The following is a 71,934-nucleotide window of genomic DNA, read 5'->3' as shown; positions in this document are numbered from 1 at the left end:
AGCGGCCATGAGCTCCCGGCCGCCGAGGGGTAGAAACGGGGTCGCAGGCGGTTGCGAGTTGGAGCTCGCACCCTGCCACTAAATGCGGTCCCGGGACGGATGGCGGTGGGAGGGAGTGGCCCCATCCTGCCGCTATGAGACAGAGTGTCTACCGGGGGGACCGTTTGTCCCCCCCGGGGATAGGCGCAATGCGCTGGCACGGGGAGGGAACCGGAAGAATGCTTCGAGCGATTCCCGGTATCCTCCCAAATCGTGCGAAAGGGTCACCGTGGGGTTTTTAGCGGGTAGGTCCCGCGCCCATCATTCTACGGGCGCGGGGAATCCCACACAACCCTCCCGCCTCTCCCCAAAGAGGTGGGAGGGAGTCTTTCGAAGATTTTCCCCACGACAAAAAAAAAAAAAAAAAGTAAGAAAGTAGTAAGCTAGTATGCAAGCAGTAAGCTAGTAAGCAAGCAATAAGCGAGGAAGCTAGCTGCAAGTTAGTAAGCAACCAGTGAGCTAGTAAACAAGCAGTGAATTAGAAACCAAGCAGCAAGCTAGTAAGCATGAACTATGCTAGAAGGCAAGCATCATGCTAGTAAAAAACAAGTCTTCCTTGCTAGCTTACAAGCAGTAAGCTAGCGAGGAAGCCGTAAGCTAGAAAGCAACCAGGAGGCTTTTAAGCAAGCACTAAACGAGTAAGCTAGCAGTATACTAGCGAGCAAGCTGTACGCTTTTAAGAGAGCAGTTATCTTGTACGCAAGCAGAAAGCTAGTAGGCATGGAGTAAGCTAGTAATCACGCAGTGAGCCAGCAAGTGAGCAGGAAGCCGGTATGCAGACAGAAAGCCGGTAAGCAAGGTATGAGCCAGTAAGCGATCAGGAATCCACTAAGGAAACAGTATGCTAGGGAGGAAGCAGTTAGCTAGTAAGCAACAGGTAAGCTAGTAAGCAAGCAGCAGGCTAGTTTAGGAAGCAATTAGCTAGTAAGGAACAAGTGTGCTAATAAGCAAGCAGTAAGCTAGAAAACAAGCAACAAGCTAGTAAGCAAGCAGTAAGCTAGAAAGCAAGAAGCAGGCTAGAAGGAAAGCAGTTTGCTCTTAAGCAAGCAGTAAGCTGGTAAGAAAGCAGCTAGCTATTAAGCAAGCAGTAAACTAGTATGCAAGCAGTAAGCTAGTAAGCAAGCAGCAAGCTGGTAAGGAAGCAGTATGCTACTAAGGAAGTAGTAAACAAGTAAGTAGTAAGTAATTAGTTAGTAAGAAAGCGGTATGCCAATCAGCAAGCTGTATGCTAGAATGCAAACAGCAAGCTCGTAAGCAAGAAGTAAGCAAGAAAGCAAGGAGCCGGCTAGCAAGAAAGCAGTTAGCTATTGTGCATGCAGTAAACTAGTAAGGTAGCACTTAGCTAGAAAGAACGCATCAGGCTTGTAAGAAAGGAGTAAGCAAGAAAGCAAGGTGCAGTCTAGAAAGAAAACAGTTATCTAGTAAGCAAGCAGTAAGCGAGTAAGCCAGCGGTAATCTAGTAAGCAAGCAGGAAGACGGTAGGCCAGCAGCCGTCTAGTAAGAAAGCAGTATGTCAGGAAGAAAGCTGGAATGTAGAAAAGAAGCAGTTAGGTAGTCAGCAAGCAGGAAGCTAGTAAGGAAGCACTAAGCTAGAAACCAAGCAGCAAGCTAGTAAGCAAGCAGTAAGCTAATAAGCAACAGGTAAGAAAGTGAGCAATCAGCAGGCTAGTAAGAAAGCAAGTAGCTAGGAAGAAAGCTGTATGCTAGTAAGCAAGCAGTAAGCTAGCAAGCAACATGTAAGCTAGATAGCAAGTAGCTGTCTAGTAAGAGAGCAATTAGCTAGTAAGGAAGCATTATGCTAGAAACCCAGCATTAAGATCGAAAACAAGCGAGTAAGCTAGCGGGAAGCTAGAATCCAAGCAGCAGGCTAGTAAGCACAGAATTAGCTGGCATGAAAGCAATTAGCTTGTAAGCAAGGAGTAAGCTAGTATGCGAGCAGTGAGCTAGTAAGCGAGCAGTATGCAAGTAAGCAAGCTGTGAACTAGTAACAAAGCAGTGTGCTACTAAGCAAGCAGTGAGACAGTAAGCGTGGAGAATGCTAGTAAGGAAGCAGTATGCTCGTATGCAAGCAGTATGCTAGTGAGCTAGCTGTAAGCTTTTATGGGAGCAGTTATCTAGTACGCAAGCAGAGAGCTAGTAGGCAACCAGTAATCTAGTAAACAAGCAGTGAGCTAGTAAGCAACCAGGAAGCTAGTATGGAAGCACTAAGCTAGAAAGCAAGCAGTAAGCGAGTAAGGTAGCTGTAATCTTGTAAGCAAGCAGTAAGCTTGTAAGGAAGCAAGAGGTTAGTAAGAAAGGACTTAGCTAGTAAGAAAGCAGTATGCTATTATTGAGGATCTTTGTGATAGATTTCCCCAATCGCTTACCGCAGAAAGAAGAAGGAAGAATTTGTTGAAACGGTTTAATGTGTAAGACACGCAGGCGACAAAATATGTGGAAGACTTTTCTCCGTGGTCTGGGTTGTCGCACGTCTTGCTTCAAATTGGTTAAAATTCCGGCTATATATGCGTCGTCGTATGATCGGCAGACCTATTGGTTTTATGACATGACCTGGTCCGACGTGGAACAGAGAATGTGTAAATATCGCGTTAATTCGGCAATCGAAAGACGTCGGTTAAACCATCGCGTGATCAATAGAAAACGGGCCATTTCTTGTACGGTGTTGTTCCTAGTTTACGCGACATTCCAGAGTCTTCTCTGAGGCGTAATACGTTTCGGGAACAATACCGCATAGAAAAACTCCGTATTTACATTCGATTACAGTTCCGCGATCGGCCCAGTAACGGTTCCAAGAGAACAGGTGTTACTACGCCGAAACGAAGAGAGGATTCAAAATTAAGAAGAGACAGACAGCTTAGACCAGACAGCGCCACGAGATGAAAATTTCCCCTCCCTCGTGGCCATGGTTAAGCAGGTATGTCTCAGGTGGACTCGCGATTTGGTTCTCGACGAGAGAGACCTCATCGTCGACCTCGTCTGAAGTCGGAGCCCGATTCTCGACAAGTTAGTTTTGTCTAACTTGTCGTAGAATCATGTGAACAAAGCGGATTTAAATAATCGTGCCCTCGAGTCGAAATATTCCGACCATACGTTCATATGCAGAAATCGGTCACCGCGACGAACGAACCATTTTGGAAAGAAACAAAATCCAACTGATTTTCTTTCCACTTCACTCAAAAAGCAACCGATGGCTGAAAAGTACCAAATTTACACTTTTATAGTGATTGGTTACCGCCATCGGTGCTGAATAAACACGTATTGCTGTAATCAGTGGTCGTGTAGAAGTGGAAATGAATAAAATCAGCGTGATTATCCTTCCAAAGATTTAACCCGCAATCGGTGGCTGAACATAATCAAATTTACACTTAAATAGTGCTTGATTATCGCCACCGTTGCGACGAAGAACAAGGATTGCTGTAATCAGTGGTCGTGTTCGAGAACCGAGAGAATTTCTTGATTCTCTGTTTGGTTATTGCACGGTTCAAAAACCCAACCTATAGGGCAACTTTGTTGCATACTCCCTGGGTTGGGTTCGTCGTTTTCCAGGGTCGAAACAAAAGTTTGAGATAACACCCGATAGGGGCCTTATTGGCATTCCCTGGGTAAATATCTCGGCTGGTTTCGACCTGCTCGAGCGTGGGTTCCAGATCATCAGTGGGTACGGACACTCGACGTAGAACTACGTTCAAAGGGCACCGTGGTGTTAGAACCTTAATAATCAGTCGCTTCTGCGCAGTTAAGGCTCTGCATCACACCGGTCCCGTACGGACCAGGGAACGGCAAGGGACCGCGGAGTTGACAACCCTTGGAGCCTTACAACCTCCACTTATTGTCCTCTCCTGCAAAAATCAAACCTGCAGCAGTGGGAAGATCGAGATTAGAATCTCGTCTTCCCCATCTGCAATTCAACGTTTCCAAAATCTGAAACGTTGAAATAATAATAGAGTCCACTAACACAGTTGTGTAACGCTGTGTAAGAATTCCGCTCCTGTTTACCGTGAACGGAAGAAGGAGCGTATGGATTAGAGCGAGTCAGACAACGCACCGAGCGTTGTCAGGTATTAACCGCCGGATTTCGGTATTTCTTTTTGATTACAGAAGACCGAGACGAGAGCCGTAGGGGCCGACGGCGGCGCAGGTTTTTTTCCGAGCCTTCAGCTCGGGTTTTTCCTGCATTTTTTATACAAACTGTATCATTTTCATTGTTCGTTTTTTAATTTCCTTCCTTTTTGTTTATTTGAAATTTTATTTTTTGTTTAAATAAACGGCCTGTGTCCAATGGACCAGGCGAAGGAAATTTTTAAATGTACAATTCACTTTCCCACACAATTCCAATCCCTCGAAATTTGGACTCCCCGTTAAAGAGTGAGAGATCAGGTCACGGGAGAAAACCCTCCAAAGACCGACTCGCACCTATTTTAACAGAGAAAAATCGCGAAGATTCGGAAATACAAAATATATCTATTCTCAACACTCCCACTTATTTTGAATGTCCGCTAATATTTAATTTTTCTCTCGGATAGCAAAACGGCTGCTTTTGCAAAGGCTTAGCAGAGATATCAGCCAATTGTTCTTTCGATTGAACATATCTAATTTCTATTTCTCCGCGATTAACGACATCACGTGTAAAATGGTACTTTATACCGATGTGTTTCGAGCGCTTATGGTTTTCGGATCTATTAGCAATTTTTATGGCCGCTTGGTTATCAACAAAAGCGGGGACGATATTGCACACAACATCCAATTCATTCAACATACGACGTAACCAAACCGTTTCTTTCACGCCGTGGGCTAACGCGATATATTCCGACTCAGCGGCCGAAACGGCAACGACCTTTTGCAATTGACTGGACCACGAAATTGGTCCGCTATTCAAAATATTGACAAATCCACTCCTAGATCTTCGAGTCTCTGAGCATCCGGCATAATGAGCATCCGTGAATCCCGAAATATCAAGCGAACTCCCACTATTTCCGTAAACTATTCCGTGATCACGTGTTCCATTTAAATAACGCATTATTTCCTTTACCGATTGCCAATGAGTGCCGTCGTAAGAACTCAAAAATTGACTTGCGTAATTGACCGCAAATTCGATATCCGGGCGACAAACTCGTGCAGCGAATAATAAAGAGCCTATTGCCTCACGAAACGGTATTTTACTGTCAGTCGCAGGTGTTTGCTTTGCATGGGCATACCTGGCTCCGCAGGTACACTTGACGGATTTGCTTCAAGCATATTAAAGGTCTTTAATATTTTCTTAATATAGCCCGGTTGAGAAATTTTTAAGAGTCGTCGTTCGCGATCGCGTTTAATCTTGAAACCGAGAAATTCATCGGCCCGATCTACCGAGATTTTAAGATTACCTTCTAAATAATCTAAGACACTCTTAATTGCATTCTCGCTTTTGCTCATCATCCACATACAGGGCTAAATACACTTTTGAACTTTCCACTAGACTGACAAGGACGTACTTATCACTTGCGATGTTCACGAGATTAAATTCGTTCAGAAACCTCGTGAACTTCTCGTTCCAGCATTTGGGTGACTGTTTCAATCCATACAGGCTGTGATGTAGCGGGAAGACTGCATCCGGTTGGCTCTAAGTTGTGTATTCTGGAGGCTGCTCCAAATAAATTTCTTCTTGAAGATCGCCATATAGAAAAGCGGTTTTCACGTCGAACTTCATTATTTTATAATCTTCTTTCGCAGCTATTGCAAGAAGAGTTCTAATGGTCTCGTAGCGAACGACAGGTGCGAATGTGTCAAAATAATCGATTCCTTCTGGTTGTTGGAATCCTTTCGCTACGAGTCTCGCCTTGTATCTCTTCAGATTTCCAGCTGCATCATTTTTGATTGAGAAAACCCATTTGCAACCGATTGCACGTTTTCCTTACGGCAGTGCACATATGGTCCATGTGCGATTTTTTTCAAGCGCCAGCATCTCTTCGTCCATGGCTTTCTTCCATTTTCTGGTGTCGTCACTGGATATTGCCTCAGTGTAGGTCATAGGCACCGTATCAGCCAAAAAAGCAATAGGTACGCCGTATCGGTCAGGTGCTTGTAATGTTCTTCTATTGCGCAGTTGTCTTCCTTCCCGAGCATTTTCATTGGCGGCTACCTGCTCTATTTCTGGCAAAGCTGCGTGTTCTTCATTTCCATTGTTTTCCAGTTCTCGTGTTTCGGTGACATCTTCCACAACTGGAGCTTGGTGATCGGCTGCACCTTCTGGAGTAGGAATCGTCTCTCTTTCGTCTTCAATTCCGAACTTGATTATTGTATCGGTTTCGGCACGCGTTTCGGCACTCGGCAGGGCATTCTCGTTGAAGGTTACGTCTCTGCTTATTGAAATTTTCTTCAATTTATTATCCCAGAGTCTATAATTAGTAGACTCCCCATCGTAACCGACGAATATGACCTGTCTGCTTTTTGGGTCGAATTTTTGCCGTCTTTCCTTCAGCACGTTCAGACAAGCTACGGATCCAAACACCTTTAAATGTTTTATATCAGGTTTGCGTTTAAACCACTTCTCGAACGGAGTAATCGTCTCCCCTGGCTTTAGGATGGTCCGATTCAGCAGGTAGCACGCGGTGTTTACTGCTTCTGCCCATAATTTTTGATCCATGTTCTTTGCGTGAATCATAGAACGTGCACTTTCAATGAGCGTATGAATTTTGCGTTCAGCGCGACCATTCTGCTCTTGAATGTATGGTGACGAGCATTCGTGGATTATACCTTTTTCCTCTAAAAAGGTCTGGAGCTGGCTGCAGGTGTACTCTGTCCCATTGTCCGAGAGCAGGACTTTGATTTTCGTTCCTGTCTGCTTCGATACGAATGCCTCGAACTCCTTAAATTTGCTGAATACTTTTGATTTATGGCTCATGAAGTATACCTTCCTATAGCTGATACTCTCGTCCTTAAACAGTAAAAAGAACCGCGTGATGCTCGGTGAGTTTATGTTTACAGGGCCACAGACATCGATATGAATTTTCTCCCCTGGCCCGTAATTGTCTTCAACCCCGATGCTTGGATGCGACCTTCGGGACTGCTTGCCCATATTGCATCCTTCACAAAAAAACTTTGTCAAATTGTCCTTTTCAATTCCATGGATGCCGAGTTGTTCACACGTGTGTTTGTTTGTGCGCTCATTTACGTGTCCCATTCGCTCATGCAAAAGTTTTAATTTTTCCTGGCCATCTGCTAATTTCAGCGCTTTACAGTCAATGGGCACTTTCTCTTTGAAACACATTTCAAACAGTTTTCCGTGCGGTATTCCACGTGCGGCGAGTTTTCCTTTACTATCGCGAACTTCACATTTGTTTTCAAACGAATGAAAAGAGTACCGTTTTTTATTCACTGAGCCTATAGAAAACAAACTACACTTTAGTTCAGGTACATAGAGTACATCTTGTAATTCGCGTTTGTATAGCACACCCTCAAGCACTTCTTGGATTTTAATTGTTCCGATGCCAGCCGCTAAGATGATGCGATCATCCGCTACTTTAACCGCATGACCATTTGAATTCGGCTACAATGCCGAAGAATAGTCTTTGCGGAAAGTCATATGCATTCCGGCACCCGAATCCGCGATCCACACGTCACTGTCACTTTCACTGGTGCATTTATATGTTGCAACAATGTCACACACCAACGCTGGCGCATTTCTCGCTGAACTGTCCGATGATTTTCCAGCTTGATTTTTTGGACATTCACGTGCCCAGTGGCCTTTTTCTTTGCAGACTCCAAACCGCGTTCGTTTTTTCAGCTCCTCGATATCCTTCTTGGAGCGTTTCTTTTTCTTTGCGTCGTTCAGGGACGTCTTTTGAACACGAAGTGCGAGCGTCGACACTTCATCCTCAGCAAAACGCCTGTCTTTCTTGATCAGTCTGCTGATCAAGTTCGTTTTCGTTTTTTCCGTAGCAGGAGTGCATTCCCACGTGTGACGAAAAATGGAGAACTTCGCGGCTAAACTGCGCAGCAGTTTTGCCATGACAGCTTTGTCCGACGGTTCCTCACCCGCATACTGCAGGCGTCTGCAGATGCTCTCCAGGATCTCCAAATGATCTGCAATGGACTCCGCTTCATTAACGCGAAAATTATAAAACTGCTCCCAGGCAGTTTGTGCAGCGTCTTCACTTGCAACTCCGTACAGGTCCCTCAGCTTATTCCAAATTTCTTTTGCAGTGGAGCAGTTGTACAAATTGCGGCGAAGATTTGGGGCAATTGTACTCTGTATAATCATTTTTACCTGCGCTGATTTCTGACCGTGCACTTTGAGCTCCGTTGCCTTGTCTTCAGCAGGTTTTACTATTGTACCATCTACGAAACCAAGCAAACCTTTAGCTTCTAGCGCAATCACTACTCCAGATTTCCACATGGAGTAGTTAGTGCCGTCCAGTTTCACGATTTCCATTCCAACTTCTATGTCAGACATTGCGACGAAATCACTTACACAATTGGTACCCAGTAAAAAAAACCTTTATTCACCTAGCCAGCGTGGCTTATCAACAAACAAATTCTTTCTAGCAGACGCAGTGGAAGCGTGCTGGGCCAATAAACTAGTAAGGATCTATCTTTGAAATAGATTTCCCCAATCGCTTAAAGCAGAAAGAAGAAAAAATATTTTGTTGAAACGGTATAAGGTGTAAGACGCGGAGGCGACAAAATACATGCAAGACTTTTCCCCACCGTCAGGGTTATCGCACAACTAACTTCAAACAAAGAAAAATCCCAGCTATATATGCGTCGCCAAATGGTCGGCAGACCTATTGGTTTTATGACATGACCTGGGCCGACGTGGAACAGAGAAACATCGCGAAGATTCGGAAATACAAAATATATCTATTCTCAATACCTAGTAAGCAACCAGTAAGATAGAAAGCAAGCAGCAAGCTACTAAGCAAGCTGTAAGCTAGACAGCAAGCAGCAGGCTAGTAAGAAAGCAATTAGCTATTAAGCAACCAGTAAGGTAGTAAGAAAGCATCGGGCTAGACAGAAAGCAGTTAGCTAGTAGGGAAGCAGTATGCTACAAAGCAAGCAGTAAGCTAGTAGGCTACCAGTATGCTAGTAAGCAAGCTGTGAGCTAGTAAGTGAGGGGGAAGCTAGTAAGGAAGCAGTAAGCGAGTAAGCACAAAGAAAGCCAGTAGGCATGCAGCAGGCTAGAAAGAAAGCAATTAGCTAGTAGAAAGCAGTGTGCTAGAAAGCGAGCAGAGAGCTAGAAAGCAAGCCGTAGGCTAGTAAGCAAGCAGTGAGCTAGTAAGCAAGCAGTAGGCGAGTATGCTAGCAGTATGCCAGTAAGGAAGCAGTAAGCTAGGACGCAAGCAGCAAGCTAGGAAGCAAGCAGTACGCGAGTAAGCTCGCACTATGCTAGTAAGCAAGCAGTAATATAGTGAGCAAGCAGCGAGCATGTAAGCACGCAGGAAGCTAGTGAGGAAGCAGTATGCCAGTAAGGAAGCAGGAAGCTAGGTCGCAAGCAGCAAGCTAGTAAGCAAGCTGTTAGCGAATATGATAGCAGTAAGCTAATAAGCACGCAGTGAGCTAGTAAGCGAGGAGGAAGCTAGTAAGGAAGCAGTATGCTAGTATGCAAGCAGTAAGCTAGTAGGCAACCAGTAAGCTAATAAGCAAGCTGCAGGCACGGATGAAAGCGGTTATCTAGTATGAAAGCAGTATGCTAGTAAGCAAGAAGTAAGCTAGAAAGCAAGCTGCAAGCTAGTAAGCAAGCAGTATGCTAGATAGCGAGCTGAGGGCCAGTAAGGAAGCTGCAAGCTAGTCAGCTAGCAGTAAGCTAGTAACCAAGCAGTAATCTGGCATGCAAGCACTGAGCTGGTACGCAAGCATGGAGCTAGTAACGAAGCAGCCTGCTAGCAAGCAAGCAGTAAGCTGGTAAGCAACAAGTATGCTAGTAAGCAAGCACCAGGCTAGTAAGAATGCAATTAGCTAGTAAGGAAGCAGTATGCTAGTAAGCAAGCTGTAAGATAGAAAGCAAGCAGTGAGCTAGTAAGCAAGCAGGAAGCTAGTAAGGAAGCAATATGGTAGGAAGCAAGCAGTAATCTAGAAAGCAAACAGCAAGCTAGCAAGCAAGCAGTAAGCTTGCAGGCAAGCAGTAAGCATGTAAGCAAGCAGTAAGCTGGTAAGCAAGCAGTGAGCTAGTAAGCGAGCAGGGAGCTAGTAAGGAAGCAGTAAGCTAGAATGCAAGCACCAAGCTAGTAAGCAAGCAGTAAGCTAGTAAGCACGCAGTGAGCTAGTAGGCGAGCAGGTAGCTAGTAAGGAAGCAGTATGCTAGTAAGCAAGCACTAAGCTAGTACGCAACAAGTAAGCAAGTAAGCAAGCATCAGGCTAGTATGAAAGCAATTAGCTAGTAAGATAGCAGTTAGCCAGTAAGCAAGCTGTAAGCTAGTAAGCAAGCACTAAGCATGTGGGCAACAAGTAAGCTACTAAGCAAGCTGTATGTAATAAGCGACCAGCGAGCTAGTAAGGAAGCATTATGCTAGTAAGCATGTAGTAAGCTAGTAAGCAAGCAGTAAGCTAGAACGCAAGCATCAAGCTAGCTGGCAAGCAGGAAGCGAGTAACCTAACAGTAAGATAGTAAGCTAGCAGTAAGCATGTATGCAAGCAGTCAGCTAGTAAACTAGCAGTGAGCTCGTAAGCAAGCAGTGAGCTAGTAAGCAAGCAGGAAGCTAGTATGGCAGCAGTAAGCTAGAAGATAAGTAGCAAGCTAGCATGCAAGCGGTAAGCGAGTAAGCTAGCAGTAAGTTTGTAAGCAAGCAGTGAGCTAGTACGCGACCAGGAACCTAGTAAAGATGCAGTATGCTTGTAAGCAAGCAGTATGCCAGGAGGCAAGCAGTTATCTAGTTGGCAAGCAGCGTGCTAGTAGGGAAGCAGTATGCTAGTAAGCAGCGGCTATGCTAGTAACCAAGCAGCAGGCTTCTAAGAAAGCAATCAGATAGTAAGAAAGCAAAATGCTAGTAAGCAAACAGTAAGCTAGGACGCAAGCAGCAAGATACTATGCAAGCAGGAAGCGAGTAAGCTAGCAGTAAGCTAGTAAGGAAGCAGGAAGCTACTATGGAAGCAGTAAGCAAGAAAGTAAACTGCAAGCTAGCATGCAAGCAGTAAGCTAGTAAGCGAGGGGGAAGCTGGTATGGTAGCAGCATGCTAGTATGCAAGCAGTATGGTAGTAAGCAAGCAGTATGCTAGTAAGCAACCAGTGAGCTAGTAAGCTAACAGTAATCTAGTGAGCAGGCAGCAGGCTAGTAAGTAAGCAGTATGCTTGAAAGCAAGTGGCTGGCTAGTAAGTGAGCTGTAAGCGAGTAAGCTAGCAGTAAGCTAGTAAGCATGCAGTGAGTTAGTAAGCGAGCACGGAGCTAGTATTGAACCAGTATGCTAGTAAGCAAGCAGCAAGCTAGTGAGCAAGGAGTGAGCAAGAAAGCAAACGGCAGGCTAGCAAGAAAGCAGTTAGCTATTAAGCAAGCAGTAAGCTAGTAAGCACGCAGTAAGCTAGTAAGAATGCGGTGAGCTAGTAAGCTCGCAGTAAGCGAGTAAGCTAGCAGTACGCTAGTAAGCATGCAGTGAGCCAGTAAGCGAGGGGGAAGCTGGTTAGGAAGCAGCATGCTAGTAAGCAAGCAGTAAGCTAGTCAGCTACCAGTAAGATAGTAAGCATGCTGTGAGTCAGTAAGCGCGCAGGAAGCTAGTAAGGAAGCAGCTAGCTCGTAAGCAAGCAGCAAGCTCGTAAACAAGCAGAGAGCTAGTAAGCGAGGAGGTAGCTAGAAAAGAAGCATTATGATAGTAAGCATGTAATAGGCTAGTAAGCAGCAAGTAAGCTAGTAAGCAAGCAATAAGGTGGTAAGGAAGCAGTTAGCTAGTAAGCGAGCACTAGGCTAGTAAGCATACAGTTATCGAGTTAGCTAGCAGTAAGACAGTAAGCAAGCAGTATACTGGTAACAAAGCAGCAGGCTAATAAGAAGGCAACTACCTTGTAAGAAATCAGTATGCTAGTAGGCTATCAGTAAGAGAGTAACAAAGCTGTAACCTAGGATGCAAGCAGTAAGCTAGTAACAAAGCAGGTAGCTAGTAAAGTAGTAGTAAGCTAGAATGGAAGCAGCAAGCTAGCAAGCAAGCAGTAATACAGACAGCAAGCAGGAAGCCAGTCGGCAAGCGGGAAGCTAGTGTGGAAGAAGTATGCTAGTAAGCAAGCATTAAGCTCGGACACAAGTAGCAAGCTAGTAAGCAAGCAGTATGCTACTAAGCATGCAGAAAGCTGGGGCGCAAGCAGCAAGCCAGTAAGCAAGCAGTAAGCGGGTAAGCTTGCAGTAAACTGATAAGCCGGCAGTGATCAAGTAAGCAAACTGTACGCTGGTAAAAAAGCAATTATCTTGTAAGGAAGCAGTATGCTAGTAAGCAAGCATAAAACTAGTATGCAAACAGTGAGATAGTAAGCGAGCAGGAAGTTAGTCGGGAAGCAATATGCATGTAAGCAAGCAGTAAGCAAGTATGCATCAAGTAAGCTAGAAAGCAAGCAGCATGGTAGGAACAAATCAAGTAACTAGTAAGATGGCAGTATTCTAGTAAGCGAGCTGTAAGCTTGTAAGCAAGCTTTGCGCTAGTAAGCAAGCAGTAAGCTAGTAAGCAAGCAGGAGGATAGTCAGATAGCTGTTACCTAGTAAGATAGCTGTGTGCTAGTAAGAAAGCAGTAGGATAGAAAGCATGCAGCAAGCTGCTAAGCAAGGAGTAAGCTAGGAAGCAAGCAGCTGGCTAGTCAGAAAGGAGCTAGCTGGTATCAAAGCAGTATGTTAATAAGCAAGCAGTAAGAAGGAATGCAAGTAGCAGGGTAGTGAGCAAGCTGTGTGCAAGTAAGCTAGCAGTAAGCTACTAAGCATGCAGTGATCTAGTAAGGAAGCAGTAAGCTAGTAAGGATGCGGTATGCCAGTCAGTAAGCAGTATGCTAGAAAGCGAGCAGCAAGCTAGTAAGCAAGCAGTAAGCTAATAAGCAAGCAGTTAGCTAGTAGGAAGCAGTTAGCTAGTAGGAAGCAGGAGGCTTGTCAGAAAGCCGTTAGCTTGTAGGACAGCAGTGTGCCAGTAAGCAACAAGTAAGCTAGAGAGCAAGCAGTAAACTAGTAAGCACGCCGTAAGCTAGTAAGTAATCTGCAAGCTACTAAGCAAGCATTGAGCTGGTAAGCAAGGTTGAAGCTAGTATGGTAGCACTATGCTAGTAAGCAAGCGGCAATATAGTAAGCAAGCAGTGAGATAGTAAGCGAGCAGGGTGCTAGTAAGGGAGCAGATTGCTCGTAAGCAACCAGTAGGCTAGTAGCTACCAGTAAGTACGGAAGCAAGCAGGAAGCTAGTAAGGAAGCATTATGCAAGATAGCGAGCAGCGGTCTAGGAAGCAAGCAGTAAGCAACTAAGAAAGCAGTTAGCAATTAAGCAAGCAGCAAGGTAGTACGCAATCAAGGAGCAAGTAAGCGAGCAGGGAGCACGTATGGAGGCAGTAAGCTAGAAAGAAAGCAGTGAGCTAGTGAGCAAGCAGTAAGCCAGTAAGCAACCTGTAAGCTAGTAAGCAAGCAATACGCTGGTATGAAAGCCATTATCTTGTAAGCAAGCAGTAAGCTAGTATGCAAGCAGTGAGCTAGTAAACGCTGAGGAAGCTAGTAAGCAAGCAGTAAGCGAGCAAGCTAGCAGTAAGCTAGTAGGCAAGCATTGAGCTAGAAAGAAAGCAGTATGCTAGTAAGCAGGCAATATATTAAAAGGCAAGCAGCAAACAAGTAAGCAAGCGGTAAGCTAGTAAGCGAGCAGGGAGCTAGTAAGGGAGCAGAATGCTCGTAAGCAAGCAGTAGGCAAGCAAGCAACCAGTAAGCTAGGAAGCAAGCAGGAAGCTAGTAAGGAAGCGATATGCTAGAAAGTAAGCAGCGAGCTAGGAAGCAAGCAGTAATCTAGTAAGGAAGCAGTTAGCAATTATGCAAGCAGTAAGCTAGTACGCATGCAGTAAGTTAGTAACAAAGCAGTTTGCTAGTAGGCAAGCAGCAAGCTAGTACGCAAGCGGTGTGATAGTGAACGAGGAGGAAGCTACTAAGCAAGTAGTAAGATAGGAAGCAAGCTGTAATCTGGTAAGAAAGCAGTTGGCTAGTAAGCAGGCTGTAAGCCCCGAAGCAGGCAGTAAGCTAGAAAGCGAACAGGAAGCTAATAAGGAAGCTGTATGCTAGTAAGCAAGCAGTACGCTAGTGAGCAAGCAAGAAGCTAGGGTGCAAGCAGTAAGCTAGAAAGCAAGCAGCAGGCTAGTAACCATGCAGTAAGCGAGTAAGCTAGCAGTAATCTTGTAAACAAGCAGTGAGCGTGAAAGCGAGGTTGGAGCTAGTAAGGATGCAGTATGATAGTAAGCAAGCGGCAAGCTAGTAAGCAATAAGTAAGCGAGTAAGCAACCAGTAAGATAATAAGCAACCAGTAAGCTAGTAAGCAAGCAGTGAGCTAGTAAGCAAGAAGGAAGCTAGTAAGGAAGCAGTATGCTACTAAGCAAGTAGCAGGCTAGTAAGAAAGCAGTTAGCTATTGAGCAAGCAGTAAACTAGTAAGCAAGCGGTATGCTGGTAAGGAACCAGTAAGCTAGTAAGCAAGTAGCAGGCTAGTAAGAAAGCAGTTAGCTATTGAGCAAGCAATAAACTAGTAAGCAAGCAGCATGCTAGTAAGAAAGCAGTATGCTAGTAAGCAAGCTGTAAGCTAATAAGCGAGCATTAAGCTAGGAAGCAAGCTGTAAGCATGTAAACAAGCAGTAAGCTGGTAAGCAAGCAGTGAGCGTGTAAGCATGCAGGGAGATAGTAAGGAAGCATTATGCTAGTAAGCAAGCAGTAAGCTAGTAAGCGAGCAGGGACCTAGCGAGGAAGCAGCATGATAGTAAGCAAGCAGTAAGCTAGTAAGCGAGCAGGGACCTAGCGAGGAAGCAGCATGATAGTAAGCAAGCAGTAAGCTAGTAAGCGAAAAGCAAGCTAGCAAGCAAGCAGTAAGCTGGTATGCAACACGTTAGCTAAGAAACAAGCACCAGGCTAGTAAGAAAGCAATTAGCTAGTAAGCGAGTAGTAAGCTAGTAAGCAAGCATTTAGCGAGTAAGCTAGCTGTAAGCTAGTAAGCAAGCAGCAGGCTAGTAAGCATACAGTAAGCTAGGAAGCAAGCAGTGAGCTAGTAAGCAAGGAGGAAGCTAGTAAGAAAGCAGCATGATTGTAAGCAAGCAGTAAGCTAGTAAGCGAAAAGCAAGCAAGTAAGCAAGCAGTAAGCTGGTATGCAACACGTTAGCTAGGAAACAAGCACCAGGCTAGTAAGAAAGCAATTAGCTAGTAGGCAAGCATTAAACTAGTAAGCAAGCAGTAAGTTAGTAAGCTAGCAGTGAGCTAGTAAGCGGGGAGGAAGCTAGTAGGGAAGCAGTATGCTAGTAAGCAAGCAGTGAGCTAGTAATCGAGCAGTTAGGTAGTAAGCAAGAATTAAGCTAGTAAGCATCAAGTAAGCTAGTAAGCAAGTAGTGAGCTAGTAAGCGAGCAGTAAGCTAGAAAGCAAGCAGCAAGCTAGCAAGAAAGTAGGAAGTGAGAAAGCTAGAGGTAAGCTAGTAAGCAAGCAGTGAGCAAGCGAGCGAGCAGGGAGCTAGTAAGGAAGCAGTATGCTAGAAAGCAAGCAGCAAGTGAGTAAGCAGGCAGTAAGCGGTTAAGCTAACAGTAAGCTAGTAAGCAAGCAGTTATCTAGTAAGCAAGCAGTGAGCTAGGAAGAAATCAGAAGGCTAGTGTGCAAACAGCAGCCTAGTAAGCAAGCAGTAAGATAGTAAGCAAGCAGTAAGCCTGTAAGCAGGCAGCAGGTTAGTCAGGAAGCAGCAAGCTTGTAAGGAAGCAGTAATCTAGAAAGGAAGTAGCAGGCTAGTAAGGAAGCAGTTTTACAGTAAGCTAGCTGTAAGCTAGTAAGCAGCCAGTGAACCAGTAAGCAAGCAGTGAGCTAGAACGCAAGCGGCAAGTTAGTAAGCAATCACTTAGTTAGTAAGCTAGCAGTTATCTAGGATGTAAGCAGTAAGCTAGTGAGCAAGCAGCAGACTGGTAAGAAAGCATTTATTCAGTAAGCAAGCAGTAAGCTTGTACGCATGCATTAAGCTGGTAAGCAAGCAGTGTGCGTAGTAAGCGTGCAGGGAGCTAGTAAGGAAACTGTATGATAGTAAGCAAGCAGTATGTTGGAATGCAAGCAGTAAGTTGGAAAGCAAGCAGCAAGCTAGTAGGCAAGCAGTGAGCTAGTAAGCGTGGTGGAAGCTAGTAAGGAAGTAGTATGTTAGTAAGCAAGCAGTGAGCTGGTAAGCGAGCAGGGAGCTAGTAACAAAGCTGTAATCTGGTAAGCAAGTAGTATGCTGGTAAGCAAGCAGTGAGCTAGCAAGCAAGCAGCAAGCTAGTAAGAGAGCAGTTAACTAGTAAGAAAGCAGTAAGCTAGTAAGGAAGCAGTATGCCAGATAGCAAGGAGCTGGCTATCAAGAAAGCAGTTAGCTAGTAAGCAAGCTGTGAGCTAGTAAGCAAGCAGGAAGCTAGTTAGGAAGCTGTATGCTAGTAAGCAAGCAGTATGCTAGGACGCAAGCTGTGAGCTGGTAAGGGAGCAGTTGGTTAGTAACAAAGCAGTATGCTAGTAAGCATACAGAAAGGTGGTAAGCAAGCAGTAATCTAGTGAGCGAGTAGTATGCTAGTAAGCAAGCAGTGAGTCAGTAAGCATGCAGTATGCTATTATGCAAGCAGCAAGCTAGTAAGCAAGCAGTAGGCTAGTATGCAAGCTGTAAGCTAGAATGCAAGCAGTAAGCGAGTGAGCAGTTAATAAGCTAGTTAGCAAGCAGTGAGCTAGTAAGCCAGCAAGGTGCTAGTAAGGAAGCAGTATGCTAGTAGGGAAGCAGTATGCTAGTAAGCAAGCAGAAAGCTAGTAAGTAACCAGTAAGCTAGTAAGCAAGCATTAAGCTGGTAAGAATGCAATTAGGTAGTAAGATAGCAGTAAGCTAGTGTGCAAGCAGTGTGCTAGTAAGCGAGGAGGAAGCTTGTAAGAAAGCGGTATTGTTCCGTTTCGACGAACGGAAAGTTCCACTGATGGTAGCGAGCATGCGCGCGAGCTCACGGGCGATCGTGCTCGCGATTCGGGAAAATTCGGAAATTTTCGGGTTAAGCTTGACCGAGCCGGGTCGCGGTACGCGATCGCCGTTCAGATGCAATACCAATACCAAACAATTAATTGCGAGCGGTGCGACCGTCCAAGTTAATTTCAAATCGCTTGTTTTACCGAACTCTCACAGTTCTTTGTGACGGGATTTATCAACTATAACCATTTACGCCTCAATTTATTGTTTCTGTTAATCCGGTGAAGTTCCGGGCTTGATAAAGTTACAACTTGTTAAGAGTTCATTCTTCATTCTCCAAACCTCGCCGTCCAGTCCTTAGGAAAATGGGGCGAATCAGCTCTCATTCCAAACAGAACATTTTGGTCCTTGGAGCCGGATTGGAGTCGTGGAAGGAGCCGATCTAAAACGAAAATGAACTCAATTGAAGAATTGCTGCACGAGCAATCGCAAGCGATGCGTTCGATCGAACGCGCCCTTACCAATTTAAAAAAACTGGGTCAGGCAAAAATGACGGTCGCCGTTACGCAAGACCGCATGGCGATGACCAAGGAAACCTTCACACAATGCCAGGATTTGGACGCAAAAGCTCAGCCATGGCCGATCATAAAATAAAGGCCACCTACACCTACTTCGTGGAAGACCCATTGGCCACATGCGAAGAGAAATATCAGGAGGCATTGGACTTCATGGCGGAAGTCCTCATGGGGGTGTCTCCTCCACCGGATCCAGCAGCGGCCAACGGTCAGAATTTGAACGTCGCTCCGCAACATCCGACGGCCCATCTACCCAGGATTAACCTTCCCACGTTCGAGGGCGCATTTGAACATTGGGAAAGTTTTCGTGACCGCTTCATATCCATGGTCATCGACAACCAATCCTTGTCCAACGTGGAACGCCTCCATTTCTTGCACGCGTCATTGAAGGGCGAAGCGAGCCTCGCGGTGAGTCACCTACCGGTCACAGTCCATAATTTTGAAGTCGCGTGGAAAATAATAACGTCTCGTTACGAAAACAAGCACCGACTTATATCCACCCATTTGAATGTGTTGTTTACATTACCGACCGTTGTGTCCGAGACTCAATTTGAACTGCGGGCGTTGCGTGACAAACTTAATATGTCGATCGAAATGCTACGAAACCTTGACATGCCAGTCGACCATTGGAGCGACATTTTCGTTTTTCTCGGTACACAAAAGCTAGATCGCGCGACGCGGAAGGCGTGGGAGTTTAATCTGGGTGACACGACCGTGTTTCGCATGTACCGCGAATTCGACGCGTTTTTAGAAAAAAGAATTCGCGCTTTAGAAGCGATGCCGGTCACTAAACGCGACAAACCGAGCGAACCAGAAAAACCAAAATCGATTTTGCCGAAAACCTTCCACGCGCATTCAACCGCTACTAGCAAAATTTCGTGCGCATTGTGTAAACAAAATCATCCCATTTATCAATGTTCCGAGTTTTTGGGAAAATCCCATTCCAAGCGCTATCAATTAATCAAGCAGCAAACCCGGTGCGTCAATTGCTTTTCCGTCGGCCATTCCACTGCACTGTGTAAGAATCCGCACTGTTGTAAGGAGTACCATCAAAGGCATCACATGTTGTTGCATTTCCCGGTAAACAAAAATTCCTCGGTCACAGCGTCAAGGGCTGGTTCTTCGATATCTAACGACCAAATCGAAATTAATTCAAATTTAGCGTCGAATTTACCGTTGAAGATAACTGTTCTCCTTTCAACAGCGCGGGTTCAGGGGCATTCTCCTCAAGGCAGGTGAGTTACTGCAAGAGCCCTTCTCGACCAAGGGTCAGCAGCGACCCTCATTACCGAAAATTTAACGCAACTGCTCCGCTTAAAACGAACATCGCACTACACGCGAATTACTGGAATTGGCGAGAAACATTCTTTCGCACATCAAGTAGCGTCTATATCAATTACACCTGTGGACCAGAACGAGCCTGCATATTCGACGACCGCGATTATAATGCAAACATTGACCAGGTATGTCCCATCTCGCCAGAAACAAAACGTTACATGGCCTTACCTTGCAGGGCTAAATCTGGCGGACAAGGATCCTATGAGCTCCGACCCTATTGACATTATTATTGGAGCGGATTTATACGGGCAGCTATTACTCCAAGGCGTCATTCGAGGCTCAGGGTGTGTCCCGACCGCGCAAAGCACGGCCTTGGGCTGGATCCTGTCCGGTCCCATCCAAACTCCCGACCCCGATGACGTCCACATCCACCATTTGTCCGTCCTCGAACACCTTGACCACAATCTGCGCCGCTTCTGGGAAGTCGAGGAGCTCCCAACTCCCGCGATTTTGACACCTGTCGAACAGAATTGCGAACGTCATTTCGCTGAAACACATTCGCGAACCTCAGAAGGCCCTTACATTGTCCGATTGCCGTTTCGAGACGACCGACTGATTCACCTCGGAGATTCCAGATCGAGAGCGCTTAGCAGTTTGCGATCTCAAGAGAATCGCCTAAAACGAGACCCCAATTCCCAACGCGAATATCAGGAATTTCTTTCGGAATACCAGTTTCTTGGGCATATGCGAAAGGTCGATCCACCGTCGCCCATAGCACCCCCAAATGCTTATTACATTCCGCACCATCCTGTTATTCGCCAAACTAGTCAAACGACGCGTCTTCGCGTTGTTTTCAACGCTTCCAGTCGCACTTCAAATGCCAAATCCCTTAATCAACATTTGCACAGTGGGCCAAAACTCCAACAGGACCTGATCGCAATCCTGATTCGCTGTCGTCAATTCCAATATGTCTACGCGGCCGACATCGAAAAAATGTATCGGCAGATCCTCGTTCACCCTCACGACGTCGATTTTTAGCGCATCCTTTGCGCGAGTCTCCTTCTGCTCCGATTGACGAATACCAGCTGCTCACGGTAACATATGGCACAACTCCAGCGCCATATCTCGCTCTCAGAGTGTTGAGACAATTAATCGAGGACGAAGGTTCCTGCTACCCGGACGCAGTGCAAGTTTTAAGCTACCAAGCGTACGTTGACGACTTCTTCTTCGGAAGTGACGACCTCACGTCACTGCGCCTGATCCGCAACCAGACGATCCTATTGCTTCAAAAGGGAGGCTTTTCGTTACGCAAATGGGCGAGCAACGACAGCCGGCTGTTGTCCGACATCGACGAGGCCAATCACGGTTTAGCCGTCAGTACATTCCTTCAAGTCGACGAAAATATTTCAGTGCTGGGCCTAACGTGGAACCCTGTCACAGACCAGTTTTAGTTCCATGCATTGACTCCAGGCAATCAAATTACCACCAAGCGCGAAATGCTTTCTTCAATCGCCAAATTATTTGATCGTATGGGCTGGGTCGCTCCATTTGTCGTACTAGCCAAAATTCTCCTCCAACAACTCTAGTCCTTGAAGTGCGACTGGGATGATACAGTTCCGCCAGACTATCTTCAAGAATGGCGCTTATTTTGTTCCAAATTTGCCGAGTTCCATTCACTCACCATTCCTCGGAAAACCTGGCCAAGAGTCTTCACCACTCAAAGCCTTCACGGCTTTTCGGACGCTTCAACAAAGGCATATGCTGCGATGGTCTATCTCCGAAGTGTTCTCGAGGATGGGACAGTCAGTACGGCCCTTCTAATGGCGAAAACTCGCGTTGCTCCGGTAAAAACGGTCAGCGTCCCTCGATTGGAGCTATGCGCTGCCCTACTCCTTGCTCGATTCATCAAGTTCATTCAGACGTCCCTGATGAACAGGCCAATGGATTGTCACTGTTGGACGGATTTTCAAATCACGTTAACGTGAGTGAATCAATCACCTTCGCGGTGGAAAACGTTCGTGGCGAACCGCGTTGCCAAGATTTAAACACTTGTGCCCCAATCAAGCTGGCATCACGTTCCGACAGATGACAATCCAGCGGACTGTGCTTCCCGTGGAATCTCATTATCCGAGTTAAAATCTCACCGATTATGGTGGTCAGGACCACAGTGGCTTCGAAAGAATCCCCAGGAGTGGCCCCATTCAGGTTACGTCACTGCTCCGGATGTTTCCGAGGAGGAAAGGGGCCAAACCATCAAAATCCTGACCGCTACCGCAGCTCCCTGGGAATTAAAACAACGATATTCCTCGTGGCCAAAACTTCTCCGAGTCACCGCATATGTTAAGCGTTTCATCGACAATCTCCGAACACAAGCGAGACAAAGGGATCCACTCACCCAACCCATTCCGTCACCCAAGGCGTCTCTCTCAATTTTGAGTCCCAATGAGATTCACTGGGCCGAAATGTTTTGGGTGCGGCGCATCCAATCGGAGGTATTCCCGGTAGAAACGAATGCTCTCCGCAAAACTCACCTGGTGTCGAAATCGAGCCCTCTCAAATCCTTGAACCCCTTCCTCGATTCGGACGGTTTGAATCGCGCAAGAGGCCGCCTGTCAAACGCACGATTATTTGGAAAAGCCAAGACACCGATTATTTTAAAAGCTCATCCACTCCTAACACTCCTAATTACAAGCACTCATCGTCAACTCCTTCACGCCGGCCTTCAACTCACTCTCGCCTACCTTCGGAACTATTACTGGATCATCCGAGCGCGAACGACCATCCGAGCTGTCCTTTATCGGTGTGTAGCATGCACTCGTGAAAGGGCTGCCATTCCGCAGGAGCTCATGGGGTCCTTGCCGGCTCCGCGGGTCGAACAAGTAGAACGGCCATTCACTCACACCGGGGTCGACTATGCAGGGCCGATTCAAGCCCGGACAACACCAGGCCGGGGTCGTAAGTCTGCCAAAGCATACATTGCGATCTTTGTTTGCTTGACAATTAAGGCGGTCTATATTGAGCTCGTAAGTGATTATAGTTCACAGGCCTTCATACCACCTTTCCATCGGTTTGTATCTCGACACGACCTCCCAACCGCTATGTACTCCGATAACGGCACTACATTTCATGGCGCGAACCGCGAATTAGCTTTAGCCCACCAATCCGTCACGAGAGATCCAAATTTTAACAATTTCCTAGCGTCAAAAGGAATTTCATGGCATTTCTTACCTCCCAATGCACCGCACTTTGGAGGACCCTGGGAAGCTGCTGTGAAAAGCCTCAAATATCACCTGAAACGTACTATCGGGTCCCACACTCTAACCTTCGAGGAACTAGCAACGCTGCTCTGTCGGGTCGAAGCGTGTCTTAACTCCAGGCCTCTTGGAAGCATGTCGGACAGCCTCGAGGAGTACTCGGTCTTAACACCGGGCCATTTCCTGATCGGGTCCCCTCTCGTGGCTCCACCTGAGCCCAGCGTCCTTAACATACAAGAAAACCGATTATCTCGCTGGCAACTTCTACAGAGACTCACGGAAAAATTGTGGAAATCGTTGCAGCAGGACTACTTACTCACGCTTTCCCAGTGCCCGAAATCGCGCACAGTCCAAAACCTCGCCAAAAAGGGCCAGCTTGTCCCGCTCCGCAATTCGAACCTCCCGCCGTGTAAATGGGAACTCGGTCGCATCGTCGACTGCCATCCGGGAAGCGACGGTCTCGTCCGCGTCGTCTCTATTAAAACCGCACAATCCACGTATAAACGACCACTCGCGAAAGTGTGCGTTCTTCCCGTTTCAATTCACGCGGACAAGACGAACGAAACGGCTCTAAATTAAGCGTAATGTTTCTGTACCTTAGATGTAAACCTATAGAGATTTAAGTTAGATTGTAATGTACACGTACCTACTGCGTCGTCATGTGCACACTCATGTCCACACCAGTACATGTTGTCACTCACTACGATCTTACTGCACACTACGATTGTTAAATTAGTTCATTCAACAGGGGCGCGGTGTGTTCCGTTTCAACGAACGGAAAGTTCCACTGACGGTAGCGAGCATGCGCGCGAGCTCACGGGCGATCGTGCTCGCGATTCGGCAAAATTCGGAAATTTTCGGGTCGGGCTCGACCGAGCCGGATCGCGGTGCGCGATCGCCGTTCAGATACAAAACAAATAGCAAACAATTAAGTGCGAACGGTGTGACCTTCAAAATTAATTTCAAATCGCTTGTTTTACCGAACTCTCACAGTTCTTTGTGACGGGATTTATCAACTATAACCATTTACGCCTCAATTTATTGTTTCTGTTAATCCGGTGAAGTTCCGGGCTTTATAAAGTTACAACTTGTTAAGAGTTCATTCTTCATTTTCCAAACCTCGCCGTCCAGTCCTTAACAAAAAAGAGCGAATCAGCTCTCATTCCAAACAGAACAAGTATGCTAGAAAGCAAGCGGCAATCTAGTAAGCATACAATAAGCTAGAATGCAAGGAGAAGGCCAGTAATTGCGCAGAAGCTAGTAGCAAGCAGAAAGCTAGTGAACAAGCCGTAAGCTAGTAAGCAAGCAGTGAGCTAGTAAGCTAGCAGGAATCTAGAAAGGAAGCAGCCTGCTCTTAAGCAAGCCTTAAGCTCGTAAGAAACAGGTAAACTAGTGAGCAAGCAGCTGGCTAGTAAGCAAGCAATTACCCAGTAAGAAAGCAGTATGCTAGTAAGCAAGCAGTAAGCTCGAAAGCAAGCAGCATGCTAGTAAGCACGCAGTCAGCTAGTAAGGGAGCTGGGAGCTAGTAAGGAAGCAGCCTGTTAGTAAGCATGCAGTAAGCTGGTAAGCAACAAGAAAGCTGGTAAGCATGCAGCTGGCTAGTAAGAAAGCAATTAGCTAATAAGGAAGCAGTATGCTAGTAAGCAAGCAGTAAACTAGTAAGAAAGCAGTTAGCTAGTAGGAAAGCAGTAAGCTAGCAAGTAACCAGTAAGCTTCCCCGACGGCGTCAGCACGGTGTGTTATGCGGATGACACACTGGTGCTGGCCGTCGGGGCGCACTGGGGGAGGGCCATGCGTCGCGCGGAGGAGGGGTCGCAACGCGTCGTCGACCGGATCAGGGGGATGGGGATGACGGTGGCGGTCCATAAGACCGAGATGATTGCGTTTCATTCACCTCGGCAGGATCCGCCACCCCCTCTGATCCGGGTGGGTGGGGCTGACATCGAGGTGAAGACCCGGATGAGGTATCTGGGGCTGATCCTCGATAGCCACTGGCGCTTCGAGGAGCATTTCCGCTGCCTGGTTCCCCGGTTGGAGAGGATGGTCTCGGCTTTAGGCCGGATCCTGCCCAACTTGGGGGGCCCGGCGGGCCGAGTTCGTCGCCTCTATGTGGCAATGGTCCAGTCGGTGGCCCTATACGGGGCCCCCGTCTGGGCGGACGACCTGGCTGCCTCCCGGCGCAGCATGACTATGCTGCGTCGGGTGCAGAGGCGCATGGCGCTCAGGGTCGTCCGCGGGTATCGGACCATGTCACATGGGGCGGCGACGGTTCTAGCGGGGATGCCGCCCATGGACCTGCTCGCGCGGTCGCACGCGGTGATGTACCGGCACCGCGTCGACCGTCGCGCGGGGGTGGGGGCGGTCCCGGGCGGGCAGGAACCTGCTTGGGGCGATTTGAAGCGCCAGGCCCGGCAGTCCGTGTTGCTCGCGTGGCAGGAGCGGCTGGCTCTGCCAACCGCGGGGCACCAGACTGTCGGGGCGGTTCGGCCACTCCTGAAGGAGTGGCTGGACAGAGGCCATGGCAGCCTCACCTACCGGATGGCACAGGTATTTTCCGGACATGGCAGCTTCGGAAGATACCTGTGCCGGATAGGGAAGGAGCCGACGGCGCGTTGCTGCCACTACGACGCTGAGCAGGACACGGCGGATCATACCCTGGAGGTATGCCCCGCGTGGGAGGGGGAGCGCCGTGTCCTGGTCGGCGTCGTCGGGCGGGATGTCTCGCTGCCGGGCGTGGTGCGCGCCATGCTCGGCAGCGAGGAGAAGTGGAGGGCCGTGGCCTCCTTCTGCGAGAACGTAATGTTGCAGAAGGAGGCCGCGGGGAGGGAGCGCGAGCTTCAGCGGCGCGCTGAAGCTCGTGCTCGTGCGCTGGCCCGAGGTCGTCGCGAGGCGTCGCGGGCGGCCGCCTCGGCGTGGCGGATGACCTAGGCTGGGAGGGGGGTCCTGAGGGGACCCTCCTCCCGCCAGGCGGCGCCGGGTCGGACCGGTTGGGGGTAGGAGTGCCTCCCCCTACCGGTCCGACGCAAGGGGAGGCACCCACGGCGGTCTGGTGCGGCCATGAACGCCCGGCCGCCGAGGGGTGGAAACGGGGTCGCGGGCGGTTGCGAGTTGGGGCTCGCAGCCGCCACTAAACGCGGCCCCGGGACGGATAGCGGCGGGATGGAGTGGCCCCGTCCCGCCGCTATGAGGCAGTGTGTCTACTGGGGGGACCGATTGTCCCCCCGGGGGATGGGCGCGAAAGCGCGGGCACGGGGAGGATACCGGAAGAATGCTTCGAGCGATTCCCGGTATCCTCCCAAAGCGTGCCGAAGGGTCACCGTGGGGTTTTTAGTGGGTAGGTCCCGCGCCTGTCGTGGTACGGGCGCGGGGAATCCCACACACCCCTCCCACCTCTCCCCAAGGAGGTGGGAGGGAGTCTTTCGAAGATTTTCCCCACGACAAAAAAAAAAAAAAAAAAAAAAAGTAACCAGTAAGCTAAGAAGAAAGAAGTGAGCTAGCAAGCGGGCTGAAAGCTAGAAAGCAAGCAGTGAGCTAGTAAGCGAGCAGGAAGCTAGTAAGGAAGTAGCCTCCTAGTAAGCAAGGAGTAAGCTATGATGCAACCAGTAAGCTAGTAAGCAAGCAGGAAGCAGGTAAGGAAGATGAATGCTAGAAAGCAAGCAGCGGGCTAGTAAGCAAGCAGTAAGCGAATAAGAAAGCAGGTAGCTAGTAAGGAAGTAGTAAGCTAGTAAGCAAACAGTAAGCTAGTTAGCAAGCAGGAAGCTAGTAAGCAAGCAGTAAGCTAGAAAGCAAGCAGCAACCTAGCAAGCAAGCCGTAAGATAGGAAACCAGCAGTAAGCTTGTAAGTGAGCAGGTAGCTAGTAACCAAGCAGCAGGCTAGTAAGGAAGCAATTAGCTAGTAAGAAGGCAGTATGCCAGTAAGCAAGCAGGAAGCTAGCAAGCACGCAGTAAGCTACGAAGCAAGCAGTAAGCTTGAATGCAAGCTGCAACCTGGTAAGAAAGCAGGTAGCTAGTAAGCAAGCAGTAAGCGAGAAAACACGCAGTAGGCTATTGAGAAAGCAGTTAGCTATTGAGCAAGCAGTAAGCTAGTAAGCAAACAGCACTAACCAAGCAGCAGGCTACTCAGAAAGCAGTTAGGAAGTAAGAACGCAGTATGCTAGTAAGAAAGCGGCAAGATAGAAAGCAAGCAGCAAGGTAGTAAGCTGGCAGTAAGCAAGTAAGGTAGCAGTAAGCTGGTAACCAAGCAGTACGCTAGCGAGCAAGCAGTATGCTGCTGAGAAAGCAGTAAGCAAGTAGTAAGCTTGTAAGCAAGCAGAAGACAAGTCATTAAGCAGTTAGCTAGTAGAAAAGCTGTATGCTAGAAACCATACATCTGGCTAGTAAGGAAGCAATTACATAGTAAGAAAGCCGTATACTAGTAAGCAAGCAGTAAGCTAGAAAGCAAGTAGTAAGCTTGTAAGCAAGGAGTAAGATAGTAAGCAAGCAGTGAACAAGTAAGCAAGCAGTAAGCTAGTAACAAAGCAGTGAACTAGTAAGCAAGCAGTAAGCTAGTTACAAAACAGTAAGTTTGTAGCAAAGACGGTAAGCAAGCTGGAAGGTTGTAAGGAATCAATCGGCTGGTAAGGGTGCAGTAATTTAGGAAGAAAGCAGTAAGTTACGAAGAAAGCAGGAATATAATAAGCAAGCAGTAAGCTAGTATACAAGCTGTGAGCTAGTCAGCGTGCAGTAAGCTAGTAAGCAAGCAGGGAGCTAGTAAGAACGCAGCATGCTAGTAAGCAGGCGGATAGTTAGAAGGCAAGCAGTAAGCTAGTTCGCATGCAGTAAGCTAGTAAGCAAGCAGTAAGCTAGAAAGTCCGGGGGGCCGGTCGACGGTCGACGCGATCAGTTGGGTCAGGGCCCTCTCGGAGTCGGTCGTCTCCCGGGGTGGGGTGGCGTTGGCGGTATCGCTGGATATTGCCAACGCGTTTAACACCCTTCCCTGGGGGGAGATACGGAGGGGGCTCGAATATCATCGGGTCCCCCCGTGTCTCAGGGCAGAGGCGTCTAGAAGCCGTCCGGGCGTATAGCTTGCTATACGGCACCAGGATCGCATGTGCCAACCCCTCCTCCTCGCGGTGGACGCTGGAAATGGCATTTATGTCGGCCAACGGGGCTCTGGTTTAGGCAGGGGCGGTGCAGGGGCACACCGTATGGGAGTAGCGACCCCACCTACCCGAACAAGACGAGATCCGTCATTCGTACTGTGCGATACAGAGATGTCAGAAAAGAGAGGTTTCAGGAAAGCAAAGAGAGATGGGGAAGCATTATGACTAGCGTATATTGACCACCTGGGGGCTTCGGCCCCCATTTCACGTTAAGGCTTATTGGAGAAGGTATATATTGTACAAAAAGGGGCTATATGCCCCTTTTTCACTTCAAGGAACTTTACAAAGTTCCTACTCGAACATCTGGGGCTTCTCCAAGAAAGACCTAACTCATACCAGGGGGCTATAAGCCCCCTTTTTGCTTTAATGCTTTTCCGAGGAGGCGATCATGACACCAGAAATCAAAAAGGGGGCTATATGCCCCCTTTTCACGTTAAGCAAAAACCAAGATCAGGATGAGACACGAAACGACGTCTGTATGCGTCCCCAAAAGCAATACGCCACTGGGCTTGGCAGAACCCAGCACACCAAAACATCTGGTGGCAGACGTCGTAATGCCAGACGAATGACGGAAGGAGGCCACCGTAGAAGTAGCTGAGCTGCTCCTTACTGCCTGAAGGTGTCGGCTGGGAAACCACGCTAGTATCCTAGGTAGGGAGACGGGCCTCGAAACGTGGATCGCTCCCTTGGCCATTAGAAGACTCCGCCTAGACCAGCTCAACTCCGAGCTGTAAACCGGTGGTGTACGGCTCTGTCAGACTCGGAGTCCTTGCCATACGGACGCAGCATATAAGAAGGATATGCAGCGTATGACGAAAACACTGAAAGGTACGCCAACGACGAAAGACAACATGTATTTATACATGTAAGACCGTCGTCGCGCTGCTGACAGCAGCTCCCGTCGTTGGCGATGGCAAAAGGACACTGAAGCGTCAAGAGCATAGTTGATGATGGCAAAGTGAGTTCTACTAGTCGTGCTAAGGACGAGTCCCACGTTTTGGAGCTAATGCTACAGGGACATGATGCCCGAGGTCATGTCCTAGTTACGCAGCGGGTTCCCTGCAAAAACAGGGAGCAGAAACCGGGCGTAGCGAAGCAGAGGGAACATCTGCTGAGGTTTGTTCCCCACATGTTTGCCGTGCGTGGCGACCTGTGTCGGCGGAAAGGAGGATCCTGGGATCTGAGGGCCCTCTCTCCTGCGGCAGTGTAGCTGCCCAACACGTACCTTTGGCCTCTGCTTCGTCTAGACAGGCGGCTAGGCGAGAAAAGCAGCCCTGTGCCTAGTCAACCGGCTCGGAACACCATTCGTGGGTTCTATTGGGCGAGGAAGTGAACCTAGGAGTCCGGGGAAAGCCCGGTCGGCCTTTGTTCGCGGACTATATCCCGGGTGCAAGTCCTATCCCAGGCGGAGCCGGGTTCCATTTGAGGGTCCATGGAGGCCGGGACACACGCCGGAACGAAAAGGAATATACATAAGTATGGATCCAAAAATTAAATTAACCCCCATAGACGCCTCGGTACCCCGCAAGGGGGAAAAGGGAGTTAAGGAGGCCGCTGTCGCTGCTCCCGGCAGACGGCGGTGAGTAAGAGAGCTGGGGTGGTTTCACCACCTCAGAAAAAAGTCAAGGCGGTTGAAGTGGGTAAGGGCGCAAAAACGCCCCCCTGCACCAGACTCTCAACGACAAAGGGCAAGGCTACACCACCTAAGCCTACAAGGGAAACATCCCCTGTGCCCGCTATTAAGAAGGACGGACCGGGGACACCACCCCGCACAAATCCACCGAAGAAGCCGGAGGCCAAAAAGCCGAAGGCGACTTCCGAAGGCAACGCCACGTCCACGGACGGAGGATTGGGCCAAGTCGACAGCGACGGTTGGGTAACCGTCGTGAAGAAGGAGAAGCCGCAAAGGGCAGAAAAAGCCCGAAAAAGCGGCGAGGAGTTGCCAGAAAAGGTGTCGGCGGAGGCGACACCTGGTCCATCGAACAGGCCTCTCGATCAAATCAGTGGAGAGGCCTCGAAATTGTTCAAGGGTATCCGGACCAGCTGTCTTGGAAAAGAATCCAGGCTCAGCAAGGAGAACGGAGCCTTGATCGTAGGCAACGCGGCAGCTCTCTACGAGCTAGTCCAGGAGGTTCTCATACAGAACTCTTTCCTAAAAGGACAGCTCGCGGCGATCCGGCAAGAGGTGAGAGCCTCCCAGAGGATCGCAGAGAGGGTTGCCCCTACGGTTTCGCAGACGACGGGTTCCCGTCCGACTGTGAAACCTGCACCAGTTCGTGCGGCAACAACCTACGCGCAAGCGGTAAAGGTTGACGCCAATCGAGTTTCCCCGGAAGCGGTTAAACCACCACGACACGTGGTGCGTATTTTCCCGCCGAAAGGGAAAGGACAGAACAGCGACGTTACCAAACAAACTGTTCTGTCCCTGGTCAAGCCGGCGAAAGCCAAGATCCGCGTGAGGTCTGTCCGACGCATCCACTCCGGTGGCATAGCCGTCGAAACCGAGCGCAAGGAGGATCTAAAGGCCTTCGTCAACTGCGCGAAGCTGAAAGAAGTAGGACTTTCAGCTACTCTACCGACCTTGAGGAACCCTACACTTATAGTGTACGACGTTCCCAAGGCGATGAGGAAAGAGGAGGTTTCTTCCAGTATCTGGAAGCAAAACCTCAGCGATATGACCCAGGGGGATGTGTCGTCCAGCCTGAAGGTCCGGTTTGCAACCGGCCCGAAGGAAAAGGACACTGCCAACTGGGTCATGGAAGTCAGTCCGCAGGTTCGCCAGCGGCTGAAGAGCTCGGGCAGAGTGTACCTGGGGTGGTCGTCATGCAGAGTGCAGGACTACGTTTCGGTGACACGCTGCTTTAAGTGTCAAATGTTTGGCCACATGGCCAAACATTGTAAAGCAAAAAACGAGGTTTACGGTCACTGCTCCGAAGAAGGGCATACCATTGCCTCTTGTACGGCGAAGAGTAAGTCCCCAACTTGCTCGAACTGTAAATCAAGAGGCAAGCAGCACAACCATAAGTCGCGAGACAGAAACTGCCCTGCCTATAAGGCAGCTCTAGACCTTGCAGTATCTCGTACGAATTATGGATAGACACGACCCAGAGAATCCTCTAAGGCAATTGCGCATCGCGCAGCATAATATGCGGCGTGCGCTAATTGTTCATGGTGAGGTGAGCGAGCTAATGCACACAAAGGAGATCGACGTGTAGCTCATGCAGGAACCTTACCAATTTCAGGGACAGATTCCAGGCTTTGGGCTCACGGCGAAGGTGATCGCCGAGAATGATCGGGCTATGGCCGCAATAGTGGTCAGAAATCCGGACATCTCGGTGGTAAAAATCACACAGCTGTGTGATACTCACACCTCCTGCGTTTGCATTAGCGGACCCTTCGGTAGTTTCTACCTCGTTAGCCAGTACTTTCAATGCTCGGAAGACATTGAACCAAGTCTGGCACGCTTGGAGAGGACACTCGATGCTCTCCAACACCGTCGAGTCGTGATAGCCGCGGACGCCAATGCCAAATCCCACCTTTGGGGGGGAGAAAGCGTTCGACCGGACACGCGAGGCGAAGAGCTCGAAGAGTTTATCGCATTACACGACTTGACGATTTTGAACGAGGCTGGGAGTATTCCTACATACTCCAGCCCTTCCGGTAAGTCATGGATCGATGTCACATTATCGACTCCAGACATGGCGACAATTGTGCAAAACTGGACGGTTCACGAGGATTGGACCTCCAGTGACCACCGACTCATTGATTTTGTCTTACAGTTCACGGACGTGAATGAGAATCGGAGCCCACAGCCTCGATTCCGCACGTTGCATGCGAACTGGGAGCGATTTGATCAAGTTCTTCTTGAGGGCGCGAGGCAATTACCCCTCGGCACTGGTTGCCGCAGGGAAGTCGAACATCTAGCACAAGAGGTCGAGAAATCGATCATCGATGCGTGCAATGCCTCAATGCGCCCCAAGAAGTGGCATTCAAAGTCCGTCCCATGGTGGACGGAAAACTTGACGAGAATGAAAGCGCGAGTCTATCGACTTAGACGAGCCTTTCAGCGCGAGAGGAACTCGGAGGAGAGAGCGGCAAAGCAGGCTGAGTATCGAACATCTAGACTCGCCTACACAGCCGCAGTGCGCTCTGCGAAAGCACAAAGCTGGCAGAACTTTGTGACGGAGCAGGGGAATAAAGAGCCATGGGGACTTGTCTACAAGATCGCCCAAAAGAAACTCTGTGTTGAGACTGCGGTCTCAAACATTCGAACGCCAGAAGGATATACGACTGACTGGGAATCGACTGCCTCGCAGCTCCTATAGGCGCTAATCCCGGACGACTCGTCCACGGATGAAACGCCGGAGCAAGCAAACACCAGAGCTGATGCTGCAACCGATCCGCCGACTGAAGACTGTCCAGTCTTCACGAGGAATGAGCTCGGAGCTGTAGTATCGCGCTTAAAGCGAGGCAAATGCCCTGGGCTGGTCCGTATAGAGACCGAAGTAGTTAAATGTGCTTATGGATCCATCCATAGTGCTCTACTTACACTCTACAACGGGTGTCTAGCACACGGGGTCTACCCCGTTAGGTGGAAAATCTGCTCGATCAGAGCAATCTTGAAAGGGCCCGATAAACCACCAACGGACGTCAAATCGTATAGACCGATATGCCTACTTTCCATCCTAGGCAAAGTATTAGAAAGACTAATGCTTAACCGAATGAGTAACATATTCCTAAACCCAGAACATAGTTCCGATCGGCAATATGGAATCAGACCTGGACTATCCACGGAAGACGCCGTGGTGAAGCTCAGGGAATTGATATCCCAGCGAGAGGAACGATATGTGATGGGTCTCTCCTTCGACATCGCCGGAGCTTTTGATAATGTTTGGTGGCCAAGCATACTTCAGAAGCTGAAACACCGGGGATGTCCCCGAAATCTTTATCGACTCATGGTCGACTACTTCGCTGACCGTATGATTACAATAGTCTCCAAACACGGTAATGTGCGTAAGCAAGTCACCAAGGGCTGCCCACAGGGGTCGATACTCGGTCCGAGCTGCTGGAACCTAGTCTTTGACGAAGTTCTACAGCTCCTATCAAACGAACACCTGGCTTGCAAGCCAATAGCCTACGCTGACGAACCCAACCTTCGCCATCCCCGACTGTAACGGTATTGATCGGGGAGGCACCGCCTTTTGCTATTATACAGTTTCCTTGCTAGCTTACTGCTGGCTTACTAGCTTACTGCTTTTTTTTTTTTTTTTTTTTTTTTTTTTTGTCGTGGGGAAAATCTTCGAAAGACTCCCTCCCACCTCCTTGGGGAGAGGTGGGAGGGGTGTGTGGGATTCCCCGCGCCCGTACAACGACAGGCGCGGGACCTACCCACTAAAAACCCCACGGTGACCATTCGGCACGCTTTGGGAGGATACCGGGAATCGCTCGAAGCATTCTTCCGGTATCCTCCCCGTGCCCGCGCTTTCGCGCCCATCCCCCGGGGGGACAATCGGTCCCCCCAGTAGACACACTGCCTCATAGCGGCGGGACGGGGCCACTCCATCCCGCCGCTATCCGTCCCGGGGCCGCGTTTAGTGGCGGCTGCGAGCCCCAACTCGCAACCGCCCGCGACCCCGTTTCCACCCCTCGGCGGCCGGGCGTTCATGGCCGCACCAGACCGCCGAGGGTGCCTCCCCTTGCGTCGGACCGGTAGAGGGAGGCACTCCTACCCCCAACCGGTCCGACCCGGCGCCGCCTGGCGGGAGGAGGGTCCCCTCAGGACCCCCCTCCCAGCCTAGGTCATCCGCCACGCCGAGGCGGCCGCCCGCGACGCCTCGCGACCGGGCGACGACCTCGGGCCACCGCACGAGCGCGAGCTTCAGCGCGCCGCTGAAGCTCGCGCTCCCTCCCCGCGGCCTCCTTCTGCAACATTACGTTCTCGCAGAAGGAGGCCACGGCCCTCCACTTCTCCTCGCTGCCGAGCATGGCGCGCACCACGCCCGGCAGCGAGACATCCCGCCCGACGACGCCGACCAGGACACGGCGCTCCCCCTCCCACGCGGGGCATACCTCCAGGGTATGATCCGCCGTGTCCTGCTCAGCGTCGCAGTGGCAGCAACGCGCCGTCGGCTCCTTCCCTATCCGGCACAGGTATCTTCCGAAGCTGCCATGCCCGGAAAATACCTGTGCCAGCCGGTAGGTGAGGCTGCCATGGCCTCTGTCCAGCCACTCCTTCAGGAGTGGCCGAACAGCCCCGACAGTCCGGTGCCCCGCGGTTGGCAGAGCCAGCCGCTCCTGCCACGCGAGCAACACGGACTGCCGTGCCTGGCGCTTCAAATCGTCCCAAGCAGGTTCCTGCCCGCCCGGGACCGCCCCCACCCCCGCGCGTCGGTCGACGCGGTGCCGGTACATCACCGCGTGCGACCGCGCGAGCAGGTCCATGGGCGACATCCCCGCTAGAACCGTCGCCGCCTCATGTGACATGGTCCGATACCCGCGGACGACCCTGAGCGCCACGCGCCTCTGCACCCGACGCAGCATAGTCATGCTGCGCCGGGAGGCAGCCAGGTCGTCCGCCCAGACGGGGGCCCCGTATAGGGCCACCGACTGGACCATTGCCACATAGAGGCGACGAACTCGGCCCGCCGGGCCCCCCAGGTTGGGCAGGATCCGGCCCAGAGCCGCAACCATCCTTTCCAACCGGGGGACCAGGCAGCGGAAATGCTTCTCGAAACGCCAGTGGCTATCGAGGATCAGCCCTAGATACCTGATCTGGGGCTTCACCTCGATGTCAGCCCCACCCACTCGAATCAGAGGGGGTGGCGGATCCTGCCGAGGTGAATGAAACGCAATCACCTCGGTCTTATGGACCGCCACCGTCATCCCCATCCCCCTGATCCGGTCGACGACGCGTTGCGACCCCTCCTCCGCGCGACGCATGGCCCTCCCCCAGTGCGCCCCGACGGCCAGCACCAGTGTGTCATCCGCATAACACACCGTGCTGACGCCGTCGGGGAGGCCGGCCCGCAACACCGAGTCGTACGCGATGTTCCACAGGAGTGGCCCGAGGACCGACCCCTGCGGAACACCGCAGTACACCTCCCTCCGCATATCACCATCCCGGCCCGGATACTCGATCCACCTGCCGCGGAGATAATCCCCGACGACCGCCCTGAGACAAGTGGGGACTCGATGATATTCGAGTCCCCTCCTTATCTCTTCCCAGGGGAGGGTGTTAAAGGCATTGGCAATATCCAAGGATATTGCCAATGCCACCCCTCCCCGGGAGACGGCCGCCTCCGAGAGGGCCCTCACACGACCTATCGCGTCGATAGTCGATCGGCCCCCCCGGAAACCGAACTGGCAGTCGGCCAGGCCGGGATCACCCCGCGACAGGTGCTCGACGAGGCGGGCAGCAATCACACGCTCGAAGAGCTTGCCCACCTCGTCGAGGAGACAAATGGGCCGGTATGCGGAGGGAGACTCCGCGGGCCGACCCTCCTTCCGGAGGAGGACCATCCTCGCCACCTTCCAACTGGGGGGGAATCGCCCGTCCCTCAGGCAGCGGTCGAACAACCGCCTGAGGTCGGCCCCAAGGACGCCCTGGGTCAAGACCCATACTAGCTTACTGCTTGCTAACTACATTCCTGCTTTCCTCCTAACTTACTGCTTTCTTAGTAACTTACTGCTCTCTTACCAGACGAATGCTTCCTTACTAGCTTCCAGCTTGCTTACCAGCTCACTGCTTTGCTTCAAACTTACTGCTTTGTTAGTAGCTTACTGCTTGCATACTAGCTTACTGGTTGCTTACTAGCATACTGCACTCTCCCCAGCATACTGCTTGTATACTAGCTTACTGGTTGCTTACTATCATTCTGCTTCCATAGTAGCTTCCTCCTCGCTTACTAGCTTACTGCTTGCATACAAGCATACTGCTTCCTCACTAGCTTCCAGCTCACTTACTAGCTCACTGCTTGCTAACTAGCTTACCGCTAGCTTACGCGCTTACTGCTTCCTTGCTAGCCTGCTGCTTGCTCTCTGGTTTACTACTTCTTACTAGCTTCCAGCTTGCTTACTAGCTTACTGCTTGCTTACTGCCTTAATGGTTGCTTACTAGCATCCTGCTTCCTTACTAGCCTCCTGCTTGCTTACTAGCTCACTGCTTGCTTAGTGCCTTAATGGTTGCTTACTGGCTTACTGCTCGCTTACTAGCATACTGTTTCCTTGCTAGCTTCCTGCTTGATTACTAGCACCCTACTCGCTTACCAGCTCACTGCTTGCTTACTAGCTTACTGCTAGCTTCCTCGCTTACTGCTTGCGTACTATCTTCCTCCTCGGTTACTAGCTCGCAGCTTGTTCACTGGCACAATGCTCGCTTCCTGTCATACTGCTTCCTTGCAAGCTAGTTGCTTCCCTACTAGCCTGATGCTTGCTTACTAGCATCCTGCTTGCTAACTAGCATACTGCTTCCTTACCAGCTAATTGCATTCCTACTAGCCTGCTGCTTGCTTTCCTGCTTACTTGTTGCTTACTAGCTTACTGCTAGCTTATAGGCATGCTGCTTCCTTACTAGCTTCCTGCTCGCTTACTAGCTTGCTGCTTGCTTTTTAGCTTACTGCATACTGCCATTACTACCATACTGCTTCCTTACTAGCTAGTTGCTTTCTTACTAGCCTGCTGCATGCTTACTAGCATCCTGCTTGCATACTAGCACACTGCTTCCTTACCAGCTTCTTTTTTTTTTTTTGTCGTGGGGAAAATCTTCGAAAGACTCCCTCCGTCCTCTTTGGGGAGAGGCGGGAGGGTTGTGTGGGATTCCCCGCGCCCGTAGAATGACGGGCGCGGGACCTACCCACTAAAAACCCCACGGTGACCCTTCCGCACGATTTGGGAGGATACCGGGAATCGCTCGAAGCATTCTTCCGGTATCCTCCCCGTGCCCGCGCTTTGCGCCCATCCCCGGGGGGGACAAACGGTCCCTCCGGTAGACACTCTGTCTCATAGCGGCAGGACGGGGCCACTCCATCCCGCCGCGATCCGTCCCGGGGCCGCATTAAGTGGCGGTCTGCGAGCCCCAACTCGCAACCGCCTGTGACCCCGTTTCTACCCCTCGGCGGCCGGGAGCTCATGGCCGCTCCAGGCCACCGAGGGTGCCTTCCCGTGGGCCGAACCCACCAGGTCCGACCCATCGCCGCCTGGCGGGAAGAGGCTCCCCTCAGGGCCCCCCTCCCAGCCAGGGTCATCCGCCGCGCAAAGGCCGCCGCCCGCGACGCCTGGCGCCCGGGTGACGCTCTCGCGCCACCATCCGAGCGCGAGACTCAGCGCGCCGCTGAAGCTCGCGTTCCCTTCCCGCGGCCTCCTTCTGCAGCATTACGGTCTCGCAGAAGGAGGCCACGGCCCTCCACTTCCTCTCGCTGCCGAGCATGACGCGCACCACACCCGGCAGCGAGACATCCCGCCCTATGACGCCGACCAGGACATGGCGCACCCCCTCCCACGCTGGGCATACCTGGAGGGTATGATCAGACGTGTCCTGCTCGGCGTCACAATGGTAGCAACGCGCCGTCGGCTCCTTCCCTATCCGGCACAGGTATCTTCCGAAGCTACCATGCCCGGAAAATACCTGTGCCATCCGGTAAGTAAGTCTTCCATGGCCTCTGTCCAGCCACTCACACAGCAGTGGCCGAACAGCCCCGACTGTCCGGTGCCCCGCAGTTGGCAGGGCCAACCGCTCCTGCCACGCGAGCACCACGAACTGCCGGGCCTGGCGCTTCAAATCGCCCCAAGCAGGTTCCTGCTCTCCCGGGACCGCCCCCACTCCCGCGCGACGGTCGACACGATGACGATACATCATCGCGTGCGACCGTGCGAGGAGATCCATGGGCGGCATCCCCGCAAGGACCGTCGCCGCCTCATGCGACACAGTCCGGTAGCCGCGGACGACCCTCAGCGCCATCCGCCTCTGCACCCGACGCAGCATCGTCATGCTGCGCCAGGTCGTCCGCCCAGACGGGGGCCCCGTATAGGGCCACCGATTGAACCATTGCCACATAGAGGCGGCGAACTCGTCCCGCCGGGCCCCCCAGGTTGGGGAGGATCCGGCCTAAAGCCGAGACCATCCTCTCCAACCGGGGAACCAGGCAGCGGAAATGCTCCTCGAAGCGCCAGTGGCTATCGAGGATCAGCCCCAGATACCTCATCCGGGGCTTCACCTCGATATCAGACCCACCCACCCGGATCAGAGGGGGTGGCGGATCCTGCCGAGGCGAATGGAACGCTATCACCTCGGTCTTATGGACCGCCACCGTCATCCCCATCCCCCTGATCCGGTCGACGACGCGTTGCGCCCCCTCCTCGGCGAGGCGCTTGGCCCTCCCCCACTGAGCCCCGACGGCCAGCACCAGTGTGTCATCTGCGTAACACACGGCACTGACGCCGTCGGGGAGGTCGGCCCGCAACACCGCGTCGTACGCGATGTTCCACAGGAGTGGCCCTAGGACCGACCCCTGCGGAACCCCGCAGTACACCTCCCTCCGCATATCACCATCCCGGCCCGGATACTCGATCCACCTGCCGCGGAGATAATCCCCGACGACTGCCCTGAGACACGGGGGTACCAGATGATATTCGAGCCCCCTCCGTATCTCCTCCCAGGGAAGGGTGTTAAACGCGTTGGCAATATCCAGCGATACCGCCAACGCCACCCCTCCCCGGGAGACGGCCGACTCCGAGAGGACCCTGACCCGACTGATCGCGTCGACCGTCGACCGGCCCCCCCGGAAACCGTACTGGCAGTCGTCCAGGCCCGGAGCACCCCGCGACAGGTGCTCGACGAGGCGGGCAGCAATCACTCGCTCGAAGATCTTGCCCACCTCGTCGAGGAGACAGATGGGCCGGTATGCGGATGGAGACTCCGCGGGCCGACCCTCCTTCCGGAGGAGGACCATCCTCGCCACCTTCCAACTGGGGGGGAATCGCCCGTCCCTCAGGCACCGGTTAAACAACCGCCTGAGGTCGGCCCCAAGGACGCCGTGGGTCAAGACCCAAACCCGGCCGGGCACACCATCCGGACCCGGGGCCGTGTTACGAACCCCGAGCCGTCTGATGGCCGCTGCCAGCTCCTCCTGCGTGACCCCCAGCTCGGCCGTCCACTCCACTGGGACAGCCGCCGCCGCCGGAGGACGCGGTCCCCTCTCCCCAATTGGGAAGAGTGTATTGACCACGTCCTCCAGACCTTGATTCTTGCTTCCTTCTTGATTGACTGCCTTCTCACTTGCCAGCTGCTTGCTTACTAGCATACTACTTTCTTACTAGCTTACTGCATTCTTACTAGCTTGCAGCATGCATTCTTGCTTCCTGCTCGCTTACTAGCTCACAGCATGCTTACTAGCTTACTGCTAGCTTACTAGCATACTGCTTGCTAACTAGCTTCCTGCTCGCTTAGTAGCTTACTGCTTGCTTACTAGCTTAATGTTTGCTTGCTAGCTTACTGCTTGCTTGCTAGCTTGCTGCTTGCTTTCTAGCTTACTGCTTGCTTACTAGCTTACTGCTCACTTACTGGCTAACTGCTATCATACCAGCTTACTGCTTGCTTACAAGCTTACTGGTTACTTACTAGATTACTGCTCGCTTACTAGCATACTGCCTCGTTACTACCCCGGTGCTCGCTTATTAACTCACTGCTTGCTTTCTAGCTTAGTGCTTGCTTACTACCTAACTGCTTGCTTACAATCTTACTGCTTTTTAACTAGCGTACTTCTTGCTTACTAGCATACTGTTTGCTTACTTGCTCACTGCTTGATAACTAGCTTGCTGCATTGTTACTAACTAAATGGTTTCTCACAAGCTCATTGCTTGCTTACTAAATTACTGCTTTCTTACTAACTTACTGCATCCTTACTATCCGAATGCTTCCTTACGGGCTTTATGCTCGCTTACTAGCTCAATGCTTGCTTACTAGCTTAATGCTTGATAACAAGCTTACTACATCCTTACTAGCGGAATGCTTCCTTACAAGGTCACTGCTTGCTTACCTGCTTACTACTTGCTTACTAGGTTGCTGCTTTGTTACTAACTAAATGCTTTCTGACTAGCTCACTGCTTGCTTACTAACTTACTGCTTTCTTACTAACTTACTGCATCCTTACTAGCAGAATGCTTGCTTACTAGCTTCCTGCTTGCTTACAAGCTTACTGCTTTGTTACCAGCTTACTGCTTTGTTACTAACTTACTGTTTTCTTACTAGCTCACGGCTTGCTTACCAGCTTACTGCTTGCTACAAGTAGGTGAGAAAGGGGAGTTCTGGACAGGGTGGTCCGAGGGGTTGCGGGGGGGGGGGGGAGATGATGGTGAGGGGTGGGGGGTCGGTAACAATTACCGACAGTCGATAATTAGTATCTACAGTCGGTAGTTAGTATCTATGGTTGGTAATTAGTATCTATGGTCGGCAATTAGTATCAACGATCGATTGGGGAAAGAAATTAGACGTCTTTTGACTATTTCGAGAAAGTGATGTATTTAATTTTTTTATCAGAATTCAGTGCATGTATAAATTGTGTAATTTTATTCCACAAAAATTAGATACGTAATTATCAAAGGTAATTATCAGAGGTCGATAAAGAGGAGGTGGGGAAAGAAATTAGACGCCTTTTGACTATTTCGAAAAAGTAATATATTTAATTTTTTATCACAATTCAGTGCAAGTATAAATTGTGTAATTTTATTCCACAAAAATTAGATGCAGTTTTTATCTTTAATTATTAATAGCATCATATAAAATGTTATCCAGCGCATATGCCAACAGCTCGCAATCTACAGGCGAATTTTTGTCGTAATATTCACGAAGGATTTTGTCTGCATCACGTTTACGCATAATACTATTGCGTTTTAAAATATTTGTAAATTCTTGGAGTTTCTCACCAACATAGTGCGTATTTTGGCATAGCCACGAATATGCATGCTCGATGCACTGTTCCAGTTCGAATAAAAATAATAGAGTTGTCGGTTTCATATACATGCAAGCATCATGCAATTTCACTTGTACAATGTTCATATCACGCATTGCAACAACCGTAAGCACCAAATCACAAATTGATAACGATGTTGGAGAAGGAGCTGATAGCACATGTTGTTTGATATCCTCGCGTTTCTGAATAAACACCATCCATGTTGAGTAAGACAGCAACAATTTATTTCCTCGAGTATCGCCAAGTATAATTTCCACGGTGGATACAGGTCCTACACCGATTGCAATATCCAAATACTTGTATGCTGTAGTTGTGAGGGCAAACCTCCTTCCCAGTATATGAGGCGTTGAATGCTGTTTCTTGCTACTGTTACATGTAGAAAAGTAAATAATGAATAAAAGGTAAGTAATGACAATAAGTAATGACGATAAGAAAAAATGGATAAGAAAAAATGATGATAATAATACTTACTCATTACTTGTGCATGCTGTATCGCAAGGAATCCAATAATTCATTTTTTCAGAAAATATTTGAACGTAGAATTCAATGGATAATGTTTCACGACGATACTATCAAACGAGTGTGAATATTGTGCAGCACTTAAATGCAACGTTGCATCATATGTATCAGGGGAAGTGGGTGGCGCGTAGTGGGGGGAGGAATTTTTTATATCGCATGTTCTTCTTCTGCGAAAAGTGCAACTTTTGCAAAAATGTCTTTTAGATTATCTTGAACACGTCTAAACATGCAACTTCTGCAAAGCGTATAACATTACATTCGCAGGATGATGCAAACAAATAATATTCTTCGCGACATAGATCATTTGTGGGGAAGGAGGAATTTTTTATATCACGTGTTCTTCTTCTGTGAAAAGTGCAACTTTTTGCAAAAATTGTCTTTTAGATTACCTTGAACATGTCTAAACATGCAACTTCTGCAAAGCGTATAACATTACATTCGCAGAATGATGCAACCAAATAATATTCTTCGCGACATACATCATTTTTTTACGTTCACACTATACCCAATAATTTTTATGGGATCCACGAATTGTGCGAGCTATTGGGTCCTAATCATTTTACGTACACGCTGTTCATCTTGTTATTTTATGTCGCATGTTCTTCTTCTTCTGCGAAAAGCGCAACGATTTTTGCAAGGCGTTTTATATTACACTGAACACGTGCAAAACGCAACTTCTGCAAAACGTATACACTGCATTCACAGACAAAGAATTCTGTAATATATATATGGAGACCCTTACCGTGGGAAAAAATTAGATATCATGTTTTGATGATTTAAAGATATGATATATTTATTAAAGCATTGAATAATTATGTTACAAAACATTACTTTTATGGATCCATGAATTGTGCGAGTTATTGAGCCCCAACCATTTTACGTACACATTGTTCATCTTCTTATTTTGTGCCGCATATTCTTCTTCTGCGAAAAGCGCAACGTTTTTTTTTTTTGCAAAGTGTTTTAGATTACACTGAACATGTGTAAAAACGTATACAATGCATTTGTGGACGAACACATGCAAACAAAAACACAACCTCTGCAAAACGTATAACATTGCATTTGCGGACACAGATTTCTATAATATATCGCGAGCATCACCGAGAGCATCATCGGGAACGGTGATTTTTTGTAATATATCGTGTGCATCACTATACACATTAACACAAAAGACGACAGTACGGATCATCAAGAGCAGGAGCTGTATGAGCAAGCTGCTCAATTAGGGATGATGGAAGAATACAATTTATGGGAACATCGACTTGGCGACTATCTCAATTCGTTGGAGGAACGAAGCCGAATCAAGAGACTGCGACTCTCAATCGGCGAAAAACAATCATTGATTGCCCGTATCGCTAGATTAGAAAGTCTAAAAGATTCGACACGCAATCGATTTGTACATGTGGGTGCTGGACATAGTGCAAGACTCAGATGGCATGAAATTGATACAGCTTTCGTTAACCGTATATTGACCGGTGCGGTGATAAATTCTAACCACATAGAGCCTCGCAATTTTCTCGAAGATGCGAGAGATATTGTAGTCGATCATGTGCGGAACATTGTGCTGAAACATGATAGTGTAAAAATAAATGCTATACTTAACGGTGAATTTGTGGCTGGTAACAAATGTGCAAACAAAAGTGTTAATACGAAAAACTGTGAACTTTTTCGCTTGTCTGACCTACGCGAATGGTATGATTTGCGCGTCATCGAACCCATTCTAGCATCCTTAGACGAGTTTCAGGAGCGCGATAGTGGGTGGGCGCTGTCGCGTATACTGAATTTAATTGTTAATGTTAATAAATATATGCCGATGCATGCAGGATGTGTCATACAATTACCGCGAGAGATACGACTAAAGAAAGCGGTAATCAATGTATGCTCAACGGACAATGCATGTTTTGCGTGGTCGGTGGTGGCCGCTCTGTATCCAGCCGAAAGTCACGTATCTCTGGCATCGTCATATCCTCATTATACAACAGTGTTGAATATCCAGGATATCGAATTTCCAATGACATTGAACCAAATTAAAAAGTTTGTACATATCAACAACATCTCCATCAATGTCTATACCATTGAGAATAAGAAGGTGTTACCAATACGAGTCACTGATAAGAAGATGGAGAGGCATGTCAATTTGTTGTATTTAGAAGGAGCAAACGACGTGGGACATTTCGCATGGATTCAGAACTTATCTCGCCTCGTATGCACCCAATTGAGTAAACATAATGGTAGGAAATACTTTTGTGATAGGTATGTATATAATAAATCTTTTTAAATATTTTATGTTAGATAAAAATTATGCCTGTTATTGCAGATGTTTACACTACTTTAGCTCGAATGAGAAGCTGGAAGCTCACACTATGGATTGTGAGAAGATGAATGATTGCGCAATCATATTGCCAAATGATGACGGCAGTAAGTGGCTCAGCTTCAGCAACTATAACACGAAAGAGCGTGTTCCGTTTATCGTGTATGCCGATCTGGAATGCATCTTGGAGAAAACGGATACTGATCGAGAAGCGTCAAGATACATGTACCAGCATCATCAAGTATTTAGCGTGGGATATTATGCGCGGTGCTTGTACGACGACTCGTTATCTATGTTTCAATGTCGTCGCGATCCCGATTGCGTATCATGGTTTGTGAGACAACTTCAAGATTTGTCACATCGTGTAAAGTCCATTTTATCGATCAATGTACCCATGGAAAATTTATCAGCTGAACAATTACGAAATTTTAATATGGCAACACACTGTCATATATGCGAAACACAGTTTGCGCGAGATGATAAGCGGGTACGCGATCATTGCCACTTAACCGGTCGATACAGAGGTCCTGCACATTCAAATCACAATCTAAATTATAAAGACGCATTTGTTATCCCCATAGTCTTTCACAATTTATCCGGTTATGATTCACATTTTATTATCAAGGAGATAGCCACAGCATTTGAGGGTGATGTCACTGTATTGCCGATAACAAAAGAGAAGTACATTTCAATTACAAAATACGTTGAAAACGCGAATGAAGAATCAAACTCTCGCAAGCGCATAAAATTGCAATTCATCGATTCATTTAAATTTTTAAATACAAGTCTCGAGAAATTGGTATCTTTTCTTAGTAAAGATAAACTTGAAATTACACGGTCCGAGTTTCAAAAATTATCTGCGGAAGATTTTGATTTATTGACGCGAAAAGGGGTGTTTCCGTACGAGTACATTGACTGTGTCGAAAAGTTGGACCAATCATGTTTACCATCACGCAATTCATTTTACAGTTCGTTAACTGGCGATACAGTATCCGAAAACGACTACGCACACGCTGTCAACGTGTGGAAGCGGTTCTCCATTGAAACGCTCGGCGAGTATAGCGATTTGTATCTGAAGACGAATGTCTTGCTGTTGGCTGATATTTTTGAAAATTTTCGCAATAGTTGCATCGCAAGTTATGGACTCGACCCCGCGCACCATTATACTTTGCCTGGTTTTACGTGGGATGCCATGCTGAAGCATACACGTATCAATTTCGAACTTCTTACCGATATCGACATGGTCTTATTTATCGAACGTGGTATACGTGGTGGTTTGAGTCAATGTTCCAACAGACGCGCGCGAGCCAACAACAAGTACATGCAGTCGCACGATCCATCGCAACCGTCATCATATTTAATGTATTTCGATGTAAATAATTTGTACGGCTGGGCAATGTGTCAACCATTACCATATGCCAATTTTCAGTGGGCCAACAACAAAGATGTAGATGTAATGGCCGTAGCGTTAGACTCATCGATGGGGTATATTTTGGAAGTCGACCTGGAGTATCCGCAACATCTGCATGATTCGCACACTAACCTACCGTTCTGCCCAACACGTGATAAACCGCCTGGCAAGGGCCAGGAGAAGCTCCTCGCAACTCTATACGATAAGAAGCGTTACGTAATACACTATCGCAATCTGCAACAATGTATTCGTCACGGCCTTCGCGTAACTGAAGTTCACCGCATATTACAGTTTTCCCAATCCCCATGGCTTCGCGATTACATCGAACTAAATACAAAGTTCAGAACTCTTGCTACAAACGATTTTGAGAAAAATTTATATAAGTTAATGAATAATGCAGAGTTTGGCAAAACCATGGAGAATGTGCGCAATCATGTAGATGTAAAATTAGTAACGAAATGGGGAGGGAGATATGGTGCAGAGGCACTGATCGCTAAGCCAAATTTCCATAGTCGCAGCATATTTTCGGAAAACCTAGTTGCGATCGAACTACGTAAATTGTTCGTAAAATTTAACAAACCAATCTATGTGGGTATGTGTATACTAGATATATCTAAGATTTGTTTGTATGAATTCCATCATGATTACATGTTACCAGCACATAGGAATAAATGTAAAATTATGTACACCGATACAGACAGTCTAATCTACTACATCGAGTGTGACGATATTTATGAACTTATGATACGCGATATTACCCGCTTTGACACGAGCGATTATCCCGCAGATAATCGATATGGTATTCCGCTTGCTAATAAGAAGATACCAGGTTTAATGAAAGATGAAAATAATGGGGCGATTATGACCGAATTTGTTGGATTGAGGGCGAAGATGTATGCCATACAAGTCGATGGTAAGAAGGATACGAAAAAGGTGAAAGGTGTCAAGACTAATGTTGTAGCGCGAACTATAACATTTGATGATTATGTGCAATGTTTGATGGGTGAGGTTGAAAAGATTTGTCACCAATCGTGTATAAGATCCATGTTGCATGAAGTGTACACGATATCAGAAACAAAAATTGCTTTGAGTCCATACGATGACAAACGATATATCGTACCATATTCAACCAAGACGCTGCCATGGGGGCATTATAAAATACCGCTTTAGGAATACCAGTATACATATGTTTGTAATACCATAAAAGATCCAAGAATGCAAAGTTTGCAAAATGCTGTGGGAGAAGCTATAAAAGATCCAAGAACGCAAAGTTTGCAGAATGCTGTGGGAGAAGCTGAAGGCATACAATTCTACTAATGTTGGCAGATACGAGCGAGTACCACTCCCATTCCTAAGAAGACCAAGTCCTCCCCCACCCGAGTAATGCACTATATAAAGAGTTGTACGACCAGTCCATACCATTTATAGCCGAAGTAATTTCATAAATTTTTTACATAAAAAATAAAAAAATTTGTTTAACAATGGTAGCAGACAAGTGGGTCGAAGGTATGTAAAGCAGAAATAATTTTTATCACATTAGTTTGTATCATATTTTAACAATCTCAATTACAAAATATAATATTCTAATATGAACATTCTCGCCCCCACACAGCAAGAGTTAGCGCAGATGGGACTCGTCCATATGCGGAAGTTGTCTTACTTTCAGTAAGATATAATGTTATTAATAAGAGACACTGCTTATGGGGAGGCAAGTGCTATAGGCGGAGGCAGGAGCCATGCCGAATTTGCAAGGAATGCCTAGATGCACTGCCAAGTTATGAAAGTATAGAATATGACAAAGAGCCGACCCATATTTTGGCAATGTCGTCGATGTTTGATGGCCGTTACAGTATATTATATTGTGGTAAATGCGGCACACAAATATATAAACTCGCCGATTCGCTACATTGTATGGGGTGCGTTGCAGCAATTCAAAAAATCCCACTCTACAAAATTTCGAGGCAGGCGGTAATAATTTGCGACGACTTATATTAATAATTTTTTATATTTTTATTCATTTTTTCATTATATATTTTTATTTATATTTTTACGTAATTTTTATATTTCTTATTCATTTTTCAATATATATATTTTTTTATTTATATTTTTATGTAATTTTTATATTTTTTATTCATTTCATTATATATTTTTTATTCATATTTCTATTTATATTTTTTATGTATGTAATTATAGTATGTAATAAAATAATTTATATATACATGGTATCTCTACACATCTCACTCACCCCAATTTGTTATTAACTTTACATTAGGAAAAGTTCACAGTAAAAAAAAAAAATATTATTTCTGATATTTCAACCACTCGCTGTATAATTTAAATACATTTTGTAAAACACGAGTCTTTTCATGGTTGTTGGATTACAATGTATTAGCACAATCGAGATTTTTCAAACACTTGATATCTTCGTAATCGGCATCAATGGTTTTAGATTTATTCTAAAGTTCATAATTTTTATAAAAAGATACATTTATTTCCAGTATTTCAACCACCATTAACTAGTATGAAAATTCATAATTTTATAAAAAGATACATTTATATCCAGTATTTCAACCATCATTAACAAGTACATGTTTTTCAGAAGCTTACAAAAACATTAAAAGATTTTTTTAGACATATTCTGAAAGTTCATAATTTTATAAAATTGCTAGGAAGGAAGGGATGGGGAAATTAGATGTATTTTTTTTAAATGACATAAATTGATTCAAAAAGATACATTTATTTCCAATATTTTAACCATCAATTGTATAATTTAAATACATTTTGCAAATCAAAAAAGGTACATTTATTTCTGATATTTTAACCACCAATTGTATAATTTAAATACATTTTGCATAGCGCATGTCTTTTTATGGTTACCACATCGCCATGTGTTTGCACAATCAAGATTTTTTAAGCATTCAATATCATCATAATCAACATCGATGTTCTCAGCATTAATATGTTCAGCCACCATGCTGGTTAACCAATCATCTGTTCATCAGATCGACTCCGCCCATATGCATATTGTACTCTTGCACAATTTTGGGACAAGGGATGTAAATTTTTTGTTTAGCCTTCTTATCGTATCTTGATACTTTTCCAACAGGCTCGGCGCCAACGTAAGTCGATAATAGAGTGACGACTTTATTATCTTTCCACGCAGTGGCCGAAAAGTCTACTCCATCTGAATGGGAAACGCGTTCCTCATATGTACCTCTCGGAATAGAAGTTTTCATAAGTTCCTTTTTGTCAGGGAGTCGACAATTCGGTAGCCTGTTTTGCTGAATAGTTCCGACACATTGTATACCCTGTTTATTCAAATAATTTACCAAAGGCAGGGATGTGTAAAAATTATCGAAGAATACAATATGATTGTTCATCCTTGGTATAGCTCTCGCCAAACGTATAACGACGTTATTTGTTATTCCGAGATCAGGCTCATCGGCTGGTTTGTCTTTTTTTTCTTCTTGTCCAGAATAGACCTCAAATCTGTAAGCATATCCCATAAGATTACAGAGAACATAAAACTTATAACCCCACTTGTGAGGCTTATTTGGTAAATATTGCTTTAGAAAATGTGCAATTTTCGTTGAACACATCTATTCATCTATCGAAAGTCGTTGGTCTATTGCAACTGATGAAAATGTCGTATTTAGCTGTTCTATCACAGGCCGAATTTTATGGAGGCGATCGTGATCGGAATGGTCTCGCGGAAGATGTTTATTATTATCGTTGAAATGCAAATAGCTCCTAATCATCTCAAACCGATCTACCGGCATTGCGCTCTTTACAGGATCGTACCCAAACTTGGAATGCCAGTATGAGCGTACACTAGGGAAATGCTCCACTGACATAAATAAAAGAATTCCTATGAATTTTTTTAGCTCCACAACACTAATAGTGAAAGATATTGAAGGGTTTTTTGTACTGCATATAAGTTGGTTTCATCAACAATTTTTTGAAGAAACTCGGGTGTGAAGTAGTGCAAAAAACATTTATATGGTGTATCAAGTTCAGTTATAGCAGAGTCTGTTGTGCTTGGTTGGTGAATTATTTTCGATTCGTCATACAACAAACTGTCTTTTTTCCAAATGAGTTTCCTTTTATCAAACTCTACATAATGTTCATGACCTTCTTGCATGGGTAATGAAATAATAATTTCACTTGATGGGCCAGGCAGATCTTGAACCAGTGGTGGATCACTATAGGTAGGATCTTCATGGTCCTCTGCATCCTCGTCCTCCAACTCTCGAATTATTTCTCTTGCATTAGCAAAAAAGGTTTCTTCATCTTCACTTTCATCTTCCAAGCCATCCTCAGAAATATTTCCATCTTCTACAGCCGCCAGAAGTTGTTCTATGTCTCTATCTGCCAGTTTACGGGACATTCTGGAAAAATAATTATAAAATTCGAGTCAATAAATTACGTATCTATAACAAATAAGTCAAAAATAAAAAAATATATTATACCTATAGTAAAACTATTTCTTGTCGATTTTGCATACTGATGTATTTCTCCATCACAATTATACTGCAGATATTTACAAAAACTGTTATTGTATTCTAAAAAAAACAACGTAATGTGTTCTGCTTACCTGTATCCTCTTGTAAATCACTTTTTGCACGTAATAATACTATTTAGTATTCACTAAAATGAAATTACAATTTCACCGCCAAAGTGTGTATTTGAAAGTGTTGCGCCAAGCTGCCAAATTTTGTCAGTTAAAAAAGTGAACTGCCATATCATGAAAGTTTGCGTTCAAAAACTAAGATAGATATTTTTAGCACCTATTAAAAGTAAAAAATACTGTGTTTGAATTACCGTTTAGAAATTATGTAAGGAAGAAAACACTGATGTACATATACATCATCATGCATTTAAGGGTTAAATTGATTGTCAACTGTCAGGAGAAACTGTAAACAAAGCTGTCCACAATTGCTTTGATTATAGCGCTGATAAGGCATGTGATTATACTCAATTACACTATTCTTCAAATATTGTATCAGTTCCCTCGGTGGTTGAAGATTGCCAAAACTATCAAAATATATGACGCATGTTCCCCGTTTTGCGTATGCCACCCAATGAGTACCTGGTCTCTCAACAGTATCCAAATTTACGATCCCGCTCTCATTCCTGCGTACCCCATCTGTTGGTAAAGTATTGCGCATAAAAATACCTCTGAAATATGGAATACGCATACGCTTTGCCAGTTGCTGCAGTTGTATGTTTGTGGTTACGCCTTCAGGCATTTTAATTTTGACTTTTTTTTTCCTCTTTGAGACTCCTCGCCCGCGTTTGTATGGTGCGAGATAAAGTCCGTGACCTTCCATGGCGAGATTATGACGTTTCATTTCTTCTAGCTGGCGATGCATTGCCTTCTTATCGTTCACAACCTTCGCGACTCCTGCCGCCCTTCCGACCAATGAGCCAAGAACCCCCAATAATGGTAAAATCGGTAGGATACCGCCACGTTTCGCCGTTGGAAGTATTCGCTTCTTCACAGCACTCTTTTTTTTCTTTTTCAAACCCATGCCGAATTTTGTTTTGGCCTTCATAGCCGCCCAAACGGTTGTAGCAGCAGCCTTTTCCCCGAGACTGGAATCTCTCGCGGTAATGCGTTCTCGCGCTTTTGCTGCTAGGATGTTGTCAGCTGCGTGTCGTTTTACGAGATCGTTATTTTGTGAATACGCTATATCATGCTCGCGACATGCAGCATCCAGCGGATTGATACCTTGATCGCCTCGCGCCAAACGTTTCTCTAAATGTGTTCCGGGGCCACAAAACTGATAACCTGGAATATGTAATTCAATCGGAAGTGTGTTTATAACGCGATTTAATAGGCCTTTCCCAATTTTTGCTGACATTCGTCACAGTTGTTTATTGATGGTGGTGGTAGACAGTTAGTGTGTGTTCTGCTGACTCGACAGGTTATATTTGAATACTGATCGTTTCAGCTCTATGCATCGCTATAAATAGACCAGCACTCTTTCGAAAGTATCTTCATTTGTATAATGCTGATAAAATATGCAGTTCATACGCCAATCACCTATGATCAAAGTGACTAATCTAGACAAAAAGATACAGTCTGAGAAAGAGTTACGCAAACATGGAAATATGCTGCCGGCCTCTATACGTGGTATCATCTGCGGTCCATCGAATTGCGGCAAAACGAACGTGTTGATTAGTTTGTTAGAAAGTCCGCACGGTGTTCGTTTCGGAAACGTATACGTGTACTCGAAATCGTTGCACCAACCGAAATATCGATATCTAGAAAATATATTCTCATCGATAGACGAAATTGGTTATTTTACATTTTCGAATAACAGCGATGTCGTTCCGCCGAGCGATGCACTTCCGAATTCCATTTTTATCTTTGATGATGTGGCATGTGATAAGCAAAACGTGGTAAGAGAATACTTTGCAATGGGTAGGCACTCGGACGTTGACTGTTTCTATCTTTGTCAGACATATGCAAAGATACCGAAGCATCTGATACGCGACAACGCGAATCTGCTGATCATGTTCAAACAAGATGGTACAAATCTAAAACATGTATACAACGATCATGTTAACACTGACACGTCATTTGAGAATTTCTGCAAATTGTGTACCGCTTGTTGGCAAGAAAAATATGGATTTGTAGTGATTGATAAAGACAGCGCATTATGGAATGGTCGCTATAGAAAGGGATTTAATGACTTTGCAATATCATAACATGTTCAGTTATTTCCGATACGTTGACAAAGCAGTGTTCCAACATGAGCAACAATATTGAAGATTGTGAGAGGATAACGAAACAGATTGTGAGAAGGAGTGATTTGATTCGCAAAAAGTATCGTGAATTGAAAACTGGTAAAATTGAGGAAGAGATTGCGCTGGAAAAACACTTTAAGCCTGTTACTGAACCGCTGAAAGCAATTGTTGATAACGCGACAAAAAATTATGATCTATACAATAATACAGATATCGGAAGCGAACCATTAGCCACTCCGAATATCAAGGAATTGGATAAAACACAATCAAATTACTGGCTAAATCTTTCGAGACCACTAAAAATAAAAAAACCAAGATTAAGCAGTTTACTCGATATGAATCCCATGATTTCTACACCGGCCTCTACATCGATTAAGACGATGCCAACAATAAAAAGCTCAGCAAGATTAAGCAGTTTACCCGATACGAATCTGATGGCCTCTACACCGATTAAGATAGTACCAACAATAAAAACCTCAGGAAGATTAAGCAGTTTACCTGGTATGAATACGATGACCTCTATACCGATTAAAGCAACACCAGCAACAAAAAGCTTAGAAAACGAAGATACTTTTGAAAGTCCAAAAAGCTTAGCAAACGAAGATGTTTTTGAAAGCCCAAAAAGCAGTTTCTCAACATCTGTTCGAAGTCGGTTGCAAACGTCGGAAGGTGAAAAAACGTTGCGGAATCACCTAGGTCCGCTGAGTCAAAAATACATCGCGCCTGTATTACGTGGAGACATAGAGGTTGGTATGGATCATGTGTATGGCGTTTATCTCGGTAATGATGGACCGATGCTCGGTAATAAACATGTTGATGTGGACAATGCCGATAACATAATTATCGATGGCATACGATATTCTGGTACACCCGGTCTTTATGAATTGATATTTAAGAAAATTCCAGATAACGACATTTATACTGAGGCTGATGAATGCAAATATAGGGACATACTGCTGACAACGAGTGCACATAAGTACAAGCATGATTCGTATGGTAAAACATTAGGCAACAAAGGATACAAGTATAACTATGTAATCAAGCCTTTATTGAAAGATAGAAAAGTTGGAAAGGGTGTACCAAGCTCGATGAGATTAACCAGCAACAAGATTGAATACGTTCACTGGAATGATCCTAACGAACTCGTAGATCGGCTTCGATTGCTCGAGGCTTCGCGCCAAGCTGGTCACAATGCTCACGACAATGAGATGTTATCGATTATCGAGGAACTTCGCGAGGCAGAGCTCATTATAAATTAAGCTGCACTTTGACGATACAGTCAATCATTATCAAAATGCCAATCAACAAGTTTGGGTCATCGTTTGGAACAATGGAATCATACTATCGCTGGAATGGAGTAGTGAGAAATTATGTGCGCAACAACGCTCTATGTATTGTCGGTGCCGATTATGATGCAAAGTCGCGCAAGATTCGTCGAGTAGCACCACCTGTAGAGGATGGTGACGCTATCAACAAACTATACTTGCAAGAAAACATGACATTTATAAAAAATCGACAAGATGAATTCGACAAGAAGATGATCATGTTTTAAGATTACGTTCAGAATTTGAAAGATCAACTGAATCACTTGGAGAGGGATATTATCGAATTCCGAAATCAAATGCATCAATAGCTGGATGTTGGGACGTTGGAACGTTGGGATGTTGGGACATTGAGATGTTGGAGCGTTGAGGTGTTGGGGTGTTGGGGACGTTGGGGTGTTGAGACGTTGAACATTGATTGATAAGACGTGTGCGTTAGGTCTTCGCGTTAGTGGCGAGTCATACATGGCCGAGAAGAAAACCTCCAGTATCGAGAAACGATGTCTTGTGGAAGAATTGCATGCTCCAGCGAGAAGACATTTTCCTCGAAGACGCGTCATAGTACATTGATACGACGACCTATGGCAAGCGGACGTGGTCGAGATGCGACCTTACACGCGATATAACAGAGGCTTCCATTACATACTCACTGTTATCGATGTGCTGAGTAAGCATGCGTGGTCTATACCCGTCAAAACCAAGAATGGAAATGAAGTTTCTACAGCTATCGGGAAGATAATCCGAGACAGTGGGAGGTATCCGAAAAATTTGCAGACCGACAAAGGAAAGGAATTTTACAACGCAAATACGCAAAAACTTTTGTCAAAATACACCATAAATCATTATTCAACGTATTCGGTGATGAAGGCGTCAGTCGTCGAGCGGTTCAATCGTACACTCAAAAACGATATGTGGAAACTGTTTACGCTTAATGGAAATTATAAATGGATCGATTCGCTGCAGCATCTCATATCAAATTACAACGCGCGAAAGCATCGCACTATCGGTATGCGATCAATTGATGTTACACCAACAAACGCTGCTAAGCTCTTAACAATGGTGTATAATCATGTAAAAATTGCCGCTCCTGCACGATTAAAAGTGGGAGATGCAGTACGTGTGAGCAAATTCAAGACAATTTTTGAAAAAAGTTACACACCGAATTGGAGCACTGAAATATTTACAATCGCCGAGGTACAGAAAACTAATCCTGCAACGTATCTGCTGAAAGATGTTTATAAAAAACCAATTGCTGGAGGATTCTACGAACACGAGTTGCAACGCGTTGCAAATTCCGACGTATATCTAGTTGAAAAAGTATTGCGTAAGAAGGGGAACAACGTGTACGTAAAATGGTTGGGGCTCAATAACTCGCACAATTCATGGATCCATAAAAGTAATGTTTTGTAACATAATTATTCAATGCTTTAATAAATATATCATATCTTTAAATCATCAAAACATGATATCTAATTTTTTCCCACGGTAAGGGTCTCCATATATATATTACAGAATTCTTTGTCTGTGAATGCAGTGTATACGTTTTGCAGAAGTTGCGTTCTGCACGTGTTCAGTGTAATCTAAAACGCCTTGCAAAAAACGTTGCGCTTTTCGCAGAAGAAGAAGAACATGCGACATAAAATAACAAGATGAACAGCGTGTACGTAAAATGATTAGGACCCAATAGCTCGCACAATTCGTGGATCCCATAAAAATTATTGGGTATAGTGTGAACGTAAAAAAATGATCTATTTCGCGAAGAATATTATTTGGTTGCATCATTCTGCGAATGTAATGTTATACGCTTTGCAGAAGTTGTATGTTTAGACATGTTCAAGGTAATCTAAAAGACAATTTTTGCAAAAAGTTGCACTTTTCACAGAAGAAGAACACGTGATATAAAAAATTCCTCCTTCCCCACAAATGATCTATGTCGCGAAGAATATTATTTGTTTGCATCATCCTGCGAATGTAATGTTATACGCTTTGCAGAAGTTGCATGTTTAGACGTGTTCAAGGTAATCTAAAAGACATTTTTGCAAAAGTTGCACTTTTCGCAGAAGAACATGTGATATAAAAAATTCCTCCCCCCACTACGCGCCACCCGCTTCCCCTGATACATATGATGCAACGTTGCATTTAAGTGCTGCACAATATTCACACTCGTTTGATAGTATTGTCGTGAAACATTATCTATTGAATTCTAAGTTCAAATTTTTTCTGAAAAAATGAATTATTGCATTCCTTGCGATACAGCATGCACAAGTAATGAGTAAGTATTATTATCACCATTTTTTCTTATCCATTTTTTCTTATCGTCATTACTTATTGTCATTACTTACCTTTTATTCTTTATTTACTTTTCTACATGTAACAATAGCAAGAAACAGCATTCAACGCCTCATATACTGGGAAGGAGGTTTGCCCTCACATCCACAGCATACAAGTATTTGGATATTGCAATCGGTGTAGGACCTGTATCCACCGTGGAAATTATACTTGGCGATACTCGAGGAAATAAACTGAATTGTGATAAAAAAATTAAATATATCACTTTTTCGAAATAGCCAAAGACGTCTAATTTCTTTCCCCACCTCCTCTTTATCGACCTCTGATAATTACCTTTGATAATTACCACTTCTTTTTACCAGATGCATCTAATTAATCTCCCCTTTCCTTTTTATCGATACCAGGCAATTACCCTCTTTCATTTTCTAACCTCTGGTAATTACCAGCCGTTAATGCCAATTATCGATCGTTGATACTAATTACCGACCATAGATACTAATTACCAACCATAGATACTAATTACGACTGTAGATACCAATTATCGACTGTCGGTAATAGTTACCGACCCCCACTCCGACTGTCGGCCCCCCCCACCGACGGACACACCAATGGCCCCCCCAGTCCGACGCGCAGGCCCCTCCCCCATCTACCTCCCCCCCCCCACCCCTCGGAGCCCCCTGTCCACAACTCCCCTTTCTCACCTACTCTTACATGCTTACTGCTTGTTTACTACCTAACTGCTTGCTTACAATCTTACTGCTTTTTAACTAGCGTACATCTTGCTTACTAGCATACTGTTTGCTTACTTTTTTTTTTTTTTTTTTTTTTTTTTTTGTCGTGGGGAAAATCTTCGAAAGACTCCCTCCCACCTCCTGGGGGAGAGGTGGGAGGGGTGTGTGGGATTCCCCGCGCCCGTACAACGACAGGCGCGGGACCTACCCACTAAAAACCCCACGGTGACCCTTCGGCACGCTTTGGGAGGATACCGGGAATCGCTCGAAGCATTCTTCCGGTATCCTCCCCGTGCCCGCGCTTTCGCGCCCATCCCCCGGGGGGACAATCGGTCCCCCCAGTAGACACACTGCCTCATAGCAGCGGGACGGGGCCACTCCATCCCGCCGCTATCCGTCCCGGGGCCGCGTTTAGTGGCGGCTGCGAGCCCCAACTCGGAACCGCCCGCGACCCCGTTTCCACCCCTCGGCAGCCGGGCGTTCATGGCCGCACCAGACCGCCGAGGGTGCCTCCCCTTGCGTCGGACTGGTAGGGGGAGGCACTCCTACCCCCAACCGGTCCGACCCGGCGCCGCCTGGCGGGAGGAGGGTCCCCTCAGGACTCCCCTCCCAGCCTAGGTCATCCGCCACGCCGAGGCGGCCGCCCGCGACGCCTCGCGACCGGGCGACGACCTCGGGCCACCGCACGAGCGCGAGCTTCAGCGCGCCGCTGAAGCTCGCGCTCCCTCCCCGCGGCCTCCTTCTGCAACATTACGTTCTCGCAGAAGGAGGCCACGGCCCTCCACTTCTCCTCGCTGCCGAGCATGGCGCGCACCACGCCCGGCAGCGAGACATCCCGCCCGACGACGCCGACCAGGACACGGCGCTCCCCCTCCCACGCGGGGCATATCTCCAGGGTATGATCCGCCGTGTCCTGCTCAGCGTCGCAGTGGCAGCAACGCGCCGTCGGCTCCTTCCCTATCCGGCACAGGTATCTTCCGAAGTTGCCATGCCCGGAAAGTACCTGTGCCAGCCGGTAGGTGAGGCTGCCATGGCCTCTGCCCAGCCACTCCTTCAGGAGTGGCCGAACAGCCCCGACAGTCCGGTACCCCGCGGTTGGCAGAGCCAGCCGCTCCTGCCACGCGAGCAACACGGACTGCCGGGCCTGGCGCTTCAAATCGCCCCAAGCAGGTTCCTGCCCGCCCGGGACCGCCACCGCCCCCGCGCGACGGCCGACGCGGTGCCGGTACATCACCGCGTGCGACCGCGCGAGCAGGTCCATGGGCGGCATCCCCGCTAGAACCGTCGCCGCCTCATGTGACACGGTCCGATACCCGCGGACGACCCTGAGCGCCATGCGCCTCTGCACCCGACGCAGCATAGTCATGCTGCGCCGGGAGGCAGCCAGGTCGTCCGCCCAGACGGGGGCTCCGTATAGGGCCACCGACTGGACCATTGCCACATAGAGGCGACGAACTCGGCCCGCCGGGCCGCCCAGGTTGGGCAGGATCCGGCCCAGAGCCGCAACCATCCTTTCCAACCGGGGGACCAGGCAGCGGAAATGCTCCTCGAAACGCCAGTGTCTATCGAGGATCAGCCCCAGATACCTGATCTGGGGCTTCACCTCGATGTCAGCCCCACCCACCCGGATCAGAGGGGGTGGCGGATCTTGCCGAGGTGAATGAAACGCAATCACCTCGGTCTTATGGACCGCCACCGTCATCCCCATCCCCCTGATCCGGTCGACGACGCGTTGCGACCCCTCCTCCGCGCGACGCATGGCCCTCCCCCAGTGCGCCCCGACGGCCAGCACCAGTGTGTCATCCGCATAACACACCGTGCTGACGCCGTCGGGGAGGCCGGCCCGCAACACCGAGTCGTACGCGATGTTCCACAGGAGTGGCCCGAGGACCGACCCCTGCGGAACACCGCAGTACACCTCCCTCCGCATATCACCATCCCGGCCCGGATACTCGATCCACCTGCCGCGGAGATAATCCCCGACGACCGCCCTGAGACAAGGTGGGACTCGATGATATTCGAGTCCCCTCCTTATCTCTTCCCAGGGAAGGGTGTTAAAGGCATTGGCAATATCCAAGGATATTGCCAATGCCACCCCTCCCCGGGAGACGGCCGCCTCCGAGAGGGCCCTCACACGACCTATCGCGTCGATAGTCGATCGGCCCCCCCGGAAACCGAACTGGCAGTCGGCCAGACCGGGATCACCCCGCGACAGGTGCTCGACGAGGCGGGCAGCAATCACACGCTCGAAGAGCTTGCCCACCTCGTTGAGGAGACAAATGGGCCGGTATGCGGAGGGAGACTCCGCGGGCCGACCCTCCTTCCGGAGGAGGACCATCCTCGCCACCTTCCAACTGGGGGGGAATCGCCCGTCCCTCAGGCAGCGGTCGAACAACCGCCTGAGGTCGGCCCCAAGGACGCCCTGGGTCAAGACCCAAACCCGGCCGGGCACACCATCCGGACCCGGGGCCGTGTTACGAACCCCGAGCCGTCTGATGGCCGCTGCCAGCTCCTCCTGCGTCACCCCCAGCTCGGCCGTCCACTCCACTGGGACAGCCGCCGCCGCCGGAGGACGCGGTCCCCTCTCCCCAATTGGGAAGAGTGTATTGACCACGTCCTCCAGCAGCCGGGGGTCAAGACCCTCGGTGACGGGGGGCCCCCACGGGCGGAGCTTATTCAGCACCACCTTATATGGGCGCCCCCATGGATCGTCATCAAGGGTCTGGAGGAGCTCCTTCCATGCCTGGGTCTTGGCCCGTTTGATGGCGACCTGCAGAGCAACCCGCGCCACGCGGTATGCTCCATACAGGTCATCAGCTGCCCTCGCTCGCGCCACGCCGTCGCCTGTACGTTGACGACGGCGCGCGCGGGTGTACTGGCGTCGGGCGCGGACAGTCGCGACTCGCAACTCCGCGATCGCGTCCGATCACCAGTACACCGCCCGGCGAGGAGAAGCCCGCCCGACCCGAGGCATCGCCGCGTCGCAAATACCCGCGACCAATGCTCCGAGCCGGGCGACCTCCTCCTCTATGCTCGGCAACTCGGCCGCTCCCTGCGGCCAAGTTGCAGCGAGGGCAGCTGCCATCAGGGCGTCCTTGTCCAGGCGCCGAAGCGCCCAGCGACGTGGTGGGGTGCCACGCAGGCGGCCGTGTCGGGATGCACTCGCGGCGGCAGAGACCTCCATCCGGATGTACCGGTGATCGGAGAGTGTCTCTGCCCCCTCGACCACGTGCCAACCCGACACCATGCGCACGGCGTTGGGGGTCGCGAATCCAACATCCACGATGGACCCCCCATATCGCCGCACGTATGTGTGCTCCGACCCCCGGTTCAATACCCGGAGGTCGAGCCCCGCCGCCCAATCGCCCAGGATCCCGCCGCGAACGGAGGTCCTGGGAGATCCCCAAGCCACCGACTTGGCATTAAAATCCCCCAGGACCAGCACCGGCCGGGTCGCGTAGCGCTACACGCATGCCGCGACCTCGGCCAAGTACAGCTCGAACGCAGCGTGACCGCTACGGGGCGAAATGTAGCACCCCACCACAGCGACTCCCCCCCAGTCCACGGCGACGAATCCCCGACCGCGCTCCAACAAGGAGAACGGTGGGGACCCGTCGCCCCCTCCCCATACCGTCGCCACCAAGCCGTCCGCGTCGCCCACCCAATGAGGGTGATCAGGGACGCGGTACGGCTCGGCGGCGAATACTGTTTGCTTACTTGTTCACTGCTTGATAACTAGATTGCTGCATTGTTACTAACTAAATGCTTTCTCACAAGCCCACTGCTTGCTCACTAACTTACTGCTTTCTTACTAACTTACTGCATCCTTACTATCCGAATGCTTCTTTACTGGCTTCCTGCTTGCTTACTAGCTCAATGCTTGCTTACTAGCTTACTGCTTGATAACTAGCTTACTGCATCCTTACTAGCGGAATGCTTCCTTACAAGGACACTGCTTGCTTACCTGCTTACTACTTAATTACTAGGTTGCTACTTTGTTACTAACTAAATGCTCTCTCATTTGCTCGCTGCTTGTTTACTAGAACCCCGGGCACGCAGTAGCTCACTGCTTCCTTACTACCTTACTACTGTTTTTTTTTTTTTTTTTTTTTTTTTGTCGTGGGGAAAATCTTCGAAAGACTCCCTCCCACCTCCTTGGGGAGAGGTGGGAGGGGTGTGTGGGATTCCCCGCGCCCGTACAACGACAGGCGCGGGACCTACCCACTAAAAACCCCACGGTGACCCTTCGGCACGCTTTGGGAGGATACCGGGAATCGCTCGAAGCATTCTTCCGGTATCCTCCCCGTGCCCGCGCTTTCGCGCCCATCCCCCGGGGGGACAATCGGTCCCCCCAGTAGACACACTGCCTCATAGCGGCGGGACGGGGTCACTCCATCCCGCCGCTATCCGTCCCGGGGCCGCGTTTAGTGGCGGCTGCGAGCCCCAACTCGCAACCGCCCGCAACCCCGTTTCCACCCCTCGGCGGCCGGGCGTTCATGGCCGCACCAGACCGCCGAGGGTGCCTCCCCTTGCGTCGGACCGGTAGGGGGAGGCACTCCTACCCCCAACCGGTCCGACCCGGCGCCGCCTGGCGGGAGGATTACTACCTTACTACTTTTTTTTTTTTTTTTTTTTTTTTTTTTTTTGTCGTGGGGAAAATCTTCGAAAGACTCCCTCCCACCTCCTTGGGGAGAGGTGGGAGGGGTGTGTGGGATTCCCCGCGCCCGTACAACGACAGGCGCGGGACCTACCCACTAAAAACCCCACGGTGACCCTTCGGCACGCTTTGGGAGGATACCGGGAATCGCTCGAAGCATTCTTCCGGTATCCTCCCCGTGCCCGCGCTTTCGCGCCCATCCCCCGGGGGGACAATCGGTCCCCCCAGTAGACACACTGCCTCATAGCGGCGGGACGGGGCCACTCCATCCCGCCGCTATCCGTCCCGGGGCCGCGTTTAGTGGCGGCTGCGAGCACCAACTCGCAACCGCCCGCGACCCCGTTTCCACCCCTCGGCGGCCGGGCGTTCATGGCCGCACCAGACCGCCGAGGGTGCCTCCCCTTGCGTCGGACCGGTAGGGGGAGGCACTTCTACCCCCAACCGGTCCGACCCGGCGCCGCCTGGCGGGAGGAGGGTCCCCTCAGGACCCCCCTCCCAGCCTAGGTCATCCGCCACGCCGAGGCGGCCGCCCGCGACGCCTCGCGACCGGGCGACGACCTCGGGCCACCGCACGAGCGCGAGCTTCAGCACGCCGCTGAAGCTCGCGCTCCCTCCCCGCGGCCTCCTTCTGCAACATTACGTTCTCGCAGAAGGAGGCCACGGCCCTCCACTTCTCCTCGCTGCCGAGCATGGCGCGCACCACGCCCGGCAGCGAGACATCCCGCCCGACGACGCCGACCAGGACACGGCGCTCCCCCTCCCACGCGGGGCATACCTCCAGGGTATGATCCGCCGTGTCCTGCTCAGCGTCGCAGTGGCAGCAACGCGCCGTCGGCTCCTTCCCTATCCGGCACAGGTATCTTCCGAAGCTGCCATGCCCGGAAAACACCTGTGCCATCCGGTAGGTGAGGCTGCCATGGCCTCTGTCCAGCCACTCCTTCAGGAGTGGCCGAACCGCCCCGACAGTCCGGTGCCCCGCGGTTGGCAGAGCCAGCCGGTCCTGCCACGCGAGCAACACGGACTGCCGGGCCTGGCGCTTCAAATCGCCCCAAGCAGGTTCTTGCCCGCCCGGGACCGCCCCCACCCCCGCGCGACGGTCGACGCGGTGCCGGTACATCACCGCGTGCGACCGCGCGAGCAGGTCCATGGGCGGCATCCCCGCTAGAACCGTCGCCGCCTCATGTGACATGGTCCGATACCCGCGGACGACCCTGAGCGCCATGCGCCTCTGCACCCGACGCAGCATAGTCATGCTGCGCCGGGAGGCAGCCAGGTCGTCCGCCCAGACGGGGGCCCCGTATAGGGCCACCGACTGGACCATTGCCACATAGAGGCGACGAACTCGGCCCGCCGGGCCCCCCAGGTTGGGCAGGATCCGGCCCAGAGCCGCAACCATCCTTTCCAACCGGGGGACCAGGCAGCGGAAATGCTCCTCGAAACGCCAGTGGCTATCGAGGATCAGCCCTAGATACCTGATCTGGGGCTTCACCTCGATGTCAGCCCCACCCACCCGGATCAGAGGGGGTGGCGGATCCTGCCGAGGTGAATGAAACGCAATCACCTCGGTCTTATGGACCGCCACCGTCATCCCCATCCCCCTGATCCGGTCGACGACGTGTTGCGACCCCTCCTCCGCGCGACGCATGGCCCTCCCCCAGTGCACCCCGACGGCCAGCACCAGTGTGTCATCCGCATAACACACCGTGCTGACGCCGTCGGGGACTACCTTACTACTTGCTTACTAGTTTCCTGCTTGCTTACCTGCTTACTGCTTGCTTACTAGCATGCTGCTTTATTACTAACTAAATGCTTTCTCACTAGCTCACTGCTTGCTTACTAACTTACTGCATCCCTACTAGCAGAATGATTCCTTACTAGCTTCCTGCTTGCTTACTAACTTACTGCTTTGTTACTGTCTAAATATCGCATTAATTCGATGTATTTGAACATAGCATAAAATTCGTTAAACAGTGTTGATTTCGATGTACGTAACTGACCAGAGGACTCTCGGTCGCGACGTCCGTTGCGCGACACAATAGAGACTAGAAAAACCATAATTTTCGGGTTTTTTCTGAAAGTCACGCGATCGACCAAGTAACGTACGAATTCGAACAATTAGTTCAACGTACGAGTACAGAGAAAAGGTACGTTTATACGTTAGAAGAAGACGGACGAAAGACACGGCGACAGCGCCGCGTGTCGGAGGATTCCCCCTCTCACGCGTAACTTTTGGCAGCTCGTGCTCGTCTGTCACTCTTAATCAGGATCCTGCCTTGAGCACATCGGTAAACGATCACGCTCCGTAGAATTCCCAAAATCTCCGAATCGCTTTGAGTTATTCGAGCCTTCGTTGAAGAAACATTTTGTGACACATCGGCTTATTCTATCGCAGATTCGAATAGTTTGAGTTATTCGAACTTTCGTTAAGCGGACAAGCGACGTATAGCCGTAGCTTTACTGGTTAGATTGCGTTAGCAAATTCATACCAGTAACCTACGTGTAATTCCGTTTGTCGAATCAGCTAGTTAATCGATTCGGTCGTGAGTACGACCCGGTTAAAAGACTGCGGGAAACTCGTTGGTATCATCGAGTTCCCGAATTTTCCACGTATTGCTGCAAACAGCGGTCGTGCGAGAGGCATCGAGATTAAAACTCGATCCTCCCTTGGTTATCGAACGGTCTTGCTCCCACCTATAGGGGCCTTCGTGGCGTGTATACCCTGGGTGGACTTGCCGTCTTCCAGTCGGAGCTTGGGACGAGTTATTCCAAGCCCAGCTTCCGGCGACCTGCTAGAGCGCTGTTCACTGACCGCCAGTCCTGTACGGCTACTGTGCGTAGAACGCGACTCACAAAGCGCCGTGGTGTGATAGTCTCAACGTAAGTCGTCAAATACGCCGATGAAAGACTGCACCACACTGTGCTCCGTACGCACATACGAAGACGGTAAGGGACCGAGGACCGGGTGACGGTTGGAGCCTTACAACCTCCCTCTATTCACCCTCTCCTGCGACAATCAAGAGTTGCAGTCGTCAAAGTAATGAGATTAAATCTCACTAGACAACGGGACGTTTTTAAATTCGGCCGCCTCTTAATTACCCGAGACCGGAGAAAACCCTCCGCTCTCTTAAGGCTGCGGAGGAAGCTGGATACAAACCCCGATCTCGTAACAATAACAGAGCGATTCCCGATTTAAAGGGAACGCTCACATATACAGTCCACTCGCTAAGATGCGTATCGCGGCGGCTGAGATTCCCGCTCTTGAGTGCGACAAGCACAAACCAGGAGCGTGCAGAAAAGAGTAAAACACACAACGTGACTAACGTTGTCAGGTATTTAACGCCTAAATTCGTCTCTCTCTTTCTATTCCATAACAGCGCGACGCGAGCCATCAAACCGATCGACGCGAGGGTTTTTCTAGACGTCAGCCAGACGTCTGAGTTTTTTCCCCAATTTCTTCTATCGTCTGTATTTAAGAGTCAAATTTAACGAAATAAACGGCTTAGTCGCATAAGGCGATCAAGCGAAAATAAAATTATAATTGTACCGCTTATTTTCCGTCTGTTCCTTCCCTCGAGATCCGGACCCCCGTCAGGCGAGGTATTTTCAAACCTCCTCCCCCAAACAGTTACTAACATACTGTTTTCTTACTAGCTCACGGCTTGCTTACTAGCTTACTGCTTGCTTACATGCTTACTGCTTGTTTACTACCTAACTGCTTGCTTACAATCTTACTGCTTGTTAACTAGCGTACTTCTTGCTTACTAGCATACTGTTTGCTTACTAGCTCACTGCTTGCTTACTAGCTTACTGCTTGCTTACGATCTTACTACTTCCTTACTAGCTACGTGATTTCTTACCAGCTTACTGCATTCTTACTAGATAATTGCTTTCTTACTAGCCTGCTGTTTGCTTACTAGCTTAATTGTATCTTAGTAGCCTACTGCTTCCTTACTAACCTTTTTTTTCGTAGGGAAAATCTTCGTAAGACTCCCTCCCACCTCTTTGCGGTGAGGCAGGAGGGGTGTGTGGGATTCCCCGCGACGGTGGAATGACGGGCGCGGGACCTACCCACTAAAAACCCCACGGTGACCCTTCCGCACGATTTGGGAGGATACCGGGAATCGCTCGAAGCATTCTTCCGGTATCCTCCCCGTGCCCGCGCATTGCGCCCATCCCCGGGGGGGACAAACGGTCCCCCCGGTAGACACACTGTCTCATAGCGGCAGGACGGGGCCACTCCATCCCGCCTTCATCCGTCCCGGGGCCGCATTTAGTGGCGGGCTGCGAGCCCCAACCCGCAACCGCCTGCGACCCCGTTTCTACCCCTCGGCGGCCGGGAGCTGATGGCCGCTCCAGGCCACCGAGGGTGCCTCCCCGTGGGACGGACCCACCCGGTCCGACCCATCGCCGCCTGGCGGGAGGAGGCTCCCCTCAGGGCCCCCCTCCCAGCCAGGGTCATCCTCCGCGCAAAGGCCGCCGCCCGCGACCCCTGGCGCCCAGGCGACGCCCTCGCGCCACCATACGAGCGCGAGCCTCAGCGCGCCGCTGAAGCTCGCGCTCCCTTCCCGCGGCCACCTTTTGCAGCATTACGGTCTCGCAGAAGGAGGCCACGGCCCTCCACTTCCTCTCGCTGCCGAGCATGGCGCGCACCACACCCGGCAGCGAGACATCCCGCCCTATGACGCCGACCAGGACACGTCGCTCCCCCTCCCAAGCTGGGCATACCTGGAGGGTATGATCAGCCGTGTCCTGCTCGGCGTCACAATGGCAGCAACGCGCCGTCGGCTCCTTCCCTATCCGGCACAGGTATCTCCCGAAGCTGCCATGTCCGGAGAACACCTGTGCCATCCGTTAAGTGAGGCTTCCATGGCCTCTGTCCAGCCACTCACTCAGGAGGGGCCGAACAGCCCCGTCTGTCCGGTGCCCCGCGGTAGGCAGAGCCAACCGCTCCTGCCACGCGAGCATCACGAACCGCCGGGCCTGGCGCTTCAAATCGCCCCAAGCAGGTTCCTGCACTCCCGGGACCGCCCCCATCCCTGCGCGACGGTCGACGCGGTGACGATACAGCACCGCGTGCGAACACGCGAGGAGGTCCATGGGCGGCATCCCCGCAAGAACCGTCGCCGCCTTATGCGACACGGTGCGGTACCCACGGACGACCCTCAGCGCCATCCGCCTCTGCACCCGACGCAGCATCGTCATGGTGCGCCGTGAGGCCGCCAGGTCGTCCGCCCAGACGGGGGCCCCGTAAAGGACTACCGACTGCACCATTGCCACATAGAGACGGCGAACTCGGCCTACCGTGCCCACCAGGTTGGGCAGGTTTCGGCCTAAAGCCGCGACCATCCTCTCCAACCGGGGAAACAGGCAACGGAAATGCTCCTCGAAGTGCCAGTGGCTATCGAGGATCAGCCCCAGATACTTCATCTGGGGCTTTACCTCGATATCAACCTCACCCACCCGGATCAGAGGGGGTGGCGGATCCTGCCGAGGTAAATGGAACGCTATCACCTCGGTCTTATGGACTGCCACCTTCATCCCCATCCCCCTGACCCGGCCGACGACGTGCTGCGCCCCCACCTCCGCGAGGCGCTTGGCCCTCCCCCAGTGCGACCCGACAGCCAGCACCTGTGCGTCATCTGCATAACACACGGCGCTGACGTCGTCAGGGAGGTCGGCCCGTAACACCTTATCGTACCCGACGTTCCACAGGAGTGGCCCGAGGACCGACCCCTGCGGAACACCGCAGTACAGCTCTCTCCGCATATCTACATCCCGGCCCGGATACTCGATCCACCTCCCGCGGAGATAATCCCCGACGACTGCCCTGAGATAAGGTGGGACCCAATGATCTTCGAGCCCCCTCCTTATCTCTTCCCAGGGAAAGGTGTTAAAGGCGTTGGCAATATCCAAGGATACAGCCAAAGCCACCCCTCCCCGGGAGACGGCCGACTCCGAGAGGGCCCTGACGCGACCTATCGCGTCGATCGTCGATCGACCCTCCCGGAAACCGTACTGGCAGTCGGCCAGGCCGGGGGCACCCCGCGACAGGTGCTCGACGAGGCGGGCAACAATCACGCGATCGAAGAGCTTGACCATCTCGTCGAGGAGACAGATGGGCCGGTATGCGCAGGGAGACTCTGCTGGCCAATCCGCCTTCCGGAGAAGGAACATCCTCTCCACTTTTCAATTAGGGGGGAATCGCCCGTCCCTCAGGCATCGGCCAAACAATCGCCTGAGGTCGGCCAATTGGGAAGAGAATATTGACCACGTCCTCCAGCAGCCGGGAGTCAAGACTCTCGGTGACAGGCGGCACCCACGGGCGGAGCTTATTTAGCACCACCAGTTTCTTACTAGCTTACTGCTTGCTTACAAGCTTACTGCTTGCGTTCTAGCTTACTGCTTGCTTACTATCTTGCTGCTTCTTTTCAAGCATACTGCATGCTTACTAGCATACAGCTTCCTTACTAGCTACCTGCTTGCCACTAGCTTGCGGCTTGCTTCCCAGCTTACTGCTTGCTTACTAGCATACTGCTTCCTTACTAGCCTGCTGCTTGCTTTGCAGCATACTGCTTCCTTACTAGGTTACTGCTTGCTCGCTACCTCACTGCTCGCTTACTAGCTCATTGCACGCTTACTGGCTCCTTGCTTGCATACTAGCTTGCTGCTTGCTTTCTAGCTTACTGCCTGCTTACTAGCTTACTGCTTGCTTACTAACTTACTGCTTCGTTACTAGGTTACTGCTTGCTTACTAGCTTACAGCTTGCCTACAAGCTTACTGCTTGCTTACCAGCTTACTGCTTGTTTACTAGCTTACTTGTTGCTTACTAGCTTACAGGTTGCGTGCTAGCTTACTGCATGCTTTCTAGCGTACTGCTTGCTTACTAGCATACTGCTTTCTTACTACATAACAGCTTTTCTTATCTGCTTGTGGCTTGCTTACTAGCTTACTTATTCCTTACCAGCTCGCTGCTTGCTTACTAGCACACTGCTAACCACCTAGCTTTCTGCTCGCTTACCAGCTCACTGGTTGCTTCGTTGCCCACTGCTACCTTAGTGGCTTACACCTTGCTTACTAGCTCACTGCTTGCTTGCTAGCATACTGCTCCCTTACTAGCTTACAGCTTGCATACTAGCATACTGCTTCCTTTCTAGCTACCTCCTCGCTTACTAGCTTACTGTTTGCTTACTAGCTGACAGCAAGCTTACTCTCTTACTGCTTGCTTACTAGCATACTGCCTCCTTACTAGCTTCCTCCTCGCTTACTAGCTCACTGCTTGCTTGCTAGCATACTGGTTGCTTTCTAGCTTGCTTTTTGCTTACTAGGATACTGCTTCCTTACTAGCTTACTACTTACTTACTGGCTAACAGTTCTCTTACCAGCATAGTGCTTGCTTACTAGATTACTGCTTTGTTACTGACTCCCTGCTCGGTTACTAGCTCACTGCTTTCATACTAGCGTACTGCTTGCTTACAAGCTTACAGCTTGCTTACTAGTTTACTACATGCGTACTGGCTAACTGCTTTCATACCAGCTTACTGCTTGCTTACTAGCTTACAGGTTGCATACTAGCAAACTGCGTGCCTACTATCATACTGCTTCCTTACTAGCTCCCAGCTCGCTCACGTGCTCACTGCTTGCTTACTAGCTTACGGCAGGTTTACTTGCTTGCAGCTTGCTTACTAGCCCGCTGCCTGCTTTCTAGCTTACTGCTTCCTTACTAGCTTTCTTCTTGCTTAATAGCTCACTGCTAGCCTACACGCTTACTGCTTCCATACTAGCTTCCTCCTCGCTTACTAGCTTACTGCTTGCTTCCTAGCTTACTGGTTGCTTACTAGCTTATTGCTTGCTTACTAGCATACTGCTTCCTTACGAGCTCTCTGGTCGCTTACTAGCTCACTGCTTCCTTTCTAGCTTACTTCTTCCTTACGAGCTCCCTGCTCCCTTACTACATAACTTCTTGCTTTCTAGCTTACTGCTTCTTTACTAGCATCCTGCTTGCTTAAGAGCTCACTGCTTCCCTACTAGCATACTGCTTGCTTAATACCACACTAGCTAACAGCTTTCATACCAGCTAACTGACTGCTTACTAGCATACCGGTTACTTACTGTTGTAATTTGGTTAAGTATTTTATTATAATATGGTTCTTAAAATTAGGTTGTACAAAATTATAACATAGTCCTTATTCTACAAGAGTTCTAGCACGACTGACTGCTTAATTCAATTGTCTTACAACCGTGACATTGTACACTGTGGGATGGCGCCTCGGATAGCCAGATAAACTATGAATATGATATTGAGGTAAATCATTATTTACAACACGCCTCCTTGATTTTTCAACATCATATTGTAAAATTTGATATTAGCCTTAGTTGTACAGTGACTCTTATTTGATTGGTCACTTGTGTTCTTAATTTTCTATTTATTTACTTGTAAAAAATTTTGTTTACTATTGTTTTAAACAGCTCAAATTAATCTTAACGATTCTCTATTCTTGACAAACTTCACTTTATTTATACTTTTTGTAAGTATATCTGCTTGATTTGAGTCTGAATCAATTTTTACAATGTCTATTATACCTTTTTCATAGTTCTCATTAATAAAATGATAATGCACTTCAATATGCTTTGAATTCTTTGTATAGTTGCCAAATTTGCCTATAGCTATCGCGCCGGAATTATCTTCGTATACTTTGATAGGTTCTGTAATTTTCAAATTGAAAGATTCACTCAAAGGATTTCTTAGAAATAAAATTTCGGTTACGGCTTTAGATAAGGCAACATATTCGGCAAAAGTGGAACACTTAGTAACACTATTTTGTTTACGTGTTTCCCAATACACTACATTTCCATACAAGCTTATAACATAGCCTGTTGTAGATTTTCTATCTAAGTTGTCACCAGCATAATCAGAATCTACCATACAAATTAAACTATCAGTCTTTAAATTGTCATCAGAATATGTTAGTTGCAAGTCTTTAGTCTTATACAGGTATTTTAAAACTCTTAATCCATATTTAAAATGCGTGGCATTGTAACAACCTTGAAATCTACTTAAATAATTTATGCTGTATGAGATATCTGGTCTCGTACCTGTACTTATGTATAGAAGTTCACCTATTAAATTTCTGTATTTAATTGTTTCATCGATTTCGTTTGCTTGTTCTAATTTTAAATTGCTCTCCATAGGAGTATCATACAGTTTTGCGTTATCTAGATTGTATTTTACAGCCAAAGATTCAATGTATTTTGTTTGGCTTAATGACATTATTTTTCGATCATCACTATAGTCAATATTTATTCCTATATGCCTTAACTTTTCCTAAATCTTTCATGGAAAAATTTTGCATCAAACTCGCTTTCACTTCATCGATTTTATTTTTATTTTTGCAACATATTAGAAGATCATCAACAAACACTAGAATATATATTGACTTTCTCTAAGGCCATATAGAGCCTTTTGCAGTTTGTAAACCTTGTTTTGACCTGTTTCATTACCTGTCGGTTCATTAATATAAATTTCTGATTTTACTTTGCCGTTCAAGAAGGCAGTTTCCACATCCATCTGATCAATGTACAAATTATTCGCACAACAATAACTTAACAGGACTTTCAAGGTCTGCATTCTGCCGACTGGTGAATATACGTTTTCTAAATGTTCTTGTTGTTGGAAACCTCTGACAACTAATCTAGCTTTATATGTATTATCATTCTTCTTTTTGTATACCCATTTAACATCAATTATCTTTTTATCTTTGGGTTTGTCTACAACAAACCAAGTTTTATTTTTTTTCAAACTTTCTATCTCTGAGTTCATAGCTTTTTGCCAATTTTTCGACTCTTTGGAGTTAATTGCCTCCTCAAATGTACTTGGTACGTTTGCATTCACATAGTTAACATAAATAAAATGAGCAACGGGGTTACCAAATCTCTCAATGGGTTTAACTATTCTGTTTGATCTTTTTCTTTGTATTGGTGCCTTATTTTTATTTTGTGAATTTGAGTTATCATCAAAAACATTATCACTATTATCATCATTACTTGAAGTCGCTTCATTATCACTATCAATACTAGTATTTGATTCATTTTCTAAATTTAAACTTAATGTGTTTTCCTCATCATAATCTGAATCTTTGTTTTCTACAGATTTTTGTAAGCATATAAGCTCTTTACTATCCTCAATTACTTTTACATGCCTTGCATTTATGACTCTGTTACTTACAAGTACTCTATAGCTATTTTCGTCATAACCTACAAGTACGCCTACTTTCGCTTTATCGTCCCATTTATTTTTTCTTAATTCTTCAGGAATTTTTACAAAGACCCGACTGCCATATATTTTAATATGCTTAATACTTGGTTTTTTTCCAAAGAAAATTTCGAAGGGCGTTTTATTTTCATTCGTATTTGCGATAGTCCGATTCTTTGGATAAGCGACCGTTTTCATAATCTCTGGCCAATATCTACGATTTATATTGGCTTCTTTAGCTAAACACCTGCCCATATCCATTGCGGATCTATTATATCTCTCAGCCACACCATTTAGTTCATGAACATATGGTGGGCACGGTAAGATTTCAATACCCTTGTCTCTCGCAAAATTATAAATTTCCTTATTTAAGTATTCTTTCCCGTTATCACATCTTAGTTTCTTTATTCTTTTGTTGAATCTATATTCGACTAAATTGACAAATTCTCTGAAACAATTAGCTGTTTCGGATTTACTTCTTATACAATATATCTTTGTACATTTACTGTAATCATCTATGAATGTTAAGAAATATTTTTCACCGCCATAACCTATGGTTCGGTGAGGACCATTTACGTCCGTGTGAATCAATTCTAATATTTCACTTGCTTTTGATCTATCATTTTTAAATGGAACTTTTGACATTTTACTTTCAATACAATTTGCACAAGTAAGTAAATCATTTTCTAATTTTGTTGGTAAACCTTCTACTAATTTAGAATTTACAAGTTTACTAAGGTATTGAAAATTTACATCACCTAAAGCCCTATGCCATTTTTCCTTTTCAGTGATTTTTGCTGTATTCGCATGCACACTTTTGATTTCATTTTCTATTAAAACACTTTTCATTGTATATAAACCATTAACTTTGTTAGCTACTGCTATTAACTTTCTATTTATATTATATATTTTGGCAGTTTCGTTTTTAGCTATTATAGTGCTATTTTCGGTTATTTTTGAAAAACTAAGCAAATTCTTTTTTATTCCTTCGACATAATACACGTTTGTTAATTTGACTTTAATTTCTTCATAATAGTTTTCAAATATTGTATCAATAGTGCCTAGTTTTGTCGCTTCAACGCATTTGCCATCTGGCAGCTTAACACTTACAAGATTTCTTAAAACTACATGTTTACAAAAATATTTATCGCTATTTACAATGTGGTCTGTACAGCCACTATCAAGCAACATCAAAGGCACTTTCTCTTTTCTTTGTTGACCTTTTGACTTCACTGACACTCACTTTTAATACTTGTGCTGTCCATGATTCACGAGCATCGTCGCTGAATGGTCCAGCTCCTTGATAGTATCCATATGAGCTGCTTCGACCTCGTCCTTGTTGTGAAGTTCCTCGTCCTCGGCTTCGTCTTCGCGATGATTCTCGC

The 71,934-nt window shown here is 48.3% G+C and overlaps 2 protein-coding genes across 2 annotated transcripts; both read left to right on the top strand.

The window, feature by feature from the left end:
- The first annotated feature begins 17,728 nt into the window (after window positions 1–17,728).
- LOC143350233 (uncharacterized) lies at window positions 17,729–43,616 on the top strand. Its single transcript, XM_076782184.1, has 6 exons — window positions 17,729–18,076; window positions 18,873–18,903; window positions 19,985–20,323; window positions 41,998–43,078; window positions 43,143–43,195; window positions 43,603–43,616. Exons 1-6 carry the CDS (start codon window positions 17,729–17,731, stop codon window positions 43,614–43,616), a joined length of 1,866 nt encoding a protein of 621 aa, XP_076638299.1.
- A 1,345-nt stretch (window positions 43,617–44,961) lies between these two features.
- On the top strand, window positions 44,962–45,717 carry LOC143350275 (uncharacterized). The gene has a single exon (XM_076782269.1). The coding sequence runs from the start codon at window positions 44,962–44,964 to the stop codon at window positions 45,715–45,717; it is 756 nt and encodes a 251-aa protein (XP_076638384.1).
- Window positions 45,718–71,934: the final 26,217 nt, after the last annotated feature.

The sequence above is a fragment of the Colletes latitarsis genome, chromosome 14 (genome assembly GCF_051014445.1).
Source record: "Colletes latitarsis isolate SP2378_abdomen chromosome 14, iyColLati1, whole genome shotgun sequence".
NCBI lineage: Eukaryota > Metazoa > Arthropoda > Insecta > Hymenoptera > Colletidae > Colletes > Colletes latitarsis.
The sequence above is the reverse complement of the archived record's forward strand: the minus strand, read 5'-3'. Positions and strand labels throughout refer to the sequence as shown.

Coding starts and splice junctions, on each gene's coding strand:
- LOC143350233 (XM_076782184.1), top strand. CDS start 17,729: ATGGCCGATCATAAAATAAAGGCCACCTACACCTACTTCGTGGAAGAC. Junction 18,077..18,872: donor AGGGCGAAGCGAGCCTCGCG/GTGAGTCACCTA, acceptor TCCTTTCAACAG/CGCGGGTTCAGGGGCATTCT. Junction 43,079..43,142: donor AGGAAATACTTTTGTGATAG/GTATGTATATAA, acceptor CTGTTATTGCAG/ATGTTTACACTACTTTAGCT.
- LOC143350275 (XM_076782269.1), top strand. CDS start 44,962: ATGGAGAATGTGCGCAATCATGTAGATGTAAAATTAGTAACGAAATGG.